The sequence below is a fragment of the Eutrigla gurnardus genome, assembly GCF_963514095.1.
Source record: "Eutrigla gurnardus genome assembly, chromosome: 23".
Lineage (NCBI taxonomy): Eukaryota > Metazoa > Chordata > Actinopteri > Perciformes > Triglidae > Eutrigla > Eutrigla gurnardus.
In genome coordinates, this window is record NC_139934.1 from 3,691,498 (window position 1) to 3,758,578 (window position 67,081).

At 40.4% G+C, this 67,081-nt stretch overlaps 3 protein-coding genes and 1 long non-coding RNA gene across 7 annotated transcripts in view; 1 reads left to right on the top strand and 3 right to left on the bottom strand.

The window, feature by feature from the left end:
* arhgap36 (Rho GTPase activating protein 36) overlaps positions 1 to 2,138 on the top strand; it is a 34,940-nt gene extending 32,802 nt beyond the window's left edge. For 2 of the 3 annotated variants that reach the window (XM_084002489.1, XM_084002491.1), the window contains exon 12: positions 253 to 2,137. In XM_084002489.1, the coding sequence (XP_083858615.1) occupies positions 253 to 563 (311 nt within the window). In that variant the 3' untranslated portion in view covers positions 564 to 2,137. Of the gene's footprint in view, positions 1 to 252 lie in introns of all 3 variants that reach the window. The other variant, XM_084002490.1, reaches the window with a different exon arrangement.
* Positions 2,139 to 31,718: 29,580 nt separating this feature from the next.
* otud4 (OTU deubiquitinase 4) lies at positions 31,719 to 41,806 on the bottom strand. The gene is made up of 21 exons (XM_084003245.1): positions 41,329 to 41,806; positions 40,906 to 40,989; positions 40,682 to 40,732; positions 40,548 to 40,594; positions 39,839 to 39,911; positions 39,523 to 39,604; positions 39,278 to 39,443; positions 38,760 to 38,805; positions 38,549 to 38,651; positions 38,036 to 38,100; positions 37,853 to 37,956; positions 37,669 to 37,763; positions 37,036 to 37,201; positions 36,835 to 36,958; positions 36,687 to 36,761; positions 35,920 to 36,514; positions 34,989 to 35,756; positions 34,800 to 34,840; positions 33,841 to 34,495; positions 33,584 to 33,663; positions 31,719 to 32,909 (listed from the first exon to the last, which is right to left on the bottom strand). The coding sequence occupies exons 1-21, from the start codon at positions 41,467 to 41,469 to the stop codon at positions 32,430 to 32,432; spliced, it is 4,041 nt and encodes a 1,346-aa protein (XP_083859371.1). The 5' UTR covers positions 41,470 to 41,806; the 3' UTR covers positions 31,719 to 32,429.
* Positions 41,807 to 47,214: 5,408 nt separating this feature from the next.
* On the bottom strand, positions 47,215 to 55,566 carry LOC311009014 (uncharacterized protein). 2 transcript variants are annotated; one of them, XM_084002992.1, is made up of 9 exons: positions 55,271 to 55,566; positions 53,401 to 53,657; positions 52,276 to 52,500; positions 51,376 to 52,173; positions 51,103 to 51,163; positions 50,952 to 51,022; positions 49,218 to 49,272; positions 48,806 to 49,000; positions 47,215 to 48,122 (listed from the first exon to the last, which is right to left on the bottom strand). In XM_084002992.1, the coding sequence occupies exons 2-9, from the start codon at positions 53,648 to 53,650 to the stop codon at positions 47,480 to 47,482; spliced, it is 2,298 nt and encodes a 765-aa protein (XP_083859118.1). In that variant the 5' UTR covers positions 53,651 to 53,657; positions 55,271 to 55,566; the 3' UTR covers positions 47,215 to 47,479. The 2 variants fall into 2 exon arrangements, with proteins under 2 accessions (XP_083859118.1, XP_083859117.1); XM_084002991.1 differs by having other exon boundaries at positions 53,401 to 53,909.
* Positions 55,567 to 58,068: 2,502 nt separating this feature from the next.
* LOC311008685 lies at positions 58,069 to 60,331 on the bottom strand. The gene is made up of 3 exons (XR_014596548.1): positions 60,198 to 60,331; positions 59,473 to 59,610; positions 58,069 to 58,199 (listed from the first exon to the last, which is right to left on the bottom strand). It is a non-coding gene; the product is annotated as an uncharacterized lncRNA (long non-coding RNA).
* Between the last annotated feature and the right edge of the window lie 6,750 nt (positions 60,332 to 67,081).

Here is a 67,081-nt window from a genome sequence, read left to right on the forward strand (position 1 = left end):
AACAGAGTTCTGGACGCGGAGGAAGGAGACTAATAAATAATAATAAATAAATATTTTCTCTTGCAAAATTGATCATATTTTTGTTGTTAATTAGTCTTTTTTTATATAGTTTTTTCATGCGTATTTAGAAAAGTCTTATTGTGAGAATTTGTGGAACTTTTAATCAAAAAGGTAACAATCTTCTATTGGATTTATTTTTTGCATTTAAACATTTTTCCTTTTATAAGAGTTTAATTGCACTTGTTTCCACAGGCGACGTCCCGTCAGGTAAATCCATCCGCCACATGCGTCAGTTTCACTCCCACCACAACCTGCTCAGCCTGGCCCAGCCCTCCAGACTCGGCCCGGACCAGGACTCCCAGGACCGCCGGGGCACGCTGGGCTCGGCGCTGAGCTTCACGCTGGGCGGCGTCGGCGTCGGCAGCTGCTCCAGTCTGAGCGGCTCCACGGAGAGCAGCATCTGGGTGAGGCAGACGCCGCAGGAGGACAGCAAACCGCTGCCCACCTCCAACTTCTGGGACTTTTTTACCGGGAAGGCATCGAACTCGGAGACGATGGTATAACGATATGGGGCTGGTAGGATGATGGTAGGACTATGGTATGGTGATGGTATAGCGATGGTATGACTATGGAGATGGTATGACAATGGTATGGAGATGGTATGACAATGATGGTTTGGCAATGGTATGACAACAGTATGATGATGGTATGACGATAGTTTGGCGATGGTATGAGAGGAAGGGTGGAGGAATAAAAGCAGAGGAGAGTGTTTGCTGCCAGTGGACAGAATCTTTTTTTTTTTAAGTCCCGTTAAACTTAAACAAAAGTTCAGTCGATTCCAGAGATGAGAATCGTCTGATGTCAAGGCAGCGTGTTGAGGTGTTTTTCACATGTGGGGCGGCAGGCGAGGGCGGGCATGCCGATCCCAGAATCACAGACTGGTTTCAGGGACGTGGAAGGAACCAGATCTGATGCTGGAGGTGGATCGGCACCAACTTGATGTAGTTCTGGGAGTTCTGGTTCTGGAGTTCTGGTTCTGGAACCAAACTCCTGGAGAGGAGGACCGGACCAGACCGGATTGGACTTCTCCGGCATAACCCGATTATTGGAGTTTTCCCGGCAGAAGGAGAAGGTCACCGAAAGGAGGTCTGACTGTTGTAGGTGCACCAAACAGTGGGTTGACGTACCCGGTGCCCTCAGAGTCTCTAGTGGGGACTCTATAGTCCTTCTGGGGGACTTCAACGCTCACGTAGGCTACGAAGGAGGAACCTGGAGCGGGATGGGGGGAACAACCTGAACATGAATGCTGCTTCCTTGTTGGACTTCTGCAGAAACACCCGAGGCCAAAGAAACTGCAGTAAACCAAGGAGAAGAGACTAAATATGAGATTATGACAGTGGATGCAGTAATATTTGCAATGTACATAATGTATACATGTATTCATAATTTTACACACAACCCTCGTCTTTACGACGTACTCTGCTCTACTGGTACCTTCTGGTTTTTGTTGGTTCCCATAACAGGATACAGTTGCTGTTTGTCCATAATTCAACTATTGGCTATAAAACAACAATGTAAAGCAAGATTATTGAAGAAATTTGGTAAACAAATGGTTCCTTTCTAATTTACATAAACATTATATGAAAGAATAAATACCTTTAAAACCTTTTATGATCTCTGATGTTAGAGGATCATGTTGGATTTTTCCCTTTTCACCACAGGAGGGTGACATTCACCACATAAGCTGGACCTTTAACACTCATAATGTTTCTTACAATATACAGACTTGTATAACCGACAAACGTTTAGATGAAATGTATTCGGTTTTAGGGAATAGTGCCAAACATATAGAAATTACACAGGTTTTTGTTCCTGGCATCTTTATAGTAGAAAACTGTACAGAGATGTTCCTCCATTGCTGTCAGTCCTTCACCTCGACGGGTGAACGATTTAATTTTGTCTTTTTTTTTTAATATTATGTAAAATCCATCGAGATCTGAACCAGATGATGTAATGCCGAACTGAAAATTAAATGTCACACAATTTGTCTGTTATTGCTTTTTGTTGAATATCGAAAAAAGTGTGTACTATACTATGACTTTTTTTTTTAAATAAAATTGGCATTTTATGGTTGTTTTGGACTCCCTACACTCAGACTATGCTTGATGAATGATACGAAGGATTTTTGTTACTATTTAATATTTTTTTAGAATATTTCATGAATTTTGACGGGTGCCGTTTTTTGTGAATTTTTGACATACTTCACTATGACTTCACGGTGGTGTAGTGAATTGTACTGTTGCCTCACAGCAAAAGGGTCCTGGATTTGATTCCCTGGAATGGCTTCAGGTTCTTTCTGTGTGGAGTTTGCATGTTCTCTCCGGGTTCTCTGGCTTCCTTCAAAAGTCCAAAGACATGCAGGATGGGGAAAGTTTAATTGATCGCTCCAAATTGCCCACAGGTGTGGTTGTTTATGACTTGTTTATATTTCTTTAGAATATTTTAGGAATTTTGTCCGGTGCCTTTTTTTGTGAATTTTAGACATACTATACTATTACTTTTTTTAAAAATTATTTTCCCGAAAAATTTTAAAATGTTTTGGACTCCCTACACTCTACACTATGCTTGACCCACGATACTGAGGATTTTTGTAACTTTTTAATTTTTTTTTTTAATATTTCACATTCAGACTATGCTTGACGCGATATACAAGCATATGTTATGACTTTTACACCGTTTTACAACATTTTATGAATTTTGTCGATTTTCACTTTTTTTTTTACATGAAACACGACTTTTTCGTGAATTTTCGACAAAGTATGACTTATTTTTTCCCCGAAAAATTTGACCATGGCTTATTATGCCTGTTTTGGACTCACTACACTCAGACTTGGCGCGACAAGCGATACGAGCGATTTTTATGACTGTTTAATATTTTTAAATAATTTTTCATGAATTCATTTTGACTGACTTTTTCGTGAATTTTCGACAAAGTATGACTTTTTTTTTAGAAAAAAATCACTAAGGCTTTCTTTTCAAGATTTTCTCTTGGCATAGACACCTTTTTATTTAGTAGTGGACAAAGAGGAAACATGGGAGAGAGAGGGGGATATGCCATGCAGCAAAGGACCTCCAGCCGGGATTAAAACCAGTGTCTTCTGCAAATGTGTGTACATGGGTATATGGCATGCACTCTAACCACTAGACCACCTGCAAGCCATGCCTTTTCCGACTTATTTGTATTCACTACACTCAGACTTTGGTTGACATGCGATATACAAGCATATGTTATGACTTTTACACCGTTTTTACAACATTTTATGAATTTTGTCGATTTTTCACTTTTTTTCTGACATGCTATAGTATGACTTTTTTTTTCCCCGAAAAATTTGACCATGGCTTATTATGCCTGTTTTGGACTCACTACACTCAGACTTGGCGCGACAAGACAAGCGATACGAGCAATTTTTATGACTGTTTAATATTTTTAAATAATTTTTCATGAATTCATTTTGACTGACTTTTTCGTGACTTTTCGACAAAGTATGACTTTTTTTTTAGAAAAAAATCACTAAGGCTTTCTTTTCAAGATTTTCTCTTGGCATAGACACCTTTTTATTTAATAGTGGACTAAGAGGAAACATGGGAGAGAGAGCGGGATATGCCATGCAGCAAAGAACCTCCAGCCGGGATTCAAACCAGTGTCTTCTGCATATGTGTGTACATGGGCATATGGCATGCACTATAACCACTAGACCACCTGCAAGCCATGCCTTTTCCGACTTATTTGTACTCACTACACTCAGACTTTGGTTGACACGCGATATACAAGCATATGTTATGACTTTTACACCGTTTTTACAACATTTTATGAATTTTGTCGATTTTTCACTTTTGTATGACTTTTTTTTCCCCCGAAAAATTTGACCATGGCTTATTATGCCTGTTTTGGACTCACTACACTCAGACTTGGCGCGACAAGCGATACGAGCGATTTTTATGACTGTTTAATATTTTTAAATAATTTTTCATGAATTCATTTTGACTGACTTTTTCGTGAATTTTCGACAAAGTATGACTTTTTTTTTAGAAAAAAAATCACTAAGGCTTTTTTTTAAAGATTTTCTCTTGGCATAGACACCTTTTTATTTAGTAGTGGACAAAGAGGAAACATGGGAGAGAGAGGGGGATATGCCATGGAGCAAAGGACCTCCAGCCGGGATTCAAACCAGTGTCTTCTGCATATGTGTGTACATGGGTATATGGCATGCACTCTAACCACTAGACCACCTGCAAGCCATGTCTTTTCCGACTTATTTGTATTCACTACACTCAGACTTTGGTTGACACGCGATATACAAGCATATGTTATGACTTTTACACCGTTTTTACAACATTTTATGAATTTTGTCGATTTTTTACTTTTTTTTCGACATGCTATAGTATGACTTTATTTTCCCCTGAAAAATTTGACCATGGCTTATTATGCCTGTTTTGGACTCACTACACTCAGACTTGGCGCAACAAGCGATACGAGCGATTTTTTATGACTGTTTAATATTTTTAAATAATTTTTCATGAATTCATTTTGACTGACTTTTTCGTGAATTTTCGACAAAGTATGACTTTTTTTTTAGAAAAAAAATCACTAAGGCTTTTTTTTCAAGATTTTCTCTTGGCATAGACACCTTTTATTTAATAGTGGACAAAGAGGAAACATGGGAGAGAGAGCGGGATATGCCATGCAGCAAAGGACCTCCAGCCGGGATTCAAACCAGTGTCTTCTGCATATGTGTGTACATGGGCATATGGCATGCACTATAACCACTAGACCACCTGCAAGGCATGCCTTTTCCGACTTATTTGTACTCACTACACTCAGACTTTGGTTGACACGCGATATACAAGCATATGTTATGACTTTTACACCGTTTTTACAACATTTTATGAATTTTGTCGATTTTTCACTTTTGTATGACTTTTTTTTCCCCCGAAAAATTTGACCATGGCTTATTATGCCTGTTTTGGACTCACTACACTCAGACTTGGCGCGACAAGCGATACGAGCGATTTTTATGACTGTTTAATATTTTTAAATAATTTTTCATGAATTCATTTTGACTGACTTTTTCGTGAATTTTCGACAAAGTATGACTTTTTTTTTAGGAAAAAAATCACTAAGGCTTTTTTTTCAAGATTTTCTCTTGGCATAGACACCTTTTTATTTAGTAGTGGACAAAGAGGAAACATGGGAGAGAGAGGGGGATATGCCATGCAGCAAAGGACCTCCAGCCGGGATTCAAACCAGTGTCTTCTGCATATGTGTGTACATGGGTATATGGCATGCACTCTAACCACTAGACCACCTGCAAGCCATGCCTTTTCCGACTTATTTGTATTCACTACACTAAGACTTTGGTTGACACGCGATATACAAGCATATGTTATGACTTTTACACCGTTTTTACAACATTTTATGAATTTTGTCGATTTTTCACTTTTTTTTCGACATGCTATAGTATGACTTTATTTTCCCCTGAAAAATTTGACCATGGCTTATTATGCCTGTTTTGGACTCACTACACTCAGACTTGGCGCAACAAGCGATACGAGCAATTTTTTATGACTGTTTAATATTTTTAAATAATTTTTCATGAATTCATTTTGACTGACTTTTTCGTGAATTTTCGACAAAGTATGACTTTTTTTTTAGAAAAAAAATCACTAAGGCTTTTTTTTCAAGATTTTCTCTTGGCATAGACACCTTTTTATTTAATAGTGGACAAAGAGGAAACATGGGAGAGAGAGCGGGATATGCCATGCAGCAAAGAACCTCCAGCCGGGATTCAAACCAGTGTCTTCTGCATATGTGTGTACATGGGCATATGGCATGCACTCTAACCACTAGACCACCTGCAAGCCATGCCTTTTCCAACTTATTTGTATTCACTACACTCAGACTTTGGTTGACACGCGATATACAAGCATATGTTATGACTTTTACACCGTTTTTACAACATTTTATGAATTTTGTCGATTTTTCACTTTTTTTTCGACATGCTGTAGTATGACTTTTTTTTTTCCCCGAAAAATTTGACCATGGCTTATTATGCCTGTTTTGGACTCACTACACTCAGACTTGGCGCGACAAGACAAGCGATACGAGCAATTTTTATGACTGTTTAATATTTTTAAATAATTTTTCATGAATTCATTTTGACTGACTTTTTCGTGAATTTTCGACAAAGTATGACTTTTTTTTTAGAAAAAAATCACTAAGGCTTTCTTTTCAAGATTTTCTCTTGGCATAGACACCTTTTTATTTAATAGTGGACAAAGAGGAAACATGGGAGAGAGAGCGGGATGTGCCATGCAGCAAAGAACCTCCAGCCGGGATTCAAACCAGTGTCTTCTGCATATGTGTGTACATGGGCATATGGCATGCACTCTAACCACTAGACCACCTGCAAGCCATGCCTTTTCCGACTTATTTGTACTCACTACACTCAGACTTTGGTTGACACGCGATATACAAGCATATGTTATGACTTTTACACCGTTTTTACAACATTTTATGAATTTTGTCGATTTTTCACTTTTGTATGACTTTTTTTTTCCCCGAAAAATTTGACCATGGCTTATTATGCCTGTTTTGGACTCACTACACTCAGACTTGGCGCGACAAGCGATACGACCGATTTTTATGACTGTTTAATATTTTTAAATAATTTTTCATGAATTCATTTTGACTGACTTTTTCGTGAATTTTCGACAAAGTATGACTTTTTTTTTAGAAAAAAAATCACTAAGGCTTTTTTTTTAAAGATTTTCTCTTGGCATAGACACCTTTTTATTTAGTCGTGGACAAAGAGGAAACATGGGAGAGAGAGCGGGATATGCCATGCAGGAAAGAACCTCCAGCCGGGATTCAAACCAGTGTCTTCTGCATATGTGTGTACATGGGCATATGGCATGCACTCTAACCACTAGACCACCTGCAAGCCATGCCTTTTCCGACTTATTTGTACTCACTACACTCAGACTTTGGTTGACACGCGATATACAAGCATATGTTATGACTTTTACACCGTTTTTACAACATTTTATGAATTTTGTCGATTTTTCACTTTTGTATGACTTTTTTTTTCCCCGAAAAATTTGACCATGGCTTATTATGCCTGTTTTGGACTCACTACACTCAGACTTGGCGCGACAAGCGATACGAGCGATTTTTATGACTGTTTAATATTTTTAAATAATTTTTCATGAATTCATTTTGACTGACTTTTTCGTGAATTTTCGACAAAGTATGACTTTTTTTTTAGAAAAAATATCAGTAAGGCTTTTTTTTTAAAGATTTTCTCTTGGCATAGACACCTTTTTATTTAGTAGTGGACAAAGAGGAAACATGGGAGAGAGAGGGGGATATGCCATGCAGCAAAGGACCTCCAGCCGGGATTCAAACCAGTGTCTTCTGCATATGTGTGTACATGGGTATATGGCATGCAGTCTAACCACTAGACCACCTGCAAGCCATGCCTTTTCCGACTTATTTGTATTCACTACACTAAGACTTTGGTTGACACGCGATATACAAGCATATGTTATGACTTTTACACCGTTTTTACAACATTTTATGAATTTTGTCGATTTTTCACTTTTTTTTCGACATGCTATAGTATGACTTTTTTTTCCCCCGAAAAATTTGACCATGGCTTATTATGCCTGTTTTGGACTCCCTACACTCAGACTTGGCGCGCGACAAGCGATACGAGCGATTTTTATGACTGTTCAATATTTTTAAATAATTTTTCATGAATTCATTTTGACTGATTTTTCGTGAATTTTCGACAAAGTATGACTTTTTTTTTAGAAAAAAAATCACTAAGGCTTTTTTTTAAAGATTTTCTCTTGGCATAGACACCTTTTTATTTAGTAGTGGACAAAGAGGAAACATGGGAGAGAGAGGGGGACATGCCATGCAGCAAAGGACCTCCAGCCGGGATTCAAACCAGTGTCTTCTGCATATGTGTGTACATGGGCATATGGCATGCACTATAACCACTAGACCACCTGCAAGCCATGCCTTTTCCGACTTATTTGTACTCACTACACTCAGACTTTGGTTGACACGCGATATACAAGCATATGTTATGACTTTTACACCGTTTTTACAACATTTTATGAATTTTGTCGATTTTTCACTTTTGTATGACTTTTTTTTTCCCCGAAAAATTTGACCATGGCTTATTATGCCTGTTTTGGACTCACTACACTCAGACTTGGCGCGACAAGCGATACGAGCGATTTTTATGACTGTTTAATATTTTTAAATAATTTTTCATGAATTCATTTTGACTGACTTTTTCGTGAATTTTCGACAAAGTATGACTTTTTTTTTAGAAAAAATATCAGTAAGGCTTTTTTTTTAAAGATTTTCTCTTGGCATAGACACCTTTTTATTTAGTAGTGGACAAAGAGGAAACATGGGAGAGAGAGGGGGATATGCCATGCAGCAAAGGACCTCCAGCCGGGATTCAAACCAGTGTCTTCTGCATATGTGTGTACATGGGTATATGGCATGCAGTCTAACCACTAGACCACCTGCAAGCCATGCCTTTTCCGACTTATTTGTATTCACTACACTAAGACTTTGGTTGACACGCGATATACAAGCATATGTTATGACTTTTACACCGTTTTTACAACATTTTATGAATTTTGTCGATTTTTCACTTTTTTTTCGACATGCTATAGTATGACTTTATTTTCCCCTGAAAAATTTGACCATGGCTTATTATGCCTGTTTTGGACTCACTACACTCAGACTTGGCGCAACAAGCGATACGAGCAATTTTTTATGACTGTTTAATATTTTTAAATAATTTTTCATGAATTCATTTTGACTGACTTTTTCGTGAATTTTCGACAAAGTATGACTTTTTTTTTAGAAAAAAAATCACTAAGGCTTTTTTTTCAAGATTTTCTCTTGGCATAGACACCTTTTTATTTAATAGTGGACAAAGAGGAAACATGGGAGAGAGAGCGGGATATGCCATGCAGCAAAGAACCTCCAGCCGGGATTCAAACCAGTGTCTTCTGCATATGTGTGTACATGGGCATATGGCATGCACTCTAACCACTAGACCACCTGCAAGCCATGCCTTTTCCGACTTATTTGTATTCACTACACTCAGACTTTGGTTGACACGCGATATACAAGCATATGTTATGACTTTTACACCGTTTTTACAACATTTTATGAATTTTGTCGATTTTTCACTTTTTTTTCGACATGCTGTAGTATGACTTTTTTTTTTCCCCGAAAAATTTGACCATGGCTTATTATGCCTGTTTTGGACTCACTACACTCAGACTTGGCGCGACAAGACAAGCGATACGAGCAATTTTTATGACTGTTTAATATTTTTAAATAATTTTTCATGAATTCATTTTGACTGACTTTTTTGTGAATTTTCGACAAAGTATGACTTTTTTTTTAGAAAAAAATCACTAAGGCTTTCTTTTCAAGATTTTCTCTTGGCATCGACACCTTTTTATTTAATAGTGGACAAAGAGGAAACATGGGAGAGAGAGCGGGATGTGCCATGCAGCAAAGAACCTCCAGCCGGGATTCAAACCAGTGTCTTCTGCATATGTGTGTACATGGGCATATGGCATGCACTATAACCACTAGACCACCTGCAAGCCATGCCTTTTCTGACTTATTTGTACTCACTACACTCAGACTTTGGTTGACACACGATATACAAGCATATGTTATGACTTTTACACCGTTTTTACAACATTTTATGAATTTTGTCGATTTTTCACTTTTGTATGACTTTTTTTTTCCCCGAAAAATTTGACCATGGCTTATTATGCCTGTTTTGGACTCACTACACTCAGACTTGGCGCGACAAGCGATACGACCGATTTTTATGACTGTTTAATATTTTTAAATAATTTTTCATGAATTCATTTTGACTGACTTTTTCGTGAATTTTCGACAAAGTATGACTTTTTTTTTAGAAAAAAAATCACTAAGGCTTTTTTTTTTAAAGATTTTCTCTTGGCATAGACACCTTTTTATTTAGTAGTGGACAAAGAGGAAACATGGGAGAGAGAGCGGGATATGCCATGCAGGAAAGAACCTCCAGCCGGGATTCAAACCAGTGTCTTCTGCATATGTGTGTACATGGGCATATGGCATGCACTCTAACCACTAGACCACCTGCAAGCCATGCCTTTTCCGACTTATTTGTACTCACTACACTCAGACTTTGGTTGACACGCGATATACAAGCATATGTTATGACTTTTACACCGTTTTTACAACATTTTATGAATTTTGTCGATTTTTCACTTTTGTATGACTTTTTTTTTCCCCGAAAAATTTGACCATGGCTTATTATGCCTGTTTTGGACTCACTACACTCAGACTTGGCGCGACAAGCGATACGAGCGATTTTTATGACTGTTTAATATTTTTAAATAATTTTTCATGAATTCATTTTGACTGACTTTTTCGTGAATTTTCGACAAAGTATGACTTTTTTTTTAGAAAAAATATCAGTAAGGCTTTTTTTTTAAAGATTTTCTCTTGGCATAGACACCTTTTTATTTAGTAGTGGACAAAGAGGAAACATGGGAGAGAGAGGGGGATATGCCATGCAGCAAAGGACCTCCAGCCGGGATTCAAACCAGTGTCTTCTGCATATGTGTGTACATGGGTATATGGCATGCAGTCTAACCACTAGACCACCTGCAAGCCATGCCTTTTCCGACTTATTTGTATTCACTACACTAAGACTTTGGTTGACACGCGATATACAAGCATATGTTATGACTTTTACACCGTTTTTACAACATTTTATGAATTTTGTCGATTTTTCACTTTTTTTTCGACATGCTATAGTATGACTTTTTTTTCCCCCGAAAAATTTGACCATGGCTTATTATGCCTGTTTTGGACTCCCTACACTCAGACTTGGCGCGCGACAAGCGATACGAGCGATTTTTATGACTGTTCAATATTTTTAAATAATTTTTCATGAATTCATTTTGACTGATTTTTCGTGAATTTTCGACAAAGTATGACTTTTTTTTTAGAAAAAAAATCACTAAGGCTTTTTTTTAAAGATTTTCTCTTGGCATAGACACCTTTTTATTTAGTAGTGGACAAAGAGGAAACATGGGAGAGAGAGGGGGACATGCCATGCAGCAAAGGACATCCAGCCGGGATTCAAACCAGTGTCTTCTGCATATGTGTGTACATGGGCATATGGCATGCACTATAACCACTAGACCACCTGCAAGCCATGCCTTTTCCGACTTATTTGTACTCACTACACTCAGACTTTGGTTGACACGCGATATACAAGCATATGTTATGACTTTTACACCGTTTTTACAACATTTTATGAATTTTGTCGATTTTTCACTTTTGTATGACTTTTTTTTTCCCCGAAAAATTTGACCATGGCTTATTATGCCTGTTTTGGACTCACTACACTCAGACTTGGCGCGACAAGCGATACGAGCGATTTTTATGACTGTTTAATATTTTTAAATAATTTTTCATGAATTCATTTTGACTGACTTTTTCGTGAATTTTCGACAAAGTATGACTTTTTTTTTAGAAAAAATATCAGTAAGGCTTTTTTTTTAAAGATTTTCTCTTGGCATAGACACCTTTTTATTTAGTAGTGGACAAAGAGGAAACATGGGAGAGAGAGGGGGATATGCCATGCAGCAAAGGACCTCCAGCCGGGATTCAAACCAGTGTCTTCTGCATATGTGTGTACATGGGTATATGGCATGCAGTCTAACCACTAGACCACCTGCAAGCCATGCCTTTTCCGACTTATTTGTATTCACTACACTAAGACTTTGGTTGACACGCGATATACAAGCATATGTTATGACTTTTACACCGTTTTTACAACATTTTATGAATTTTGTCGATTTTTCACTTTTTTTTCGACATGCTATAGTATGACTTTTTTTTCCCCCGAAAAATTTGACCATGGCTTATTATGCCTGTTTTGGACTCCCTACACTCAGACTTGGCGCGCGACAAGCGATACGAGCGATTTTTATGACTGTTCAATATTTTTAAATAATTTTTCATGAATTCATTTTGACTGATTTTTCGTGAATTTTCGACAAAGTATGACTTTTTTTTTAGAAAAAAAATCACTAAGGCTTTTTTTTAAAGATTTTCTCTTGGCATAGACACCTTTTTATTTAGTAGTGGACAAAGAGGAAACATGGGAGAGAGAGGGGGACATGCCATGCAGCAAAGGACATCCAGCCGGGATTCAAACCAGTGTCTTCTGCATATGTGTGTACATGGGCATATGGCATGCACTATAACCACTAGACCACCTGCAAGCCATGCCTTTTCCGACTTATTTGTACTCACTACACTCAGACTTTGGTTGACACGCGATATACAAGCATATGTTATGACTTTTACACCGTTTTTACAACATTTTATGAATTTTGTCGATTTTTCACTTTTGTATGACTTTTTTTTTCCCCGAAAAATTTGACCATGGCTTATTATGCCTGTTTTGGACTCACTACACTCAGACTTGGCGCGACAAGCGATACGAGCGATTTTTATGACTGTTTAATATTTTTAAATAATTTTTCATGAATTCATTTTGACTGACTTTTTCGTGAATTTTCGACAAAGTATGACTTTTTTTTTAGAAAAAATATCAGTAAGGCTTTTTTTTTAAAGATTTTCTCTTGGCATAGACACCTTTTTATTTAGTAGTGGACAAAGAGGAAACATGGGAGAGAGAGGGGGATATGCCATGCAGCAAAGGACCTCCAGCCGGGATTCAAACCAGTGTCTTCTGCATATGTGTGTACATGGGTATATGGCATGCAGTCTAACCACTAGACCACCTGCAAGCCATGCCTTTTCCGACTTATTTGTATTCACTACACTAAGACTTTGGTTGACACGCGATATACAAGCATATGTTATGACTTTTACACCGTTTTTACAACATTTTATGAATTTTGTCGATTTTTCACTTTTTTTTCGACATGCTATAGTATGACTTTATTTTCCCCTGAAAAATTTGACCATGGCTTATTATGCCTGTTTTGGACTCACTACACTCAGACTTGGCGCAACAAGCGATACGAGCAATTTTTTATGACTGTTTAATATTTTTAAATAATTTTTCATGAATTCATTTTGACTGACTTTTTCGTGAATTTTCGACAAAGTATGACTTTTTTTTTAGAAAAAAAATCACTAAGGCTTTTTTTTCAAGATTTTCTCTTGGCATAGACACCTTTTTATTTAATAGTGGACAAAGAGGAAACATGGGAGAGAGAGCGGGATATGCCATGCAGCAAAGAACCTCCAGCCGGGATTCAAACCAGTGTCTTCTGCATATGTGTGTACATGGGCATATGGCATGCACTCTAACCACTAGACCACCTGCAAGCCATGCCTTTTCCGACTTATTTGTATTCACTACACTCAGACTTTGGTTGACACGCGATATACAAGCATATGTTATGACTTTTACACCGTTTTTACAACATTTTATGAATTTTGTCGATTTTTCACTTTTTTTTCGACATGCTGTAGTATGACTTTTTTTTTTCCCCGAAAAATTTGACCATGGCTTATTATGCCTGTTTTGGACTCACTACACTCAGACTTGGCGCGACAAGACAAGCGATACGAGCAATTTTTATGACTGTTTAATATTTTTAAATAATTTTTCATGAATTCATTTTGACTGACTTTTTCGTGAATTTTCGACAAAGTATGACTTTTTTTTTAGAAAAAAATCACTAAGGCTTTCTTTTCAAGATTTTCTCTTGGCATCGACACCTTTTTATTTAATAGTGGACAAAGAGGAAACATGGGAGAGAGAGCGGGATGTGCCATGCAGCAAAGAACCTCCAGCCGGGATTCAAACCAGTGTCTTCTGCATATGTGTGTACATGGGCATATGGCATGCACTATAACCACTAGACCACCTGCAAGCCATGCCTTTTCTGACTTATTTGTACTCACTACACTCAGACTTTGGTTGACACACGATATACAAGCATATGTTATGACTTTTACACCGTTTTTACAACATTTTATGAATTTTGTCGATTTTTCACTTTTGTATGACTTTTTTTTTCCCCGAAAAATTTGACCATGGCTTATTATGCCTGTTTTGGACTCACTACACTCAGACTTGGCGCGACAAGCGATACGACCGATTTTTATGACTGTTTAATATTTTTAAATAATTTTTCATGAATTCATTTTGACTGACTTTTTCGTGAATTTTCGACAAAGTATGACTTTTTTTTTAGAAAAAAAATCACTAAGGCTTTTTTTTTAAAGATTTTCTCTTGGCATAGACACCTTTTTATTTAGTAGTGGACAAAGAGGAAACATGGGAGAGAGAGCGGGATATGCCATGCAGCAAAGAACCTCCAGCCGGGATTCAAACCAGTGTCTTCTGCATATGTGTGTACATGGGTATATGGCATGCAGTCTAACCACTAGACCACCTGCAAGCCATGCCTTTTCCGACTTATTTGTATTCACTACACTAAGACTTTGGTTGACACGCGATATACAAGCATATGTTATGACTTTTACACCGTTTTTACAACATTTTATGAATTTTGTCGATTTTTCACTTTTTTTTCGACATGCTATAGTATGACTTTATTTTCCCCTGAAAAATTTGACCATGGCTTATTATGCCTGTTTTGGACTCACTACACTCAGACTTGGCGCAACAAGCGATACGAGCAATTTTTTATGACTGTTTAATATTTTTAAATAATTTTTCATGAATTCATTTTGACTGACTTTTTCGTGAATTTTCGACAAAGTATGACTTTTTTTTTAGAAAAAAAATCACTAAGGCTTTTTTTTCAAGATTTTCTCTTGGCATAGACACCTTTTTATTTAATAGTGGACAAAGAGGAAACATGGGAGAGAGAGCGGGATATGCCATGCAGCAAAGAACCTCCAGCCGGGATTCAAACCAGTGTCTTCTGCATATGTGTGTACATGGGCATATGGCATGCACTCTAACCACTAGACCACCTGCAAGCCATGCCTTTTCCGACTTATTTGTATTCACTACACTCAGACTTTGGTTGACACGCGATATACAAGCATATGTTATGACTTTTACACCGTTTTTACAACATTTTATGAATTTTGTCGATTTTTCACTTTTTTTTCGACATGCTGTAGTATGACTTTTTTTTTTCCCCGAAAAATTTGACCATGGCTTATTATGCCTGTTTTGGACTCACTACACTCAGACTTGGCGCGACAAGACAAGCGATACGAGCAATTTTTATGACTGTTTAATATTTTTAAATAATTTTTCATGAATTCATTTTGACTGACTTTTTCGTGAATTTTCGACAAAGTATGACTTTTTTTTTAGAAAAAAATCACTAAGGCTTTCTTTTCAAGATTTTCTCTTGGCATCGACACCTTTTTTATTTAATAGTGGACAAAGAGGAAACATGGGAGAGAGAGCGGGATGTGCCATGCAGCAAAGAACCTCCAGCCGGGATTCAAACCAGTGTCTTCTGCATATGTGTGTACATGGGCATATGGCATGCACTATAACCACTAGACCACCTGCAAGCCATGCCTTTTCTGACTTATTTGTACTCACTACACTCAGACTTTGGTTGACACACGATATACAAGCATATGTTATGACTTTTACACCGTTTTTACAACATTTTATGAATTTTGTCGATTTTTCACTTTTGTATGACTTTTTTTTTCCCCGAAAAATTTGACCATGGCTTATTATGCCTGTTTTGGACTCACTACACTCAGACTTGGCGCGACAAGCGATACGACCGATTTTTATGACTGTTTAATATTTTTAAATAATTTTTCATGAATTCATTTTGACTGACTTTTTCGTGAATTTTCGACAAAGTATGACTTTTTTTTTAGAAAAAAAATCACTAAGGCTTTTTTTTTAAAGATTTTCTCTTGGCATAGACACCTTTTTATTTAGTAGTGGACAAAGAGGAAACATGGGAGAGAGAGCGGGATATGCCATGCAGCAAAGAACCTCCAGCCGGGATTCAAACCAGTGTCTTCTGCATATGTGTGTACATGGGCATATGGCATGCACTCTAACCACTAGACCACCTGCAAGCCATGCCTTTTCCGACTTATTTGTACTCACTACACTCAGACTTTGGTTGACACGCGATATACAAGCATATGTTATGACTTTTACACCGTTTTTACAACATTTTATGAATTTTGTCGATTTTTCACTTTTGTATGACTTTTTTTTCCCCCGAAAAATTTGACCATGGCTTATTATGCCTGTTTTGGACTCACTACACTCAGACTTGGCGCGACAAGCGATACGAGCGATTTTTATGACTGTTTAATATTTTAAAATTATTTTTCATTAATTCATTTTGACTGACTTTTTCGTGAATTTTCGACAAAGTATGACTTTTTTTTTAGAAAAAAAATCACTAAGGCTTTTTTTTCAAGATTTTCTCTTGGCATAGACACCTTTTTATTTAGTAGTGGACAAAGAGGAAACATGGGAGAGAGAGGGGGATATGCCATGCAGCAAAGGACCTCCAGCCGGGATTCAAACCAGTGTCTTCTGCATATGTGTGTACATGGGTATATGGCATGCACTCTAACCACTAGACCACCTGCAAGCCATGCCTTTTCCGACTTATTTGTATTCACTACACTCAGACTTTGGTTGACACGCGATATACAAGCATATGTTATGACTTTTACACCGTTTTTACAACATTTTATGAATTTTGTTGATTTTTCACTTTTTTTTCGACATGCTATAGTATGACTTTTTTTTTCCCTGAAAAATTTGACCATGGCTTATTATGCCTGTTTTGGACTCACTACACTCAGACTTGGCGCGACAAGCGATACGAGCGATTTTTATGACTGTTTAATATTTTTAAATTATTTTTCATTAATTCATTTTGACTGACTTTTTCGTGAATTTTCGACAAAGTATGACTTTTTTTTTAGAAAAAAAATCACTAAGGCTTTTTTTTAAAGATTTTCTCTTGGAATAGACACCTTTTTATTTAGTAGTGGACAAAGAGGAAACATGGGAGAGAGAGGGGGATATGCCATGCAGCAAAGGACCTCCAGCCGGGATTCAAACCAGTGTCTTCTGCATATGTGTGTACATGAGTATATGGCATGCACTCTAACCACTAGACCACCTAGTTAAAGCCATGCCTTTTCCGACTTATTTGTATTCACTACACTCAGACTTTGGTTGACACGCGATATACAAGCATATGTTATGACTTTTACACCGTTCTTACAACATTTTATGAATTTTGTCAATTTTTCACTTTTTTTTCGATATGCTATAGTATGACTTTTTTTTCCCCCGAAAAATTTGACCATGGCTTATTATGCCTGTTTTGGACTCCCTACACTCAGACTTGGCGCGCGACAAGCGATACGAGCGATTTTTATGACTGTTCAATATTTTTAAATAATTTTTCATGAATTCATTTTGACTGATTTTTCGTGAATTTTCGACAAAGTATGACTTTTTTTTTAGAAAAAAAATCACTAAGGCTTTTTTTTAAAGATTTTCTCTTGGCATAGACACCTTTTTATTTAGTAGTGGACAAAGAGGAAACATGGGAGAGAGAGGGGGACATGCCATGCAGCAAAGGACCTCCAGCCGGGATTCAAACCAGTGTCTTCTGCATATGTGTGTACATGGGCATATGGCATGCACTATAACCACTAGACCACCTGCAAGCCATGCCTTTTCCGACTTATTTGTACTCACTACACTCAGACTTTGGTTGACACGCGATATACAAGCATATGTTATGACTTTTACACCGTTTTTACAACATTTTATGAATTTTGTCGATTTTTCACTTTTGTATGACTTTTTTTTTCCCCGAAAAATTTGACCATGGCTTATTATACCTGTTTTGGACTCACTACACTCAGACTTGGCGCGACAAGCGATACGAGCGATTTTTATGACTGTTTAATATTTTTAAATAATTTTTCATGAATTCATTTTGACTGACTTTTTCGTGAATTTTCGACAAAGTATGACTTTTTTTTTAGAAAAAAAATCACTAAGGCTTTTTTTTAAAGATTTTCTCTTGGCATAGACACCTTTTTATTTAGTAGTGGACAAAGAGGAAACATGGGAGAGAGAGGGGGACATGCCATGCAGCAAAGGACCTCCAGCCGGGATTCAAACCAGTGTCTTCTGCATATGTGTGTACATGGGCATATGGCATGCACTATAACCACTAGACCACCTGCAAGCCATGCCTTTTCCGACTTATTTGTACTCACTACACTCAGACTTTGGTTGACACGCGATATACAAGCATATGTTATGACTTTTACACCGTTTTTACAACATTTTATGAATTTTGTCGATTTTTCACTTTTGTATGACTTTTTTTTTCCCCGAAAAATTTGACCATGGCTTATTATGCCTGTTTTGGACTCACTACACTCAGACTTGGCGCGACAAGCGATACGAGCGATTTTTATGACTGTTTAATATTTTAAAATTATTTTTCATTAATTCATTTTGACTGACTTTTTCGTGAATTTTCGACAAAGTATGACTTTTTTTTTAGAAAAAAAATCACTAAGGCTTTTTTTTCAAGATTTTCTCTTGGCATAGACACCTTTTTATTTAGTAGTGGACAAAGACGAAACATGGGAGAGAGAGGGGGATATGCCATGCAGCAAAGAACCTCCAGCCGGGATTCAAACCAGTGTCTTCTGCATATGTGTGTACATGGGCATATGGCATGCACTCTAACCACTAGACCACCTGCAAGCCATGCCTTTTCCGACTTATTTGTATTCACTACACTCAGACTTCGTTTGACATGCGATATACAAGCATATGTTATGACTTTTACACCGTTTTTACAACATTTTATGAATTTTGTCGATTTTTCACTTTTTTTTCGATATGCTATAGTATGACTTTTTTTTTCCCCGAAAAATTTGACCATGGCTTATTATGCCTGTTTTGGACTCACTACACTCAGACTTGGCGCGACAAGCGATACGAGCGATTTTTATGACTGTTTAATATTTTAAAATTATTTTTCATTAATTCATTTTGACTGACTTTTTCGTGAATTTTCGACAAAGTATGACTTTTTTTTTAGAAAAAAAATCACTAAGGCTTTTTTTTAAAGATTTTCTCTTGGCATAGACACCTTTTTATTGAGTAGTGGACAAAGACGAAACATGGGAGAGAGAGGGGGATATGCCATGCAGCAAAGGACCTCCAGCCGGGATTCAAACCAGTGTCTTCTGCATATGTGTGTACATGGGTATATGGCATGCAGTCTAACCACTAGACCACCTGCAAGCCATGCCTTTTCCGACTTATTTGTATTCACTACACTAAGACTTTGGTTGACACGCGATATACAAGCATATGTTATGACTTTTACACCGTTTTTACAACATTTTATGAATTTTGTCGATTTTTCACTTTTTTTTCGACATGCTATAGTATGACTTTATTTTCCCCTGAAAAATTTGACCATGGCTTATTATGCCTGTTTTGGACTCACTACACTCAGACTTGGCGCAACAAGCGATACGAGCAATTTTTTATGACTGTTTAATATTTTTAAATAATTTTTCATGAATTCATTTTGACTGACTTTTTCGTGAATTTTCGACAAAGTATGACTTTTTTTTTAGAAAAAAAATCACTAAGGCTTTTTTTTCAAGATTTTCTCTTGGCATAGACACCTTTTTATTTAATAGTGGACAAAGAGGAAACATGGGAGAGAGAGCGGGATATGCCATGCAGCAAAGAACCTCCAGCCGGGATTCAAACCAGTGTCTTCTGCATATGTGTGTACATGGGCATATGGCATGCACTCTAACCACTAGACCACCTGCAAGCCATGCCTTTTCCGACTTATTTGTATTCACTACACTCAGACTTTGGTTGACACGCGATATACAAGCATATGTTATGACTTTTACACCGTTTTTACAACATTTTATGAATTTTGTCGATTTTTCACTTTTTTTTCGACATGCTGTAGTATGACTTTTTTTTTTCCCCGAAAAATTTGACCATGGCTTATTATGCCTGTTTTGGACTCACTACACTCAGACTTGGCGCGACAAGACAAGCGATACGAGCAATTTTTATGACTGTTTAATATTTTTAAATAATTTTTCATGAATTCATTTTGACTGATTTTTTCGTGAATTTTCGACAAAGTATGACTTTTTTTTTAGAAAAAAATCACTAAGGCTTTCTTTTCAAGATTTTCTCTTGGCATCGACACCTTTTTATTTAATAGTGGACAAAGAGGAAACATGGGAGAGAGAGCGGGATGTGCCATGCAGCAAAGAACCTCCAGCCGGGATTCAAACCAGTGTCTTCTGCATATGTGTGTACATGGGCATATGGCATGCACTATAACCACTAGACCACCTGCAAGCCATGCCTTTTCTGACTTATTTGTACTCACTACACTCAGACTTTGGTTGACACACGATATACAAGCATATGTTATGACTTTTACACCGTTTTTACAACATTTTATGAATTTTGTCGATTTTTCACTTTTGTATGACTTTTTTTTTCCCCGAAAAATTTGACCATGGCTTATTATGCCTGTTTTGGACTCACTACACTCAGACTTGGCGCGACAAGCGATACGACCGATTTTTATGACTGTTTAATATTTTTAAATAATTTTTCATGAATTCATTTTGACTGACTTTTTCGTGAATTTTCGACAAAGTATGACTTTTTTTTTAGAAAAAAAATGACTAAGGCTTTTTTTTTAAAGATTTTCTCTTGGCATAGACACCTTTTTATTTAGTAGTGGACAAAGAGGAAACATGGGAGAGAGAGCGGGATATGCCATGCAGCAAAGAACCTCCAGCCGGGATTCAAACCAGTGTCTTCTGCATATGTGTGTACATGGGCATATGGCATGCACTCTAACCACTAGACCACCTGCAAGCCATGCCTTTTCCGACTTATTTGTACTCACTACACTCAGACTTTGGTTGACACGCGATATACAAGCATATGTTATGACTTTTACACTGTTTTTACAACATTTTATGAATTTTGTCGATTTTTCACTTTTGTATGACTTTTTTTTCCCCCGAAAAATTTGACCATGGCTTATTATGCCTGTTTTGGACTCACTACACTCAGACTTGGCGCGACAAGCGATACGAGCGATTTTTATGACTGTTTAATATTTTAAAATTATTTTTCATTAATTCATTTTGACTGACTTTTTCGTGAATTTTCGACAAAGTATGACTTTTTTTTTAGAAAAAAAATCACTAAGGCTTTTTTTTCAAGATTTTCTCTTGGCATAGACACCTTTTTATTTAGTAGTGGACAAAGAGGAAACATGGGAGAGAGAGGGGGATATGCCATGCAGCAAAGGACCTCCAGCCGGGATTCAAACCAGTGTCTTCTGCATATGTGTGTACATGGGTATATGGCATGCACTCTAACCACTAGACCACCTGCAAGCCATGCCTTTTCCGACTTATTTGTATTCACTACACTCAGACTTTGGTTGACACGCGATATACAAGCATATGTTATGACTTTTACACCGTTTTTACAACATTTTATGAATTTTGTTGATTTTTCACTTTTTTTTCGACATGCTATAGTATGACTTTTTTTTTCCCCGAAAAATTTGACCATGGCTTATTATGCCTGTTTTGGACTCACTACACTCAGACTTGGCGCGACAAGCGATACGAGCGATTTTTATGACTGTTTAATATTTTTAAATTATTTTTCATTAATTCATTTTGACTGACTTTTTCGTGAATTTTCGACAAAGTATGACTTTTTTTTTAGAAAAAAAATCACTAAGGCTTTTTTTTAAAGATTTTCTCTTGGAATAGACACCTTTTTATTTAGTAGTGGACAAAGAGGAAACATGGGAGAGAGAGGGGGATATGCCATGCAGCAAAGGACCTCCAGCCGGGATTCAAACCAGTGTCTTCTGCATATGTGTGTACATGAGTATATGGCATGCACTCTAACCACTAGACCACCTAGTTAAAGCCATGCCTTTTCCGACTTATGTGTATTCACTACACTCAGACTTTGGTTGACACGCGATATACAAGCATATTTTATGACTTTTACACCGTTCTTACAACATTTTATGAATTTTGTCAATTTTTCACTTTTTTTTCGATATGCTATAGTATGACTTTTTTTTCCCCCGAAAAATTTGACCATGGCTTATTATGCCTGTTTTGGACTCCCTACACTCAGACTTGGCGCGCGACAAGCGATACGAGCGATTTTTATGACTGTTCAATATTTTTAAATAATTTTTCATGAATTCATTTTGACTGATTTTTCGTGAATTTTCGACAAAGTATGACTTTTTTTTTAGAAAAAAAATCACTAAGGCTTTTTTTTAAAGATTTTCTCTTGGCATAGACACCTTTTTATTTAGTAGTGGACAAAGAGGGAACATGGGAGAGAGAGGGGGACATGCCATGCAGCAAAGGACCTCCAGCCGGGATTCAAACCAGTGTCTTCTGCATATGTGTGTACATGGGCATATGGCATGCACTATAACCACTAGACCACCTGCAAGCCATGCCTTTTCCGACTTATTTGTACTCACTACACTCAGACTTTGGTTGACACGCGATATACAAGCATATGTTATGACTTTTACACCGTTTTTACAACATTTTATGAATTTTGTCGATTTTTCACTTTTGTATGACTTTTTTTTTCCCCGAAAAATTTGACCATGGCTTATTATGCCTGTTTTGGACTCACTACACTCAGACTTGGCGCGACAAGCGATACGAGCGATTTTTATGACTGTTTAATATTTTTAAATAATTTTTCATGAATTCATTTTGACTGACTTTTTCGTGAATTTTCGACAAAGTATGACTTTTTTTTTAGAAAAAAAATCACTAAGGCTTTTTTTTAAAGATTTTCTCTTGGCATAGACACCTTTTTATTTAGTAGTGGACAAAGAGGAAACATGGGAGAGAGAGGGGGACATGCCATGCAGCAAAGGACCTCCAGCCGGGATTCAAACCAGTGTCTTCTGCATATGTGTGTACATGGGCATATGGCATGCACTATAACCACTAGACCACCTGCAAGCCATGCCTTTTCCGACTTATTTGTACTCACTACACTCAGACTTTGGTTGACACGCGATATACAAGCATATGTTATGACTTTTACACCGTTTTTACAACATTTTATGAATTTTGTCGATTTTTCACTTTTGTATGACTTTTTTTTTCCCCGAAAAATTTGACCATGGCTTATTATGCCTGTTTGGACTCACTACACTCAGACTTGGCGCGACAAGCGATACGAGCGATTTTTATGACTGTTTAATATTTTTAAATAATTTTTCATGAATTAATTTTGACTGACTTTTTCGTGAATTTTCGACAAAGTATGACTTTTTTTTTAGGAAAAAAATCACTAAGGCTTTTTTTTCAAGATTTTCTCTTGGCATAGACACCTTTTTATTTAGTAGAGGACAAAGAGGAAACCTTGGGAGAGAGAGGGGGATATGCCATGCAGCAAAGGACCTCCAGCCGGGATTCAAACCAGTGTCTTCTGCATATGTGTGTACATGGGTATATGGCATGCACTCTAACCACTAGACCACCTGCAAGCCATGCCTTTTCCGACTTATTTGTATTCACTACACTCAGACTTTGGTTGACACGCGATATACAAGCATATGTTATGACTTTTACACCGTTTTTACAACATTTTATGAATTTTGTTGATTTTTCACTTTTTTTTCGACATGCTATAGTATGACTTTTTTTTTCCCCGAAAAATTTGACCATGGCTTATTATGCCTGTTTTGGACTCACTACACTCAGACTTGGCGCGACAAGCGATACGAGCGATTTTTATGACTGTTTAATATTTTTAAATTATTTTTCATTAATTCATTTTGACTGACTTTTTTGTGAATTTTCGACAAAGTATGACTTTTTTTTTAGAAAAAAAATCACTAAGGCTTTTTTTTAAAGATTTTCTCTTGGAATAGACACCTTTTTATTTAGTAGTGGACAAAGAGGAAACATGGGAGAGAGAGGGGGATATGCCATGCAGCAAAGGACCTCCAGCCGGGATTCAAACCAGTGTCTTCTGCATATGTGTGTACATGAGTATATGGCATGCACTCTAACCACTAGACCACCTAGTTAAAGCCATGCCTTTTCCGACTTATTTGTATTCACTACACTCAGACTTTGGTTGACACGCGATATACAAGCATATGTTATGACTTTTACACCGTTTTTACAACATTTTATGAATTTTGTCGATTTTTCACTTTTGTATGACTTTTTTTTTCCCCGAAAAATTTGACCATGGCTTATTATGCCTGTTTGGACTCACTACACTCAGACTTGGCGCGACAAGCGATACGAGCGATTTTTATGACTGTTTAATATTTTTAAATAATTTTTCATGAATTAATTTTGACTGACTTTTTCGTGAATTTTCGACAAAGTATGACTTTTTTTTTAGGAAAAAAATCACTAAGGCTTTTTTTTCAAGATTTTCTCTTGGCATAGACACCTTTTTATTTAGTAGAGGACAAAGAGGAAACCTTGGGAGAGAGAGGGGGATATGCCATGCAGCAAAGGACCTCCAGCCGGGATTCAAACCAGTGTCTTCTGCATATGTGTGTACATGGGTATATGGCATGCACTCTAACCACTAGACCACCTGCAAGCCATGCCTTTTCCGACTTATTTGTATTCACTACACTCAGACTTTGGTTGACACGCGATATACAAGCATATGTTATGACTTTTACACCGTTTTTACAACATTTTATGAATTTTGTTGATTTTTCACTTTTTTTTCGACATGCTATAGTATGACTTTTTTTTTCCCCGAAAAATTTGACCATGGCTTATTATGCCTGTTTTGGACTCACTACACTCAGACTTGGCGCGACAAGCGATACGAGCGATTTTTATGACTGTTTAATATTTTTAAATTATTTTTCATTAATTCATTTTGACTGACTTTTTTGTGAATTTTCGACAAAGTATGACTTTTTTTTTAGAAAAAAAATCACTAAGGCTTTTTTTTAAAGATTTTCTCTTGGAATAGACACCTTTTTATTTAGTAGTGGACAAAGAGGAAACATGGGAGAGAGAGGGGGATATGCCATGCAGCAAAGGACCTCCAGCCGGGATTCAAACCAGTGTCTTCTGCATATGTGTGTACATGAGTATATGGCATGCACTCTAACCACTAGACCACCTAGTTAAAGCCATGCCTTTTCCGACTTATTTGTATTCACTACACTCAGACTTTGGTTGACACGCGATATACAAGCATATGTTATGACTTTTACACCGTTCTTACAACATTTTATGAATTTTGTCGATTTTTCACTTTTTTTTCGACATGCTATAGTATGACTTTTTTTTCCCCCGAAAAATTTGACCATGGCTTATTATGCCTGTTTTGGACTCCCTACACTCAGACTTGGCGCGCGACAAGCGATACGAGCAATTTTTATGACTGTTTAATATTTTTAAATAATTTTTCATGAATTCATTTTGACTGACTTTTTCGTGAATTTTCGACAAAGTATGACTTTTTTTTTAGAAAAAAAATCACTAAGGCTTTCTTTTCAAGATTTTCTCTTGGCATAGACACCTTTTTATTTAATAGTGGACAAAGAGGAAACATGGGAGAGAGAGCGGGATATGCCATGCAGCAAAGAACCTCCAGCCGGGATTCAAACCAGTGTCTTCTGCATATGTGTGTACATGGGCATATGGCATGCACTCTAACCACTAGACCACCTGCAAGCCATGCCTTTTCCGACTTATTTGTATTCACTACACTCAGACTTTGTTTGACATGCGATATACAAGCATATGTTATGACTTTTACACCGTTTTTACAACATTTTATGAATTTTGTCGATTTTTCACTTTTTTTTCGACATGCTATAGTATGACTTTTTTTTCCCCCGAAAAATTTGACCATGGCTTATTATGCCTGTTTTGGACTCCCTACACTCAGACTTGGCGCGCGACAAGCGATACGAGCGATTTTTATGACTGTTTAATATTTTTAAATAATTTTTCATGAATTCATTTTGACTGACTTTTTCGTGAATTTTCGACAAAGTATGACTTTTTTTTTAGAAAAAAAATCACTAAGGCTTTTTTTTAAAGATTTTCTCTTGGCATAGACACCTTTTTATTTAGTAGTGGACAAAGAGGAAACATGGGAGAGAGAGGGGGACATGCCATGCAGCAAAGGACCTCCAGCCGGGATTCAAACCAGTGTCTTCTGCATATGTGTGTACATGGGCATATGGCATGCACTATAACCACTAGACCACCTGCAAGCCATGCCTTTTCCGACTTATTTGTACTCACTACACTCAGACTTTGGTTGACACGCGATATACAAGCATATGTTATGACTTTTACACCGTTTTTACAACATTTTATGAATTTTGTCGATTTTTCACTTTTGTATGACTTTTTTTTTCCCCGAAAAATTTGACCATGGCTTATTATGCCTGTTTTGGACTCACTACACTCAGACTTGGCACGACAAGCGATACGAGCGATTTTTATGACTGTTTAATATTTTTAAATAATTTTTCATGAATTAATTTTGACTGACTTTTTCGTGAATTTTCGACAAAGTATGACTTTTTTTTTAGGAAAAAAATCACTAAGGCTTTTTTTTCAAGATTTTCTCTTGGCATAGACACCTTTTTATTTAGTAGTGGACAAAGAGGAAACATGGGAGAGAGAGGGGGATATGCCATGCAGCAAAGGACCTCCAGCCGGGATTCAAACCAGTGTCTTCTGCATATGTGTGTACATGGGTATATGGCATGCACTCTAACCACTAGACCACCTGCAAGCCATGCCTTTTCCGACTTATTTGTATTCACTACACTCAGACTTTGGTTGACACGCGATATACAAGCATATGTTATGACTTTTACACCGTTTTTACAACATTTTATGAATTTTGTTGATTTTTCACTTTTTTTTCGACATGCTATAGTATGACTTTTTTTTTCCCCGAAAAATTTGACCATGGCTTATTATGCCTGTTTTGGACTCCCTACACTCAGACTTGGCGCGCGACAAGCGATACGAGCGATTTTTATGACTGTTTAATATTTTTAAATAATTTTTCATGAATTCATTTTGACTGACTTTTTCGTGAATTTTCGACAAAGTATGACTTTTTTTTTTTGAAAAAAAATCACTAAGGCTTTTTTTTAAAGATTTTCTCTTGGCATAGACACCTTTTTATTTAGTAGTGGACAAAGAGGAAACATGGGAGAGAGAGGGGGACATGCCATGCAGCAAAGGACCTCCAGCCGGGATTCAAACCAGTGTCTTCTGCATATGTGTGTACATGGGCATATGGCATGCACTATAACCACTAGACCACCTGCAAGCCATGCCTTTTCCGACTTATTTGTACTCACTACACTCAGACTTTGGTTGACACGCGATATACAAGCATATGTTATGACTTTTACACCGTTTTTAGAACATTTTATGAATTTTGTCGATTTTTCACTTTTGTATGACTTTTTTTTTCCCCGAAAAATTTGACCATGGCTTATTATGCCTGTTTTGGACTCACTACACTCAGACTTGGCGCGACAAGCGATACGAGCGATTTTTATGACTGTTTAATATTTTTAAATAATTTTTCATGAATTAATTTTGACTGACTTTTTCGTGAATTTTCAACAAAGTATGACTTTTTTTTTAGGAAAAAAATCACTAAGGCTTTTTTTTAAAGATTTTCTCTTGGCCTAGACACCTTTTTATTTAGTAGTGGACAAAGAGGAAACATGGGAGAGAGAGGGGGATATGCCATGCAGCAAAGGACCTCCAGCCGGGATTCAAACCAGTGTCTTCTGCATATGTGTGTACATGGGTATATGGCATGCACTCTAACCACTAGACCACCTGCAAGCCATGCCTTTTCCGACTTATTTGTATTCACTACACTCAGACTTTGGTTGACACGCGATATACAAGCATATGTTATGACTTTTACACCGTTTTTACAACATTTTATGAATTTTGTTGATTTTTCACTTTTTTTTCGACATGCTATAGTATGACTTTTTTTTTCCCCGAAAAATTTGACCATGGCTTATTATGCCTGTTTTGGACTCACTACACTCAGACTTGGCGCGACAAGCGATACGAGCGATTTTTATGACTGTTTAATATTTTAAAATTATTTTTCATTAATTCATTTTGACTGACTTTTTCGTGAATTTTCGACAAAGTATGACTTTTTTTTTAGAAAAAAAATCACTAAGGCTTTTTTTTAAAGATTTTCTCTTGGCATAGACACCTTTTTATTTAGTAGTGGACAAAGAGGAAACATGGGAGAGAGAGGGGGACATGCCATGCAGCAAAGGACCTCCAGCCGGGATTCAAACCAGTGTCTTCTGCATATGTGTGTACATGGGCATATGGCATGCACTATAACCACTAGACCACCTGCAAGCCATGCCTTTTCCGACTTATTTGTACTCACTACACTCAGACTTTGGTTGACACGCGATATACAAGCATATGTTATGACTTTTACACCGTTTTTACAACATTTTATGAATTTTGTTGATTTTTCACTTTTTTTTCGACATGCTATAGTATGACTTTTTTTTCCCCGAAAAATTTGACCATGGCTTATTATGCCTGTTTTGGACTCACTACACTCAGACTTGGCGCGACAAGCGATACGAGCGATTTTTATGACTGTTTAATATTTTTAAATTATTTTTCATTAATTCATTTTGACTGACTTTTTCGTGAATTTTCGACAAAGTATGACTTTTTTTTTAGAAAAAAAATCACTAAGGCTTTTTTTTAAAGATTTCCTCTTGGCATAGACACCTTTTTATTTAGTAGTGGACAAAGAGGAAACATGGGAGAGAGAGGGGGATATGCCATGCAGCAAAGGACCTCCAGCCGGGATTCAAACCAGTGTCTTCTGCATATGTGTGTACATGAGTATATGGCATGCACTCTAACCACTAGACCACCTAGTTAAAGCCATGCCTTTTCCGACTTATTTGTATTCACTACACTCAGACTTTGGTTGACACGCGATATACAAACATATGTTATGACTTTTACACCGTTCTTACAACATTTTATGAATTTTGTCGATTTTTCACTTTTTTTTCGACATGCTATAGTATGACTTTTTTTTCCCCCGAAAAATTTGACCATGGCTTATTATGCCTGTTTTGGACTCCCTACACTCAGACTTGGCGCGCGACAAGCGATACGAGCGATTTTTATGACTGTTTAATATTTTTAAATAATTTTTCATGAATTCATTTTGACTGACTTTTTCGTGAATTTTCGACAAAGTATGACTTTTTTTTTAGAAAAAAAATCACTAAGGCTTTTTTTTAAAGATTTTCTCTTGGCATAGACACCTTTTTATTTAGTAGTGGACAAAGAGGAAACATGGGAGAGAGAGGGGGACATGCCATGCAGCAAAGGACCTCCAGCCGGGATTCAAACCAGTGTCTTCTGCATATGTGTGTACATGGGCATATGGCATGCACTATAACCACTAGACCACCTGCAAGCCATGCCTTTTCCGACTTATTTGTACTCACTACACTCAGACTTTGGTTGACACGCGATATACAAGCATATGTTATGACTTTTACACCGTTTTTACAACATTTTATGAATTTTGTTGATTTTTCACTTTTTTTTCGACATGCTATAGTATGACTTTTTTTTCCCCGAAAAATTTGACCATGGCTTATTATGCCTGTTTTGGACTCCCTACACTCAGACTTGGCGCGCGACAAGCGATACGAGCGATTTTTATGACTGTTTAATATTTTTAAATTATTTTTCATTAATTCATTTTGACTGACTTTTTCGTGAATTTTCGACAAAGTATGACTTTTTTTTTAGAAAAAAAATCACTAAGGCTTTTTTTTTAAGATTTTCTCTTGGCATAGACACCTTTTTATTTAGTAGTGGACAAAGAGGAAACATGGGAGAGAGAGGGGGACATGCCATGCAGCAAAGGACCTCCAGCCGGGATTCAAACCAGTGTCTTCTGCATATGTGTGTACATGGGCATATGGCATGCACTATAACCACTAGACCACCTGCAAGCCATGCCTTTTCCGACTTATTTGTACTCACTACACTCAGACTTTGGTTGACACGCGATATACAAGCATATGTTATGACTTTTACACCGTTTTTACAACATTTTATGAATTTTGTCGATTTTTCACTTTTGTATGACTTTTTTTTTCCCCGAAAAATTTGACCATGGCTTATTATGCCTGTTTTGGACTCACTACACTCAGACTTGGCGCGACAAGCGATACGAGCGATTTTTATGACTGTTTAATATTTTTAAATAATTTTTCATGAATTCATTTTGACTGACTTTTTCGTGAATTTTCGACAAAGTATGACTTTTTTTTTAGGAAAAAAATCACTAAGGCTTTTTTTTCAAGATTTTCTCTTGGCATAGACACCTTTTTATTTAGTAGTGGACAAAGAGGAAACATGGGAGAGAGAGGGGGATATGCCATGCAGCAAAGGACCTCCAGCCGGGATTCAAACCAGTGTCTTCTGCATATGTGTGTACATGGGTATATGGCATGCACTCTAACCACTAGACCACCTGCAAGCCATGCCTTTTCCGACTTATTTGTATTCACTACACTCAGACTTTGGTTGACACGCGATATACAAGCATATGTTATGACTTTTACACCGTTTTTACAACATTTTATGAATTTTGTCGATTTTTCACTTTTTTTTCGACATGCTATAGTATGACTTTTTTTTCCCCCGAAAAATTTGACCATGGCTTATTATGCCTGTTTTGGACTCACTACACTCAGACTTGGCGCGACAAGCGATACAAGCGATTTTTATGACTTTAATATTTTTAAATAATTTTTCATGAATTTATTTTGACTGACTTTTTCGTGAATTTTCAGCAAAGCATGACTTTTTTTTTTAGAAAAAATCACTAAGGCTTTTTTTTTTAAAGATTTTCTCTTGGCATAGACACCTTTTTATTTAGTAGTGGACAGAGAGGAAACATGGGAGAGAGAGGGGGATATTCAGACAAAATATTCAGAAAATTCAGACTTGGCGCGACAAGTGATACGAGCGATTTTTATGACTTTTTAATATTTTTTTAGAATATTTCATACATTTTGACAGGTGCTGTTTCTTGTGAATATTCGACATATATACTATGACTTTTCTCCCCGAAAAATTTAAATTTGGCATTTTATGTTGGTTTTGGACTCCCTACACTCAGGCTATGCTTGACCCATGATAGGAAGGATTTTTGTGACTGATATTTTTTAACAATATTTTATCAATTTTGTCGGCTGCCTTTTCTGTGAATTTTCGACATACTATACTATAACTTTTTTCTCGACAAACTATACTATGACTTTTTTTTCATTTTTTTGACAAACTACCAACAAACTATACTATTAAAATAGTCGGTGCAGTATTTTGAAGAGTCAGAAGAGCACGAGGAACGCTGATGAAGACGAGGGGTACCAAAACAGGATCAAAGATTCATATTCAAACTTGAAAGATCATCTGAACCAAAGTTTTATTTATTCAATCGCATAGAAAAATCCAACACAGACAAGAACAGCCTTCAGTTCTGTACAGCAGTGTTTCTTAAACTCTGAAGGAAAAGAAATAAGACGTTGCAAACATAAGGCACTCGAGAGATTTTTTGAGTTGTTTGTGGTGAAGAAAAAAAAACCCGGTGAAGAAAAAAACAAGACAAATACACAAAAACAGCAGCAACAAGACACTAATAAAACTAAAACTGCGTCCTGAAGTCATCACTGTAGTGTTAAAGCAGCAACAGAACCTCTCAACCATATTCAAAATTTGATTTTATGATCATTAATTTAATTTCTGTTCCTTTAAATCATCTTTGCGTTTAGCTCACAGTGCCAACAAGAAAAAATGTCTAAAGCTTCATCGACATGCGAAGCATCATTGTGCTGCGTTCAAGGGATGCTAGAGAGTCCGAACATTGAGTTCTTATTTAAGAAAAAAAAAAAAATTGCGAAATATTGTTAGATGAGAATATGGATTCCATTTTTGTTCGGTGAGTGTGAAGCTATAGCCAGATAACTTTTAACGCCATTTTCTAAAGCTAAGCTAAGCTAAATGGCTGCTAGCCGTAGCTAAATGGCTGCTAGCCGTAGCGTCATATTTAGCATCCAGACATATTAGTGATGTCATAAATCCAACGCTCAGCAGGGGAGAAAAAAAACAACAAATAAAATCACATGTATCCTCTCTCCCGGCCCCTCCCCCTGTGGGAGGAGCTAAACTGGACATAGTTTAACTCCCCCGGCTCTCCTCCGTGTCTCCTCCTGTGGGCCCCCCTCCCCGTATCATGTCCTCCCCTTCCCCTCCCTCCTCTGGGGTTCCTCCTCGGCCCTCTGTGGTTCATGGTCGCTGGTTTGAATCCCGCCGCCTCCTCCCAGTCGTCCTCCGTGCTGCAGCCCACGGACAGGGCCTCGCCCATGGCGCCGGTGGGCAGGAAGCCCATGTGGCCAGGCTCCGCCCCCCCCAGCGGGACGTACGTGTTGGCGGGGTGAATCGGCTTCCGGTTACCGCGGTAACCGCGGGAGGATTTGTTGTCGGCCAGGACGGTCGTCTTGGAGATGATGTCGTACGGCAATGGAGAGCCAGGGGAGCTGCGGGGATTCATGGTTGCCATGGAGACGTCTTTGATGTCGGGGTTTGGAACCAGCGTGATCTGAGAGGAGGCAGAAAAACTTCATGTAGTACTATATATTACTGCATGTACTTTTGTTATACTACTACTACAAAGGTTACTGCATGTACTTTTATTATACTACTACTACAACGGCTACTATTCCTACTACTACAAAGGTTACTGCATGTACTTTTATTATAATACTACTACTACTACAACGGTTACTATTCCTACTACTACAAAGGTTACTGCATGTACTTTTATTATACTAATACTTCTACAAAGGTAACTTCCTACTACAAATGTTACTGCATGTACTTTTATAATACTACTACAAAGGGTACTATTACAAATGTGACATGTACATGCAAGGTCACATTACAACAACAAATGTTACTACAGATACTTATACTACTACTCCAACTATATGTTTTACTACTACTACTCCAACTATATGTTTTACTAAGTGCAACGGCTATTACAAAGATTACTATTACTTCAGGTAATTTTATACTACTACTACAAATCTTACTACTACTTTTAAGTGCTACTTCTACAAAAAAGGTTATTACAACAAATGCTACTGCATGTACTTTTATAATACTTATATGTAGTAGCACTTCTAGTAGTAGTAACACTATGTTATATAAATGTTACTCCAGGTTCTTTGACACTACTGCTGTTGCCATGGCGATGAGTAGAGTGGTACATACTATGGGTCTGTTGTTGAGGGGCGGGTCCACCAGCAGGACGGCTCGGGTCAGACCGTCTCCCGGATCCTTCTTCAGGGCTGCTGGGAAAGAAAAACCTCATTAAACAGCTGTGCTGGAATACTGTGCTTCAGCTCCCCCTGCTGGCCACAAACACTCATTACCATCAACTCATGATTTCCAACAAACATGGAAAGATTTTTTGTGTTTTTATGTCACAACTTTATTTTTGATTCGTATGATAAAAACTGCTGACGTACCAAAACCAGGAACCACCACGGTCCTGTTGTTGTTAGCATTAGCCACGTTAGCGGAGGCGGGACTCTCCAGAAGAGCGGGGAGGCGGCTGGGCCCCTGGCAAGGCATGGAGTCCCCGTTGGCGGGCTGATGCTGCTCCATCAGGCCATGACTCACCTGGAGGTCGTCGGGGGGGGCGGATGAAGACTGGTATCCCATTGAGGAGGGGGGGTACTGAGAGTACAGCAGTTGACCCGGGCCTTGACCCGGGTGGAAGCCCTGAGACAAGGGAGGGGTAGCTCGATACGATGGACTCTGGTTGGGATACCCAACCGCGTAGCTGGGGTTTCTGGGAGCGGGCATCTGGTGGTGTTGCCAGGGCAACGAGGGGCAGGGCATCCTGTGCGGTTGAGGCTGGGGGGGCGGGTACTCGGCCTGGTTGAAGGTGGGCTCGCTGGGATGGGGGGGCTCGGCGGGGGGAGCTTGGTGGTCGTACTGAGGCGGCATGGGCGCCGAGGCGGGAGGGTACTGGGGATGTGGGTAAGCCTCCTGGTGCCTGGAGGGGGGGTAGTGGGGGGTCGGGGAGGGGGAGCGGGAGGGGAGCTTGGGGTGCATGGTGTGGGCCTGCTGGAGGGGGTAGAGGTAAATGTAGGGGGGGAACATGGGCATGGAGTAGGCCTGGAGAGACGAGAGCAGGCGTGAATGGAAAGAAACACTCCGATTTAGTGAAAAGACAAAGTTAGGGGACTGGTTGCTAGGCAACCAGCGAAGTGAGGAAGCTACTGATCCCCAGCCAAGATCACGCCATGATTATTCTGGACGAAATACTTGCAATTTATGATATTATCCCGATAATCAGAGGCAGGAATATAAACCATGATTAATGGAGTTCATGAGTTCTGATCTTGTGAATTTATTAACTGTAAAATGTCGTGTATTTATTTACAGGATCGTCATGGAGAAAAACCTGGACGTGTCTTACCTTGACGCCCAAGTTGAAGAAAAACCTCAACATGTTGAGATCTGCAGGAGGAAGGCAGATCAAAGTTGCCGTAAATAAGCAAAGACAGCATGAATGATCTTTAAATAGCAGACACATAATGAATTCATTCAGATCCAGATCCTGATCCTTCACAGATTTAGAAATAACTACTGATCGAGTCCAGCTCACCTGGCGGCAGGTCGTCCCCCGATTTGCTGGAGGAGTAGGGAGGAATGGGAGCCGGGTCACCCGTCTCCCCCTGGGGGAACCCGGGGTACAGGGGGTCCAGGTAGAGCTGGGACAGCTGCTGCAGAGGCTGGATGGACTGGTGGTGAGGGGGAGGGGCAGACTGTAGTTGGGGGTGATGAGAGGGGTGAGGAGACGGGTGAGGAGGGTGAGACGGCTGGGGGGGAGCGTGAACCGGAGACTCGGGGTAAGGCTGAGGGAGCAGGCCCTGGGATAGACTCTGGGTGTTGGAGGTCTGGGAGGCGGAGAGGGCGAGGGAGGGATGGGGGACTTGGGAGGGGTGAGGAGGGTGAGGAGGGTGGGCTGGCTGGACGTGAAGGTGAGGATGGGGGGCGGACGGCTGGGGGTGCACAGAGGCCAGACCTGAAGCCTGGGGAGGGTGGTAGTACGCTCCAGGAGCTGGGTGAGAGGGCGGGACCACCTCAGACTGGGACCGGGAGAGGTACTGGGTCTGAGGGAGGGGGGGCTGGATCCTGGACTGGGGCAGAGAGGCCGCCTCAGTGTGGGACTGAGGTTGGGGAAGGAAGGGCTGGGCTTCAGTGTGAACGTGGGGCATCGGGACCTGGGGGGTCTGGGTTTGGTTCTCACCGTGCGTTAAGGAGACCTGGGTTTGGGTCTGGGGCACTGAGATCTGGCTCTGGATTTGGGGCTGAGGGGGGGTCTGGTACAGGGGGGCCTGGATGGTCTGAGTGCCTCCGAGATTTGAAGAACCTGAAGAGAGACGACAGGAAACACCTTAACTTTTCTAATCACACTTAAGGCTTAATGGTATCCTTAACTGAGGGACTTTAATAGTTTCTATGACGACGACTAACGGTTGCTTGATAGACCATATATTTATTGTTGGAGAAATAAATGAAATACGTTTTCTTACTTTGTGCCGAAAGCGGTGGAGCCTCGTGGACGAGAGGGGAGGAGGAGGGGAAGGAGGGCGGACTGGGGGAGTGTGGGAGGGAGGAGGGAGGCGGGGAGCAACGGGGGAGGGAGGAGGGAGGGAGGAAGCCCTGTGCAGCGGTGGGAGAGGGAGCGATGGGAGCGATGAACGTGGGAGGAGGGAGCGACGAAGAAGGAGGAGGGGAGGCGGATGATTTAGTGGGCAGAGAGGAAGAGGAGGATGGGGGAGTAGCGGGGAGAGCGGGGGTGAGGAAGAGAGTGGCGGAGGGAGGAGGAGCGGCGGCAGCACCGCCTGTTGCGGGAGGTCTGGCGGGAGGAGCGGAAGCAGGAGGAGAAGGAGGTGGAGCGGCTGTTTTTGTTTTAGCGGGATCGCTTGAGAAAGAGTTGGCAGACGGAGCAGCAGGAAGGGAGGCGTTGGTGGGGTTAGGGGTCGCAGCAGGAGCAAGGGGAGGAGCAGCCGCAGGGGGAGCAGCAGCAGGAGCAGCAGGAGCAGCGGATGCCAGTGGCGGGGTGGAGGATTTGGGTCTTTCTCCACCAGAGGGAGACGGTGCTCCGACATCTTCAACTGGACTCTTCTGTAAAAACAGGGATCAAATGGCTGAGGTCGGAGGTCAAATAAACCCCCAAAACACAAAGAAGCACCCAGAGAAAATAATCAATAATGGAAAAACATTGAATGTAAAATACTATTTTTTACAACGGGAGGTATTTCTCAAGAGGTTTCTAATGGATGAAGGACAAACTCACCGTCTTGTTTCTCTGGGATCTCCTCTTGTCTCCTCCCTTCTTCCTCCCTCCGTCACTCGTCATCCCGGCCTGAGCCTGAGGAGAAAATATAGGTATTTATAAGAAGGCCACAGCGGTCGTTTAGACCCGGTATGAATGTGTCACTGACCCCGAGGGCGGGGAAGCTGTGCTCGTCTCTGAGCTGGATCTCCACCAGCGCCACGTTCATCTCCTCCACCTTCTTGGCCGAGCGCTGCGTGTCCGTCAGGCCGATGTCGGCCAAGCAGGACTTCCTGGAGAGGGACGAGACATTTAGTCGTCTTCCGTGGAGAAGAGGAGGGATGTCACCATCCGATACCACCACACTGACCTGCTGGCCTTCGCCCCGCCCGGCTCCTCTACGGGGGAAGACTGGGGCCACGAGTGCTGCTTCTGCACACGCCCGCTGAAGGCCGGGCCTGTTGCCAGGGCAACGGAGGGCGAGGATGCTGGGGCGGGTTTCCCCCGGCCTCGGCCTTTAGTCCTCTCCTCCCACTCTGAGAGGGGAAGGATTGTTAGTTTGACTGGAGGCTTGTGAATGTGTGTTCAGGTGACTTATAGATAAAACATATCGTAGCAGTCTGAGGGTCCCCCTAGAGGTCTACGATAGACCCTCATATTAGTCCAGACCAGACCAGACTATGTGGAGGAACCAGAGACTGTCTGCGGTCCAAACAACAAGGTCTCTGCTGTATTTATGTCTAGATGACCTTATTTGGAGTGTTGATGGAGCAGCTACAATGTTAGCGTAGCCTAGCACCATCAACCAGACTCCATTCAGAAAACCAGCGTTTTAACAGGTATTAGCTTGTCGTCTTGCAGACAGACCTAACAAAGCAGGACTTCTGACTTTTTACAAATTGTCATCGCTATGGAGTTATTTCTGCATCCTTTTAAGTGTGTGTGTGTGTGCGTGTGTGTGTGTGTGTGTGTGTGTGTGTGTGTGTGTGTGTGTGCGTGTCACCTCCATGCCCGTTGCTCAGCCTCTTGTCTCTGACCACGGTACTCCAGCTCTTCTCGTCACTCGTCGGAGGACGGAGACTCCACAGAGGGACCTGTCTGCACACACAGGGCAGTACATTTACACCAAGTCCTCCGCTGAGATATTTGTACTACGGTATGGAATACTACACTATGTGCCGGCTTACTTCCTGGTTCCCGTTTCTTCTAAATAAACGGTCACTGGGCCGTTGTTGGCGGAGAGCTCTCGGATGGTCGCGTTGTAGCTTCTTCCACTTCCCTCGACGCGAACCTGCCGGTGACGTGAAATATTAATATTTATTGTTATGTGTAATACATAACGTTAACCGAACAGTGAACTCATCACAGACCTGGCAGCGGTCTCCGACGGCGTACTGCATCCCGGCAGCGATGCAATAATCCATCTTCTGTTGTGCTGAGAGTAAAAAATATGTATATTTTACACTCTTCATCCTCTACACCCAATTATTCATTTATACACATTGTTATATACTGTATTTATGATACTATATAATATATGTGATATTACTTTATTTGACCGTATATTGTACTTTACATCCCATGTAGTATTATACTACATTATGCTCATATTATTATGGGATACGTTAATACAAACAAACACACATTTATATAATAGATGCTAGTAATAATAGTACATTTATATCAAATGAAATACATATAAACATTTATATAATTATTGCATAACGTAACGTATATATATTACACTACATTTCCGATACTATATTTGAATATTATGTGATATTAAATGACTGTATTTCACCATATATAGTACTTCATATCCCTCATTATGAAATACTAAATGATGTAATATAAATGATGTAACAGGCGGTTTGCTGCGTCACCTCTCTTGCTCTTGTGCCAGACGTCGAACTCGATGTTTCTGAACAGAGTCGGGTTCAGTGAACGTCTCACCCTCTCAGGCAGGTGTCGGCCTCGCCCGCGACCCTGAGACAGACAGACAGGCAGGCGGTCAGACAGACAGGTACTCCCCTAAACCTTCTCCAACAACAGAAGGCAGGTGAACATGAGTGTGGAGGAGTACTGATGCGTTACCCTGCCGCCCTGGTTGTTGGGTCTCGCCGTCGTTCCGTTTTCCACCCTGCAGCATAAAAACACACGTTTCATAGTTTCTAACGTACAAGTACTAAAAATACTCCCCCGACAAAGTAAAAGTCCTGCATTCAAAGTACTCATGAGGCGGTAAAAGGTTGATGTTTCTGGATTCATATGACTGCTGTATAAATGTGTACGTATACTAGTTTAACATGCAGATGCATGAGTAGTTTTACAAGTACAAGTACACGAGTATCGGAGCGGATATCGGATGTTGCATGGAAGTAACGGATATTAAAAATCGGTTAAAGCTATTGTCTAAAAAAATCCATCAGTCTATCAGCTGTAGGCCTGCATAGAAATTAACCAATGGGAGCCGTCGTACCCTCCATCCAATGCCCTCGTCCAATCGTGGAACACTGAGGGGAGGGCTTTGGTTGCCTTTTTTCAAATCCGTCTCAGAGGCTCGACTGATGTTCAGAACGTAGAAAAAGCTTTAAAGGGATGCGTTTTCCTACCAGAGCGCCTCGTCCGGCTCGCCGGCGTCGTCGTCGTCGCTGCTGACGCAGGCGTTCATGCTGTCGTCGCTCAGGAGGTCAGAAGGTCGGCCGGCGCGCTGGCACAGAGTCAGAGCGCTGCGGTCCTCCTTGAACACGCCGTCGTACAGCAGCTCGTACAGGATGGCTGGCAGCACAATCAGCGTTAGATTAAATATCAGACACGGATTCAGCAACGACGGCAACGTCTGATGTCAGACACTCACACTGGCAGAGGGCGGCGCCTTTAATGCGGCTGATGGGATAAACGCTGTCGTAGTGGTTCCCGTTCAGGAAACACAACTGCACCTGGGAGGGGAAATAACTCGCTTTGTTTGGCTGTTTGAATTATTATTATTCTCATTTACTACATTTTTAGAAATTTTCTCCAAAACTCAGCCTGACATTTTTAGAATCGCCTCTTTAAAATGTTGGCAGGAAATATTAAATAAAGAAAATTAAAATGCAGCTGAAGTAATTAACTAACTTGTGGTGGGAATGAAGAGAAAATAAAAGAATAAAAAGGTTACAGTCGGGTCTCACCTTGTCCTTGAAGTTGTTGTCTGTGATGTTGACGGCTGGTTTGCCGGGTTCCTGGAAGATCAGAAAATCTCTCCTAAAAAAAGAAAAGACACAAATACTTTGTTGAAAACATGAAGGAATAAAGACACAGATTCTTCACCCAACTTTTACTTTTAGTAAGTAGATGAATATCACAAATACGCCTCTCATGTTTTTAATATCTGCTCTTTTTATATTATTCCCTCATGTCTATAAATAGGGAGAAGAAATAAAAATCATAAAAAATGCTGCTAAACTGCATACATTTTGTTCTTTTTTTACATATTTTTTATAAGTTTATACCTTTGAGTTTTTAGTATAAATGTTCGTTGTTTTCCGTCGTATTTTCTATTTTAAGGTCACCGTCTAAAGGGAAACGTCAGTTTCTCCTGTGTGACGATAAAGATCTTGAAAAGTATCATCCAGCGTAATAAAACTTAATCAAGTTATCAGCCGGTATACATAAGCTGCACCCGATCAAAGACCTTTACAACACAGAAATATTAAAGCACCATGAGTCATCAGAGAGGTCGACTCATCCTGCTTCATTTGTTCTAAAAAAACCACTCATTATTTCCAAGAATGTGGCCGAGCTTCATAGCGAGGCTCCGGATTCATGTGGAAACCTGTCAAACGGCAGAAGGAAGTCACCGGATATTTTTAGGCGTGACGCCGCTGAGACGTCTCTTACTTGTACATGACAGCCAGCGCGTTGATCTCCACCTCTCCCACCCATTGCTGAAACGACAAGAGAGCCACAATGACGTCCCGTACTCGGCCGCCGGCAAACAAATGGGGAGCAGGAAATCACTTATGCGGCGTTACCTGCGGATCCTGAAGCTTGAACAGGTAATCCTCAAAGTCACCTTCAATAAACTGCAACACAGAACACACTTTTCATTTAAATTCAATATACTTCATAAAAATTAATAATACATAAATAAATGAATGTATAAATCTACTTTATTGACAGCAGGGGAGGTTTGAGGATTATTATTATTATTTATCAATCATCCTGATTATCTGATGTCAGTCAGCAGTGTACATACCGCTTCATAGCTCTCTCTGTTCTCCTTCAGGAACTCCACACACTTGGCCCGAACTTTAGTATGAAGGCTTTGGCAATGCAGCACCTAGATGGGGTCAAAGGTCAACAGTAATATACGTATATATATATATTTTCCACTTTAACGAGTTTTTACAACTTTACCGGCAACGCACGCAGAACTCAATTCAGAAAATATACAATTTCACGTATACTTAAGTGTAAAGTGTATAAATGTTAATTGTTTGCTTTTGAACCTCGACGACATCCTTGATAAGGATGTTACCTTTAATTCGGCTAACGTTGCCGCGGACTTGCTAGCATGCGTTAGCAAAACAAACGCGACCGAGCCCAGCTCTTTCACCTGCGGCGGCTCAGTGAAAGCTAACGTCAGTTGTCAACTAAAGCTACGTTGCGTCACTTTTACCTGCTCGGCGACAGCCCGGAACAAGCACGAGCCGTCTTTGGCGATCTTCTTCCGATGCAGACCGATGGCTCTGAGGTAGTCATCCATTAATTTCTCCGCGCCCCTCTCCTCGTTACTTTGCATGCTACCGCTGCCGTCCATGCTAGTAGCGGGGGGCGCTAGCCGACACAGCTAGCTGGGGCGAAATAACGCGTACCTGCGTGTTTGATTTGTTAGCGGCTAAATCTGTAGACGCCACCGGGGCAACAAGTTATCAACAACGGCGCCGAAGAGTGTTAAAAAGCTACATCCACGACCCGAGCAGTGTCGAGGACGGAACCGGGCAGCGTCTTGTTTCGTTTCCCAGGAAGCCCTGCTCATTCCGGAGAGGGTACTCCCCGCTGCCACAAAGTGAAACTACACTCAACTTTAGCTCACAGTTAGCAGGCAGGCTAACGACTAGCAACACGCCCCCTTCTTCTTCTACGGCGTCAAGGTAGACGGAGCGCGTCGAAGCGTTTCCTGTTGTTCCACAAAATAAGAGTCTAAACCAGTAGGTGGAAGAGGTATTTGGATATTTCACTAAAATAAATGTAACGATATGACTGTGTAATACAATTATACAGGCAAAAGTAATGTACTCAAAATCCTAAGTATGAGTAGATGTAATTAATTTCGACGTTCCACAAGATAATCCCATTGAAGAATACAAAGATATGAGCATTAAAAATACTTAAGGTTTCAAAAGACACACACACACAGCTGTATGAATAAATAAACGAACATATATCTACCTCAATATTGTGCTTGAGTATATTGTCTAAATGTAATTAGTTATATTCCACCACTGTGTATAACAGATTTATTTTGTCCATTTTTGTAAATCAATACCAGCATAAAATACAACTATGGTAGACTTTCAATATAGACTAGGCTTGATTATATATATGATTTTGTTGAATAGTTTTTTGAGTTTTTCAAAATAAAACACTCGGTATTTGCTATGCAACACTTTATTGGGGAACACCAGAACAAAGAATGTACTTTAAGAGCAACTTATATTGAATCAAACTAAAACTTTTTTTTCTTTTTTTACAGCGTGTTTGACATGTGACGTCATCACATGCGGAGAAAATCCCGCGAAATCCTGAGCTCCACGTGGTGGATCAGAGGGGGGAGAAAACACCGGGGAAAACGGCGCAGGACTCCGCCCACTGTGTGCTGCATCAAGCTGCACGACGTTACAGGGCGACCGGAAGTGGTCACGTCATGGGGGAAAAAACGAAAAAACAACTGAATTAAAAAAAAATATATATATATATATATATATAGAGAGAGAGAGAGAGAGAGAGAGAGAGAGATGTTTATGATTCAGCACATTGAGAACATGTTCACTGTATTTTGTCCAAATAAAAAAATAAGAGATATTTAAATGTTCCTGCTCCACCCCTTGATCCTGTCTAACCTCCCCCCCCCCCCCCCCCCCTCCCCCCCCTTTTCCTGTCTCACAGCACTTATTGATTTCCCGTCCCGCAGAGAGAGATCCGGTGTTGGCCAACACTAATGTTCTTCCTCTGTTCTTCACGTCGTGGTCCTCTGCTGCTCCTCCATTTCTTCATTTAATAAGAATTAGCATCCCGAAAATCGCAAAGGGTTATATAGGTCAACGTGCTAAATCTCCACCAGCGGGGGGCGCCAGATCTCCGGCTGTTTCATCTCTGTGTGGGATCAGACATTCATGTTCCCCAGAGGATGAGCCCTAATGACATTAGTGACCCTCTGACGTCGCATTTGTGCGCCACCATGAGGTCAACATCTACATGCTGGATCCTTCAGATATTCATGTTCCCCAGAGGATGGATCCTACCCTTTGACGTTTTCTCCACCACCATCATGAGGTTAATTTTTATGGTTTTGAGTGAAAAACAACGGGACTGATTCACATGAAATGCGTCTCAGACATTCATGTTCCCCAGAGGATGGACCGTAACATCTTAACAAGCCCAATAATTTGGTGTGTGACTGAATTCCTGCAAAAACTAAGAACACTCCCATCAGCCCGTAAACATATTGAACGCTCCACATTGCCATGGCAACCGGCAACCTGTCCCTTTCCGAGTGAAGAGCCCATCTCATCGCTCTTTTGTCCTTCGGGCCTTGACCTTTGACCTTTTCGACAAGCGAATAGAGAAAGTCATCATCATCTCCTCCTCCTCCCGTCTGTTTTTCCTTTTTAATCCTTTTGACCTCCTCTTCATCCTTCCCCTCACTTCCTCCTCTCGGCTTCTTTCTCCCTCTACCCCCCCCCCCCCCTCCCCCCCTCCCCCCTCCCCCTCCACCATTCACCCAAATCTAATAATGACCTTAATTGTGTGTGCATGTTTTTTTTTTCTTTCACGCTGACGAATCCTCCCCAGCTCGCCGCCGAAGGGAGACCTACAACATGCTCGGTAACCGTGGCAACCACGGAGGAGGGGACGGGACTCATGGCGGTTGACACTCATCCTCCCACTCGTTTGTCGAGTGTGGCGAGCGCGTGACCTTCATCCTTGAATTCTCCCTTAAAAAACGCCGCCTTGAACTCTCGGTTTCTGATGCTTTCATAGCGAATATACAACGTGATAGTATTAAATAGTAGTACCAGTGAGCAGCAGGATTACTCACTGCACCAGTAAGTGTAACATGATCTTCCCACACACTCCAGTACACGACGACAGCGACGGAGTCAGATGAAGTCAAACTTTATTGATCATTGCAGCAGCGAACAGTAACAGGATACATTCAAGGTGGGAGGATTTTTTATTTTTTAATGTTTTGTTATTATTTCATGCTACTTTGTGTTGAAATAAAACCTTCAAAACAAATATGGAGCAGAAATCAGCTCTGAGCACCGTGGATCGGAAAAAACCTTTCACAATAAAAGATGAGTCTTTATTTTTTAGTACTGCTGCTCTGAGGTTTAGGTTTGAAAGGCGTTGAAGTCACTTCCTGTCATTTTTATCATCAATAATTATATATTTTTAAACGAGTAAGATCATGGATCTCACAATAAGGAAAAAAACAGTGAAAAGATGTGATTTTATTAAACTTTTTATTTGTTATAATGTGCAAATTGGTTTTACAAAGCTGTTTGAATTATTCACCCTCTTAGCGTGACTTCAGTGAGCCAGCAAGGAAGCTGGATACTAACAATACAGTATATATATATATATATATATATATATATATATATATATATATATATATATATATAGTACTTGCAGTGTATCCATGTGTGTGTTGACTCACGGCTCTGATGTTGCCTTCACATTCAATGCGAAAGATGAGCTTCAGTTTTAAAGAAAACCAAAAAAACAACCATGTATGGAGTCAAGGAGAAAATAATCAACAAATTAATGTGCACAATTTACTAATTTCACACCGTCTTGGTGACCTTTTGGACCGTACCAATATGTTGAAACACTTTTAGATGTTGTTTTTTAAAAGATAAAAAGGAAATCAGGCACCTTTTTTATTTCATTATTGGTGAAATTGTTTAAACCGCTTTAATAAAGATTTAGTTGTGAATATATTAAGACTAGAATGGATAATAAAATGTATTTTCTCATAATTTCCCGTCACGAATGTGTATTTTTATATTACTGTTATTTTAATTTCATTTCTTTATTATGGAGCCATGCTCACATTCCTTTTTATACTGTGTTGAGTATGTCATATCTGTATTTGTGTGCTGTTTCTAAATAAAGATCTGAGAAATAATAATAATAATAATAATCCGGGACCTTCACGTACCGGGAAAAAAAAAACGGTAGAATATTAAGATCCTGAACTCAGCTCACTGCACCGTTATTGTTAATTATTTCATTCATTTAAACATGTCGATGATATAAATCTGTTTTAATATAGTGATTGTTGATAATATGTGGTGTGTATTTAAGTTTCATGCTATTAAAGAATTATACTTTTACTGCTTTTTCCACAAACTTTCTTTTTTTTACCAGAATGCAAACTGATGAAACATTAATAATTAATAATTAAATCAGTGAGTTAAAGGGATTTTATGTGATAATTGACGGATTTAATATCAATATTAAATCCAGAGTGTGAATTACTAAATTGAATGCACAAATGATTTATTTTTCTCCGTAATATCCTAGAATATACTAATATAATATGTATTTTAGACATTCGGGTTAACAGTGATCATGTGGTGGTGTTTGATGAAATAACGGTGAACTTTCTGCTTTAAAAAAAAACAACAACAAAAAAAAAACAGGTTAAATATTCTAGAATGACTTTTTTTTCCATCTCAGTAAAACTACATATAGTGCAACTTTAAATTAAGACATATTTAGACTCTTGGGAGCCCCATGTTGTTATGTGTAAACACAAATACATTATCAATATACAACACAAATATTAGAAATATCATCACCGTCCTCCAGAAACCCGAAGTTCAGAAATCCTCAAATGGATGGAATTCAAATAAAAAACAATTCAAATTATTATCAACAATTATTATCGATATGTCGGGAGGCAGACAATTAAACCGATCTTTTTTCTTTTTTTTTTAAGCAAAAAATCTGTTTTATATGATGTTAAATTGAATATTTTGGGGATTTTGATTGCTGGTGTAAAAAAAAACAATTAAAAAAAATAATCCATTTTATATTTTTCTAATAATGGAAATACTTCTTTAGTTCTGATTTCAAATAATTTTACTCAGATGAGAACTAAACCTCATGAAGCTGGATGGAGCTCAGACTACATTTATAAAAGGAATACTTTTGGCACAGATTTTGAGGAAAATTCTAATTTAAAATAAAGTATTTTCAAGAAAACAATTTCCAAGATGAAGTCGATAAAATATTCCAAGGGAAAAAGTTGTAATATTTTGAGGAAAAAGTCAAAATATTTTCAGAGAAAAAGTCGGAATATTTTGAGGAAAAAGTCGGAAAAAAAGACAAAAGAAAAATAACTTGTGAACAAAATTATAATATTTTAAGGACAAAATCAAAACGTCCGGAGAATAAAGTCACAGTGTTCCAACTAAATATTCACTCTACATAAATATTACAACTTTGTCTTAAAACTTGCAGTATTTCACTCCTTTAATTCAGCTTTTTAAGAATCACAGCTCGTCAAATATATTTATGATTCAGTGAAAAACAAATGAGTGAAAGGATATGATTATCATCTATATTTTGTAAATCATCAGTTTTAACGAGCTGAAAGCTTCGTGGACGGAAACGTCGCTCCTCAACTACGATCGACATTAACTGTACGGATGCTCATGCTCCCCAGAGGATGAACCCTCTGACTTTGTCATTCAGAGACATTTGGAGGATTTGTGAGGATTTCAGGGTTTCTGAGGGACGAGAGAGACAGGCAATAAATATGTCACACGGTTAAATAGCTCAAGAGTTCGTGATTATATGACGGGCTAAAAGCAGGCAGGAAGGCGGCAGAAATCACGAGCATGAATAATAATAATAATAATAATAATAAATTCAAAAACTTTCCTTATCGGTGTTTTCAGTGCATTTAGCATAAAACGAGCTGATCGACATTCTCATAGTAAGTGTGTTGAGTGGCAGCACCTCGGATACATTACAGAGCTTTACATCCATCACTTTAAAAGTCCAGAGGATGGAGGAGGAGGAGGAGGAGCAGGGGGAGGAGGGGGAGAGGAGGAAACGAGGAGAAGAAATGGGCTGAGAGAGGAAACATGGAAAACAGGAGGAGGAGGTCAGGGGAGGATGAGAGAAGAGGAGACAAGAAGAGGGGTTGGTTGGAGAAGAAGAAGAAGAAGAGGAGGAAAGAGAGGAGAGGGTTAAAAGGAGAGGAGTAGAAGCAAGGAAAAGAAGGAGAAAAGAGAGGAGAGAAGGGGAGGAGGAGAAAGGAAGGAAGGAAGAGATAATAGGAGTAATGAGGAAAGGAGAAGATAAGAGAAGAAGAAGAGGATAGGAGACAAGGAGAAGACAGGGGGAGGAGGAGAAACAAAGAGAGGAAAGAACAGGAGGGAAGAACAAAGGAGGCAAGGAGAGGAGAAGAAGGGGAGGAGGAGAAAAGAAAAAAGATAGGAAGGTAGGAGACAAGGAGGGGAGTAGGAGAGGAGGAGAAGAGGAGGAGAGGAGGGAAGATGAAAGAGGAGAAAAAAGAACAAAAGCATTTACAAAGAAGTCGTGAGGCCGAGGTAGCCGAGGAAGGAGTGTTTGGTGGAGGAAGACGAGCAGGAGGAGGAGGAGGAGGAGGAGGAGGAGGATGAAGGAGGGCGTGGCTTCAGAGAGATGAGCGTTGTGATGGGGAGGAGAGGAGACAGGTCCCTCCATCCCGCCCGGTCGGAGAGCGAGGGATGAAGAGGAGGAAGGGAGGAGGAGGAGGAGGGTGCAGCAGTGTGTGTGTTGGGCGGCGTGTGCAGCCGCTGCACGTGTTTGTTTGAGCGCTGATTGTCTCCGTGCACGTACGAGCGGTGAGTGTGCACGTCGCCGGGGTGCTTGACCTTGCAGTGGAGGCGCAGACTGTCTCGCCGCTTGGCGCTGTAGGGGCAAAGGTCGCAGGTGAAGGGGCGCTCCCCCGTGTGCACGCGCACGTGCTCCACCAGCTTGTTGGCTGTCCGCGTCAGGTGGCCACACCGGTCGCACCGGTACTGGTTGCCTTGGCGATGACCCTGGAAATGAACCAGCAGCTCCTGTTGCCCGGGAAACGACCTCTGGCAGATGCGGCAGCGATGCTCGGAGGTGCTATTCTCCGGCTGGGTTGCCATGGCAACTGAGGGAGCGCTGCCGGAGGCGGCGGGAGAGGTGACGGGGCATCTGGGAGTCAGGAGGCGAGAGAGGGGGGTTAATGATGCACACACACACACACACACACACACACACACACACACACACACACACACACCTGCAGACTTCACTCACACCAACACTTAATGTTTTCTGAAACCAGGAATCTGCCGATAACGATATTAACCAAAATATTGAAGGATTGAGGATAAAGTCAAATATTCACTTGAAAAACTGTAATATTTTCAGAAAAAAGTCGCAATATTTTTTTTAGAACAAATCATAATATTTTCAGAAAAAAGTTGTAATATTTCAGATTTTTTTTATATTTTCAGAAGAAATTTGTAATATTTTCAGAATAAAATTGTAATATTTTCAGAATAAAATTGTAATATTTTCAGAATAAAGTTGTAATTTTTTCAAAAGAAAGTCATAATATTTTCAGAAAAATATCGCAATATTTCAGAAAAAAGTCGTAATATTTTCAGAAAAAGTAATATTTTGGGGATAAAGTCAAATATTGGACAAAGGAGTAATATTTCAAGGATGGATGATAGTTTCAGTTTTTTAAGAATCAAACTGTAGAGCTCCTCGTCAAAAATGTATTTTTAAGTAAAGAACAAATACCATCAAATTTATCGTTAATTTTAAATTAAAACATTTTATTGGAAGAAAAACTGTCGCACACACAGAAACATTTAACGTGAGCCCACCTCATCTCGCCATTGGCTCCCACGCTGCCCCGTAGGTGCGTGTTGGCGTGAGCCCTCATCTCTGCCTCCTGATTGGTCGAGTGGTCGCAGGCGCAGCAGTGCAGCGAGAAGGAGCCGTGCTCCCAGCGGCGGTGGTCCGTCATGTGACCCTGGAAGAGGACGCGCCCGTCCGTCTCGAAGCCGCACACGTGACACCTGGAGGGCGGGGGCGAGGATGCCGGTTACCATGACAACACCCAATTTAAAATGTAGCAGCTTTAAGTAAATTACCTGCCGAAAAATGTTTTATGCTTTTTAATTACATTTACATAAAGACCTTAAAACCTTAAACAGGGTTCAGGTCCGGGCTCAGAGTCCAGAATATCAACGAGGGTCCTCACAAGTACAGTAAGCACAGTGTGTGTTTGGTTACCTGTAGAAGTAAGAGCAACCTGTGGTTTGATCTCTGCTGAGGCTGGTTTTGGTTTCTGAGAGAACAAAACAACAAAACAACAGTATTTATTAATATTCATGAGGCGTTTTTTTTTTTTAATCTACTAAAGGTGAGTCTCTCTGCTAGGTATTCTGGGTAAACTCCACCGTGACCGTTATCGGTTAATTTCATCTTTATTATGAACTCAAAGGAGCAATCAGGCGAATCCATAACATTCATAAAAGAACATTAACAAGTCGTCATAATAACAATAATAATAATAATAAGGCTGCGGTGTTTGTTCCTCCGAGGGAGATTAAAGAGGATGAAACCGTCTGTAGGAAACTTCTCCACAGCAGCAGCCGGCCAATCAGAAGCAAGCAGGAAGCAACGTGACGTTTCTACGGTTTAACTCGTCAAAGATCATTTAAAACGGAATAGTTATAAATAAACAACCTGTAAAGATCTAAGTACCAGCACCAAAGTAGAAATACTCTGTTGCAAGTACAAGTACCAGCACCAAAGTAGAAATACTCTGTTACAAGTACAAGTACCAGCACCAAAGTAGAAATACTCTGTTACAAGTACAAGTACCAGCACCAAAGTAGAAATACTCTGTTACAAGTACAAGTACCAGCACCAAAGTAAAAATACTCTGTTACAAGTACAAGTACCAGCACCAATGTAGAAATACTCTGTTACAAGTACCAGCACCAAAGTAGAAATACTCTGTTACAAGTACAAGTACCAGCACCAAAGTAGAAATACTCTGTTACAAGTACAAGTACCAGCACCAAAGTAGAAATACTCTGTTACAAGTAAAAGTAACAGTACCAAAGTAGGATTATTCTGTTACAAGTAAAAGTACCAGTACCAAAGTAGGATTATTCTGTTACAAGTAAAAGTACCAGTACCAAAGTAGGATTACTCTGTTACAAGTAAAAGTACCAGAACCAAAGTAGAAATACTCTGTTACAAGTAAAAGTACCAGTACCAAAGTAGAAATACTCTGTTATAAGTAAAAGTACCAGAAACAAAGTAGAAATACTCTGTTATAAGTTAAAAGTACCAGTACCAAAGTAGAAATACTCTGTTATAAGTAAAAGTACCAGAAACAAAGTAGAAATACTCTGTTATAAGTTAAAAGTACCGGAACCAAAGTAGAAATACTCCATTAAAATGATGAATACCACACAGTAAAAGGTACTCTGTTACAAGGAAAGGTTCTAATACCACACTGTATAAATACTATGTTATAGAAATAGTACTAATACGACACAGTAATAATAATTTGTTACAGTAAAAGTACTAATACCACACAGTAAAATACTTACTGTCATAGTAAATGTACTAATACCACGTTGTATAAAAACTTTGTTACAGTAAAATACTACTCCCTCACTGTACCTATACTACTACCACAGTAAAAGTACTACTACCTCACTGTAAATATGCTACTACCACAGTAAAAGTACTACTACCTCACTGTAAATATACTACTACCACAGTAAATGTACTACTACCACAGTAGAAGTACTACTACCACAGTAGAAGTACTCCCTCCTCTCTGACCGATGACATCATTTCTCGCCGCTATCGCTTTCTGAGATAACGACAGAAAACCTGACAACCGTGAACGCTGACTGAACATCGTTCCCTCGGGGGATCAGCAGTCATACATCTACAGGAGCAGCTGTGTGTTGTACAAGTACAACATCTACTGTGTAGTATTACCATGTGGAGGTTCCTGGGAGCTGGGGAGAGGAGAGGAGCGGAGAGGTTCAGCGTTCGCCTTCAAGACGGGACTGTGGAAACACATGTATCCAGTCACAACAAAGCAGGTCAGAGGTCATCATGACATCACTGAGTGATGACAGGAAGTTACCTGCTCCTGGGGGGCGGAGTCGACCTCTCCACCAGCCGACTGCTGGATTTACTGACTCTCTCTGCGGGAGGACAGATGAGCGCTCATCAACGGATTCACCAGCAAACGTTTTATTCATCGCAAATAAAATGTTGATAATAACTAACGAATCATGAAATATTAAGTAAAATTGTCTTTATTTTCACGGCAATAAACGTATAAATCATCACCTATATCACATGACCTGTGTCAAACGACCTGAGTCACATGACCTGTGTATTTGTGTATTTGTACCTGACAGCTGGTGCAGCAGCGTGGACGCCAGGTTCACCGACATGTCCTGCCACAGCACGGCTCGGAGGCACTGGTCGGCCATCTTGGCTCCGGGGCTGAACTGGTCTTCCATCTTGGCTCCGAAGAAGAGCTGCTCCTCTGCCTTCGCTCCGGCGAAAACCTGGTCCACCATCTTGGCTCCGGGGAGGAGCCGGTTCTCCATTTTGGTTCCAAAGAGAAGCTGGTTCTCCGTCTTGGCTCCCGAAGGCAACTCGTCCTCCATCTTGGCTCCAGAGAGGAACTTGTTGCTCATCTTGGCGGCGGAGAAAGGCCGCTCTGCAATTTTAGCTTTAAAGAGAAGCTGGTCCTCCATCTTTACTCCGGAGAGAAGCTGGTCCGCCATCTTGGCTCCGGAGAGAAGCTGGTCCGCCATCTTGGCTCCTGAGAGAAGCTGGTTAGCCATCTTGGCTCCAGAGACGCCGTGATCCTCCATCTTCACTCTGAACTGTAACGCGTTGGCGACGCCGCCATCTGCCGTCTTCGAGCCGGGCTGGCAGCCTCCCGTGTACGACGTGTCTCCGTGGAGACGCTGGTCCGCCATCTTGGCTCCGGGGCGCGGCTGCTCTGCCACCGCGTTGCTGCCAAGGCCCTGGTCTTCTGTTTTAACGGCGAAGAGGCGGCAGCTTGCCGTCGTCTGGGAAGGCATCTCCTTTGGGATTGGTCGATCGCGGACGAGGTCGGAGGCGACCAGCGTGTCGACTTCCATCGGCTCTTCTTCTTCTTTGATCCTCACTGCATGGCCGCTCACTTCCTGCCGCTCTGTGATTGGTGGGAAACCCGTCAGTGTGTTTACTCAGCCTGTCCTACATGTACTGTGATATAATGTGTGTATATGTATATTTTCCGTGTTCCTGGCTGTACCTGCCAGTTTCCTCAGCAGGTCCGACGCCAGTGTGTCCGTGGCGGCGTTGCCGTCGGGCGTGTGAGAGAGTGGCGGCGGCTCGGGACTCGCCCCGGGGCCGTCCGGCGAGAGAGCGAGGCCAGGCTCGTCCTGCTGCCCGCCGCGCGCCTCCGGCAGGGCCTCACGCCTCTGAGGCTCCGCCTCCGCCAGCCTCCCAGGATGCACCTGGGCCTTCTGGGTCGCCTCTAAAGAGAGAGAGAAGAAGAAGGGAGTTCGCTGTAAATAGATTACAGATTTCAGGTTTCAGCCTGATGAGTGTTCAACCCACCCGGTTTATATGGACACCTCCACAGTGTACAAGTACTACTACCACATAGTACAAGTACTACTACCACACTGTACAAGTACTACTACCACACTGTACAAGAACCACACTACTACCACACTGTACTAGTACTACTACCACACTGTATAAGTACTAATACCACACTGTAAAGTACTACTACCACAGTGTACAAGTACTACTACCACAGTGTACAAGTACTACTACCACACTGTACAAGTACCACACTACTACCACAGTGTACAAGTACTACTACCACACTGTAAAGTACTACTACCACAGTGTACAAGTACTACTACCACACTATACAAGTACTACTACCACACTGTAAAAGAATTACTACCACAGTTTACAAGTACTACTACCACACTGTCAAAAGACTGTTTCAATTACAACTACACTGTCAATGTACAAGTACTACCAAACGGTCAAAATACTCTTTCAAGTACAAGTACTACTACCACACCCTCAAAATACTGATAACTGAAATAAAAATATTCTTTGTAATAGTAAAATGAATAATGCCACACAGTAAAATTACTGTCACAGTATACGTACTACTAAAATACGCATCTTTTATCTATTTATTGCAATTGAATGGCAACAAAACAGTTTATTTTGGGTTGATATGACTTTAGTAAACCAGCCGATGTGTCTCACAGTGAATACAGCTTCGATGACGCTGCTTGATCAATTATCTTAATTATTAATCAATAATAAAACATGTTGTCAACTTACTGATTGATGTATGGACTACAGTGCTCTGTGTGTGTGTGTGTGTGTGTGTGTGTGTGTGTGTTACCTGACAGCCGGATGAGGAGGTCGGACGCCATCTTGGTGCTGACATCTGGGCTGAAGAGAGAGGTGGCTGCTGGGAAGGGACTCGAACCCGCGGCGTGCGCGTCCGCTGTGTGTTGGGCGCGGGTGTCGGGTGCACCCAGCGAGCCAGCATCACCGCCGGTTGTGTGTGTGTGTGCGTGTGCAGGGTGTGTGTGTGTGTGTGGTTTGGCTGCATCGGAGGGAGGCTGCAACACACTCGACCCACGCTTCATTTTCTGCCTGGTGTGTGTGTGCGTGTGTGTGTGTTTGTGTGTGTGTTTGTAAAAAAAAGAGAGGGAGTCAAAACTCAGAAGAGAGGAGGGCAAGAGAGGAGGAAGAGGAGGAGGAGGAGGAAGGCAGCGTTGCTAAAATAAGACGGTGTTTTTGAACGTATGGAAGTGGAGAGAGCATGATAGAGAGAATAAGGGGAGATCGAGGAAGAGGAGGGGAGAGAAAACGAGGGAGGATTTACTGTTGCTGGCTCTCATTGACCTGAAAGAGAGAGAGAAAGAGATGGATGGAGGGAAAGGAGGTGAAAGAGGGGAGGAAAGATGGATTGAGAGGAGGAGGAGGAGGAGGAGGAGGAGGAGGAGGAGGAGGAGGAACGGACAGCGAGGATGAAGGGCAAGAAGAGGGCAGAGAGGACGGAGAAAAGGGAGATAAAGGGAGGAGAAGAAAAGGAATATGAACAAAGTGAATCTGTGAATGAATGGGATAAATCATTTCCCGTTATCACCATGGTAACGGACCCCGCTGTGTCGTCTCCTGCCCTGACCTTCCCGCCAACAAACAATCATCAGTTATGGTCAATAATCATCAATAAGCACGATCACCTGCTGCCAAGGGGTTGCATTCCTGATCACTCGCCTGTCCTTGAAGCGAAATAAAATATAATATTCATCCGAATGTATAGAATTTAACCGTAATGTTTTTGTTTAATCCAAATAATCCAAACAAACATACATTAAACATAAAAAATGTGTTTAAATGTAAAATAAAGATGTATTTATTTGATGTTATAGAATTTACTGAATCCCATCAACAAATTATATTTTTAAGTCACATATTGTCAGATTAGAACAATAAAATATATTAAAAAAATAAATTAAAAATATATTTAAAATTTAAATAAAGTGGGGAAAATAAAATATGTTTAAAGTAAATGAAATTTAAATAAATAAATAAATAAATTCTGCTTCACAAAAAAAAAAATGATAAAAAGAGATTTCAAAAGGCCTCATCTAAATATTTAAAAACTCAATAAAATAAAATAAAAACTACAAATGAAAGGATTCAAAGTGTTTAATGTAACCGACGTCGGTCCGGTTCGGTTCACCGACAGTTACCCTCGTCGACCCCGTTTCTCTGCCGCCTGCTGCCTCCTGTCTCTAGGCGACACGGGCTGCTGCCGCCACCGCATCCGCATCCAGGGGAGCGAAAATGACCGGGCACCAGTTTTCTCTCTACACCCCCCTCTCTTCTCCCCCCCCCCCCCCCCCCCCCCCCCCGCTGCAACATGGCTGAACGGCACTCACTCCCGCCGACACGCCGAGTCAGAAAGTCATTTCCCGGTGCGGGATGGCTACTCCGAACCGCCAGTTCAAGACATTTTAAAACACAAATGATTTCTAGTTAACCGGGAACGGGGGCAGGTGTCAAGAGCCCAGCCGTTACCCCCACCTCCCCCCCCCCCCCCCCTCCTGCAACATGGCTGAACGGTAACCCGACCTCACAAGACCTCAAAAGTCATATTCACGGGTCAGCTAGCATCGACAACCGGCCACTGCTAGCACTCACACCCGGCCCCGGGACTGACAATCCTCCCCCAGCGCATCTTTCCCTCCGTGACTTACCGGTACCGGGAGGGCAGGTGTCGGCGGCGGCGGCGGCGGAGGTGGCGGTGGTGCAGTCCGGGGCATAGCCTACATATATAGACTATAGATTCCGTCCATGTTCGATTCCCCTCCTTTTATTCTTCTTTTTTGTCACATGATCCACTCGGTTTCTTCGCGGGTTTTGAACGGAAACCGGAGAGAGGAGCCGTTTCTTTCCCCGAGCCCGAGGATGACGGGTCGGTCACCGAGCAGGGCAGATGGAGGTTTCCGCCTCCTCCCCCCCTCCCTCTCTCTCTCTCCCTCCGTGTGTGTGAGAGAGAGATGCAGTGCGTGTCTGTGTCCACGCGCCGGATCACAGCACAAGGGCAGAACACGCATGAACCCGTGCGCACGCGCTCACGCTCGCGCCCATACCCGCGCGCACAGACGTTACTTGTGAAAAGAGATACACAAGTACGTTTTAAGACTCGTGTACTTCAAGACGCCCAATAGAAACGAGTAGAGTCGGTCAAACAGGCAGACAGACAGGTACATACATCAGACAGACAGTAGAGTACAGTAGAGACAGGCAGACAGACAGGTACATACATCAGACAGACAGTAGAGTACAGTAGAGGGACAGTAGAGACAGGCAGACAGACAGGTACATACATCAGACAGACAGTAGAGTACAGTAGATGGACAGTAGAGGCAGGCAGACAGACAGTAGAGTACAGTAGACAGACAGTAGAGTACAGTAGAGACAGGTACATACATCAGACAGACAGTAGAGTACAGTAGAGGGACAGTAGAGACAAGCAGACAGACAGTTAAATACATCAGACAGACAGTAGAGTACAGTAGAGGGACAGTAGAGACAGGCAGACAGACAGGTACATACATCAGACAGACAGTAGAGTACAGTAGAGACAGGCAGACAGACAGGTACATACATCAGACAGACAGTAGAGTACAGTAGAGGAACAGTAGAGACAAGCAGACAGACAGTTAAATACATCAGACAGACAGTAGAGTACAGTAGAGGGACAGTAGAGACAGGCAGACAGACAGTTAAATACATCAGACAGACAGTAGAGTACAGTAGAGACAGGCAGACAGACAGGTAAATACATCTGACAGACAGTAGAGTACAGTAGAGGGACAGTAGAGACAAGCAGACAGACAGTTAAATACATCAGACAGACAGTAGAGTACAGTAGATGGACAGTAGAGACAGGCAGACAGACAGTAGAGTACAGTTGAGGGACAGTAGAGACAAGCAGACATACAGTTAAATACATCAGACAGATAGTAGAGTACAGTAGAGACAGGCAGACAGACAGGTAAATACATCAAACATACAGTAGAGTACAGTAGAGACAGGCAGACAGACAGGTAAATACATCAGCCAGACAGTAGAGTACAGTAGAGACAGGCAGACAGACAGGTAAATACATCTGACAGACAGTAGAGTACAGTAGAGACAGGCAGACAGACAGTTAAATACATCAGACAGACAGTAGAGTACAGTAGAGACAGGCAGACAGACAGTTAAATACATCAGACAGACAATAGAGTACAGTAGATGGACAGTAGAGACAGGCAGACAGACAGTAGACACAGGCAGACAGACAGTAGAAGCATGCAGACAGACAGTTTAATACTTAAGACAGACAGCAGAAACAAGCAGACAGACAGTAGAAACAAGCACAGAGACAGTTGACAGACAGTAGAAACAAGCAGACAGACAGTATACACAGGCAGACAGACAGTATAAACAGGCAGACAGACAATTAAATGAGCAGACAGACAGTAGAAACAGGCAGATAGACAGTAGAAACATGCAGACAGACAGTAGAAACATGCAGACAGACCATAACATGAGTAGAGAGACAGTAGAATCAAGCAGACAGACAGTACAGACCAGTAGACAGACAGTAGAAACAAGCAGACAGACAGTAGAAACAAGTAGACAGACAGTAGAAACAAGCAGACAGACAGTAGAATCAAGCAGACAGACAGTACAGACCAGTAGACAGACAGTAGAATCAAGCAGACAGACAGTACAGACCAGTAGACAGACAGTAGAATCAAGCAGACAGACAGTACAGACCAGTAGACAGACAGTAGAAACAAGCAGACAGACAGTACAGACCAGTAGACAGACAGTAGAATCAAGCAGACAGACAGTACAGACCAGTAGACAGATAGTAGAAACAAGCAGACAGACAGTACAGACCAGTAGACAGACAGTAGAAACAAGTAGACAGACAGTAGAAACAAGCAGACAGACAGTAGAAACCAGTAGACAGACAGTAGAAACAAGCAGACAGGCAGTAGAAACCAGTAGACAGCTCATAGAAACCAGTAGATTAGGAGAAGAGAAGTACTGATAGTTCAAATATAGTAGTACAGGTACTGGTGGTAGTAGTAGCATTTATAGTAGAGTACTGTACTATTATTATAGTATTATCAGAATTATATTTTTTCTTGTAGTATATTATTAGTAGGCATGTTTGTACAAATAGTAATAGTATTTCTCGAAGTAGTAGTAGCAGAAGTACATGTATGAGTAGCTGAAAAACAAGTACTGATTGCTCTAATAGAGGGAGTAGTATATTGTTAAGTAGTGGTAGTAAAAGTAAGAGTCTGATACTAGTTAGTATCAGTAGTCCTGTACTACAAATATTATTTGACAGAGTGCAGTGTCCGGTGTCGGCCTGCAGGGGGAGACAAAGACTGCTGTCTCATCAAATGCAGGAGAAACGAACTAACACGATATGATTAACTGAATAGGACGTTTAAAAAAAAAAAAAAACTTTATTTAAACAGTTTCACAGAATATCATGGTGGACAATAAAAGAAGGTGCTGAAGAGGAGATTTGAATTTACAGATTTCTTTTGCCATTTCAGGTTTTGAAATTACAGACTTGCAGCAGACCCTGTTGATCCTGGCTGGAAGTTTTGTCTGGAAAACACAGACAAAAGAGAAGATAAATGACTTGTTGTCTGTTAATTCATGTATTACTCCTAGTAATTATATATTAGAAGTAATAACAATAACAATCACAATACTGTAATACTATAACGGCACTACTAATATTCTTCTACTACCGGTACTTAAGCAGTGTTTCCCCTACCATTGTACAGGCCAAAAAAAAAAAATCAATATACCAAAAATAAGCCACCTATCAATTCAAGCAAGACGCGCGGCCGCAACAATCCACGCCGCGCGCTCCCGCTACGTTCTTCTTCGTGTACTTTACGCGCTTGATGTTGTTCTGATGCCGCTCTGCCTCGTCAAACCACCACGATGTCGCTTTCTACTTTGAAAACACGGAAAGTTTACATTGTATTTTGATAAGCTGTTGCACTCTTCAGACTCGTGGTGTGAGCGGACCAGCACCGGTACCGGACCCGGAACCGGACCGGTACCGGACCCGGACCGGTACCGGACCCGGAACCGGACCGCACAGATCCGCTCGCACAGATCCGCTCGTGCGCACATTCGCTGATGCAGGTCGAGTGTTTAATAGAAATATATGCAGAGACGGCGCTCGTTCAAAACAACATCAAGCCTTGCGTGTGTAGTATTAGGAAGTGATGACGTATGTACAACCGCCTAACGGGCCAAAGCCCGTTTGGGCTGGAGCCGAGGCACGCTACTGATCGCGCCCTCAGGCAGCCTATGTTAATAAAATAAGGATTGTTTTTGATAAGCTGTGGAACTCTGAGTTAACCTATTTCTACCTGAATTTCTATGAACTATTAGGCTGTTGAGTAAACCTATAACTTATATAATATTTTACTTGATAAAATAAGACAATATATGCACTCATATGTCGTTGTAGTGTTTTACAGTATCTGTAGCTTTTAATGTTATGCTCCTCATTTTCCAGACATATTTTTCTGGACCCTGATCATTTCCATCAACCGGCACCTTAATAAGTCACTCTCCCCTTGAATCCTTGAAAACCTTGAACACTCTGGTTGAACAAAAATGTTGAATGTAAATATAATAATTGCAGAATTGCAGACTGCTTGCTGTGCCACCTGACTTAATCCAACTGCACCAATACACCATCCCACGCTGTATAGGGTTTTTTCGGTGGGTACCACCGGGCCTGAAAACAATTCTAGGGGAAACACTGTTAAGTATCTAATAGTATCAACATATATGTATTTATATGTGTGTATTTGTGTGTTTTTAAATAAACATTCATACATAAATATATACATACTTAAGCATCTAATAGTATAGCTGGCTGCTCTCCATGGCCTTGTAAAAGCTCTTCTGGTTGATCATGTGCTCCCTGAAGATGTTGATGGCTTGAAACACGTCCATGTGCTGCTGCCGCTGGTCCAACACCTTCCTGTACCTGTCACACAGTCACCATTCATCAAAATACTACTCCAAAAGTACTGAGTACTGCCAGAAAAAGTAAAATTATATTTCTATGCTGGTTATTTCTATGATGGATATTTCTATGATGGATATTTCTATGCTGGATATTTCTATGCTGGATATTTCTATGATGGATATTTCTATGCTGGATATTTCTATGCTGGATATTTCTATGCTGGATATTTCTATGATGGATATTTCTATGATGGATATTTCTACGCTGGTTATTTCTATGCTGGTTATTTCATCTATGCTGGATATTTCTATGCTGGATATTTCTATGCTTGTTTACTGTATTTATAAGCTGGTTATTTCTTCTATGCTGGATATTTCTATGCTGGATATTTCTATGCTTGTTTACTGTATTTATATGCTGGTCATTTCTTCTATGCTGGATATTTCTATGCTTGTTTACTGTATTTATATGCTGGTCATTTCTTCTATGCTGGATATTTCTATGCTGGATATTTCTACGCTGGTTATTTCTATGCTGGTTATTTCTTCTATGCTGGATTCTTCTATGCTGGATATTTATATGCTGGTTATTTCTATGCTGGTTACCTGCGTGTCCAGGTGACCTCCTTCTGGGTGTCCTGGTTCCACTCCTGGTAGCGGCTGCAGGCCTCGACCTCGGATCCAGAGCCCAGCTGGGTACAAGGCCCGGTCCCGGAGGAAGACAGCTCCCTGGCCAGGAAGTGGCGGAGACAGGCCCGGGCCGACAGAGCCACCAGCCAGTAGACCGGATCCTCCAGGACCACGGAGTGGAAGGACTGAAGGGAGGAGCGGAGCCACTGTGGGGGAGGTGAAGTGAGGAGGCTCTGGAGGAGGAACATATGTAGAATTCAAATCCTTGGATGGACCTGAACCCATCATAAAAGGGTTGAGGGTTTAGTTACTCTTTAACATCCTCACGTGAGGAGTCTGTAATGGACTGTAAACACAGTCTCACCTGGTTTCTGCTGCTGTAGTGTTTCAGCGTGAACACCAGCAGGGATCGGACGTCGTCTGCGCCGGCGCCGGCTTCCTGTAGACCACCGATCAGGACCTGCAGGGAGAAAGACCCCCATCACCGTCCCAGTCACACCAGTTCATCTCAGCAAAACAACCAGCTGCTCAAAGCAGGAAAGAGGATCATGAGATGTATACGATAAACAGTCAGAGAAAAGATTAAACCACAGAGGTCAAGGGTCAGAAATAGAAAAGAGAAGAAAAAAAATCACTTAAAACATGTGAAATGTTTTTTAAAGTGTGTTTTCTTACTGAAAGAATATAATTCATTTGAATAATTTTTTCATATAATGACATGGCAATATAAACGCATAAAAACAGAAAAAGAAACAATTGGACAAAAAGAAAAAAATTAATGAATCACAATTAATAGAATATTAAGAATTAAAAGGTTAATCAGTACCAAAACATACCATAAACTACAGAGTTGGGTTCAGGCAACAAAACTACTTAACATGATGAAACATTACACAAAGCAACAAAAGTACTTTTGATATATATACTTTGATTTGGGTAAAGTTTTGTACTTTTACACTGTGGTATTGTTACTTTTAAGTACTTCTTACACCAACATACAAGGGCCACTTTGCAGTGAGTGAGTGGTTTTGATACTTTGTGTATTTTTGTGGGAAATGTCGTTTTCTTGTATTTTTATAGTGGTACTCGAGTGAAAAACCTAAAAAAAAACCACAACTTGCATACTTCATAATGCAGCTTCTTTGTGTGCGTCACTTTTAGGAGAGCAGGCTGTAGAAAAGACCAAAGAAAGGGAAAGGACAACCACAACAGCGTTGACCTCTGACCTCCAGCGTGCTGCTGACTCTGTGCAGGTAGAGCGCCTCCTGCTGGAGGAAGTCGGCGTAGCGGCGCTGCGTGAGCCCGCCGGTCTGGAGGTCCCTGAGGAAGGAGGAGGAGTGGAGGATCTCCTCGGCCAGCGCGTCGCTGTAACCCCACACCACGTCGAACAGACTCTCAGTGGGGACGATGCCTGGAGAAGTACTCATTCAGATCCTGTACTGCAGTACAAGTACTAACACACACTGTGAAAACACTCCTACTTTACTTTAGTACAAGTATATAAATGTAGTTAAAGTGTTACTCAAGTGAGTGTCATGAGTTGGTACATGTGGAAACTTAAAGCTCTGCAACAACACAGTTATATAAGTTGGGATTGTCTCTTAAACTCGTTCTCCCTTCGTGTTGCCACGGCAACAACCACTTCACTCTCACCTGGCCCGACTGGTTTGCTGTGGTTTCGGGGCACAGTTGCACTGGAGATGAAAAAGAAAGAAAAGGAGCAAACTCAAGGTGACATTTAGTTTAACACAGAGGCTTGTATCAGAGTGAATGAAAATCAGACACATGTGTTTTATCATCACCACTTTGCATGTTCGCTTCTTTGCCTACATTTGGATTTGTAAAATAAATCATAATTAGGATTACTGCAGAGAAAAGACCAGACAATTTGATTTTCTGGTAAATTTGTGAGTCTTTTCTCGTAGATTTACTGCTTTAATGTTAATGTTTACCAGAGGTTGTAACTTTGTGGGCATTTTTATCATAAATTCACAACTTTCATCTCAGAGCATATCCATTGTTTTCTAATAGATTTGTGACTTTAAAAAAAAAAAAATTTACTTATTTAATCAACCCTTTTCTTGTCAATTTGTGAGTTTTTATATATATATATATTTAGAAATGTACTACTTTAATCTCAGACAATATCATACCCTACTACACTGTCATAATCAATAGATATGATTACGTTAAATGTGTAGCTTACCTGGCTCTGGTGGAGCAGATGTAGAACCTGAGCTCTCCACAGGGGGCGCTGTGCAGCTCTCCACCTGTACACAACCCACACACCGATGTTTGTTTTCATATTGCTGTGTTATTTTTCCAATTTCAGCCAAATATTACGCTGATATTTGCTCGTATAATCCATCTATTAGCTTCGATAATCCATTAATCCATGTGGCCTTACTTTTTGGCGTGATTGCCATGCAAGCCCCGCCCTCTGTGGCCTTTCCCTGCCTCTGATTGGTCCAGTCACCGATCTTGAAGGGGGAGTCATCGCTCCAGAACCAAGTGCCGTTCTTCACAGAGAAAAACAGATTTTATTACTTCTACTGCATCTACGAGGGAAATATTGTACTTTTTATTTCCCTACATACATTTATAGTAGTAATAGTAGTAGTAGTCACTTCGCTGATTAAGGTTTTTGCACACGGCACATACACAAAGCTTTAAAAAATATATGTTTAAACCAGTGCAGCCGGTACGTCAAATGGATTATCATGTAAAAACACCTCCTGCTTCTCCTTGTTCTGCTTTTCTGACTTTGCATCAGTGTTCAGCGAAAGTGAACCTGCTGAAAGGGTTTTGGTGTGGTTCTTCAATATCTATTTACCCAGTGAACAACCTGTTTACATGTGTGTATTCTATGATGATAATCATGCACTCTTCTTTTGTTTTGTTTAGATCGCTCACACGGAAATCTCACAAAAGGGTTTTTCCCCCAGGGAACTTTTGGAGCGATTGTAATGGACGGCTTCCAGGCGTTGAATGTGTGTTATCAGTGCGTGATCCGATCAATAAACCTGTGTAATATTACAAATTACTGCAGAATGAATCCGCTAGCCTTAAATGTTAAATACTTCTTCTGTGTTCTCAAATACCCCTTCTTTGTATTTAAACACCTTGCGGTTGCTTGTCGCACAGCCTTGGTGTTTGCTTTTAAGGTAGTGACATCATTACATAATTAGTAAGAGCTCTTAACAGGATGTGGTGATTTATTGCTTTCATAAAACCGCCATTAAGCATGGCAATATGAAAGCTATAGACGCTTCAATTGATAAATATATATTTGTAATATAAATTATGACTAATGATAATTGATTATGTATTTAATGATATTTTTGTAACTCTACCTGCTGTGCCTGGTGTCCACCCAGCCACACAGGAGTGTGTGTGTTTGCTATCTGACGGACAAACTGCCTCTCTTCAGGTGTGTGAAGCGATGCCAGGTTCCCACCTGTTTGAGAGCAAATAGTCTAACACACACACACACAGACACGCGTTAAAACACAATGAAGCCATGAGTAATGTTTATCTTCATGCAGTAAAATGAGCTGTATTGTGTTTACATGCGCTGCGGTCCAGGAGCTCCACACGGGGTAGAACGTGAAACATCTCTGCCCAAAGAGGATCCACCGAGACGTGCATGGAGAGGCCTGCCCCTCCCTCCCTACCGACACATCGACCATTATTATTATTATTATTATTATTATTATTATTATTATTATTATATTAGGTCTTCAATGTTGCATGTTTTTTTTTTTTGTATTTACCCGAAGGTGCCAGCGAGGCAGAGGTTTCAGTCAGGACGACGGCCAATAGGAGATGAGCCAATGCACACGCCATCATCCACCTGTTAACGCACACAAACGCATAGACATACATGCATAAGGTCGTCCAAAGCTCACACAAACAAGCTATCACACAACTCACGCAGCTTTGTGCTAGCGACGAAGGCAAATGAGCTGTACGAAATTTTAGGTGTCCAGAGTTTGACTGAAAACAATGTATGTGGCAGATAAAACTAACTAATTAACTTTGATTAGCTGTCAACAAAAGTAGCTAAAACGGCAACATTTTTGTAGCTAGTTAGCTGTAGCAACTGTTCGTAATCAGTGTCGAAGAAGAACACATGACTGTAAACGTAAATAAAAAATAGAAAATACATTTTTTTTGTCCATATTTGACCGTATCACCAAACAGTGACAATTATTTTTTAAATCCTATGTCAAACTGAAATTCTGTAGCTCTTTAAGTAAGCTAGTTAGCTAGCTAACATGGCTCTACGAGTAAACAAATACATCTTGGGACACATTTACTTGTACATGACTGTACGAGTAAATAAATAAACGTATGTCAGAAAAGAAATAGCTCTTTAATTAAGCTAGTTAGCTAGCTAGCTAACTTTCCGACATGAAACTACGAGTAAACAAATACATCTTGGGACACGTATGTCAGAAAAGAAAGAGCTCTTTAAGTAAGCTAGTTAGCTAGCTAGCTAACATGGCTCTACAAGTAAACAAATACATCTTGGGACACATTTACTTGTACATGACTGCTGCTTACTACCAGTAAATAAATAAATGTATGTCAGAAAAGAAATAGCTCTTTAAGTAAGCAAGTAAGCGAGCTAGGGTTACGGGTTAGGGTAGGTTAGGGTAACAACGTGCCGAAGTTGACTCAACAAACAAATACACACATTAAATTTTTTTTTATAAAACACATCGACTTGATCTCAACTACGCACACGTCAGTGTCTAGCTTCTTAGAAGACGTAATAAATGTGCTTAAAGACACAGAGTACAATGGTGGGTACTCAACAGCACCTCATGATGACTCATGAGGGATTTCATTTAAGTCAGTTAGCACACCCTCATACCACAGGAACACAATTTAACCTTTTACGCAACACATATTTAGCACCAAAGGGTTCATACTGGCAGTGATGGGAATTTGTGAATGTTAGCGGCACTTATTTCATAGAAAGGTTTGAATAGCAGGTTCTGGCAGAGTGAGGTACATTGTAGTATACTACATTAAGCTACTGTAAGCTAGTTTATCGTGTTTCCTTTTTGATAAATGGGTGAATTTGAGTTCTCACAGTGAAATGCATTATTGTATCCGGGTAAGATTTAGGTGAGCAACCCTACATTCTCATTCCCAATGACACATTGATGGACTATATCGTATCAGCGTGTTTTTTTAACATGCATTTTTTTTCCAACTTCCAAATCTGAACTAAAAGATTCATTTAAAAGGCAAAAACCTACCTGCTTTCTCTGTTGGAACCTTGCACCTAAGAAGTATCCACAACTGTAAAAGAAAAACTTGCAGACGGGAGTACAAGCCCGTTAAACTGGTTCCCACATACATCTCATGCAAGTAAGTTGTATTGACAGACAGTTCTTATGTGGAATTCATGGTATAGTTTAAAAAGGGAGGTTCAGGGCTGCCTGGAAGGGGAAGAAGCTCCAATAACAACACACACAGAGGGAATGTCTCTTCATTCTCCAATATATCAACTATATTTGCTTATAGGTGAATGAATGCTTTGAATAGCAAATAAAACCATTCAATAGATATTCTTTTGTGTGGTGAGGCAGCGTCTTAAGGGGGTGGAGCTAACTGAGACTGGAGGTTGGGTATTTTTAGTCACAATCGTGAAAAAAGCAGTCACAACACATTCCAAGTGTGCACATGGTATCAAAGCAAGGGGGTTAGGGATTGAGAGTGCTGCCGGAATGAGTCCTTAAAGCCTGAAATTAGCCTTTTGGTGTTTTTTGGTTAGGTTTGGTTTGACCCAAATATGTTTTTGTGCCATTAAGGATCATTTGTTTATTCGCAAAGGTAATTTTGACTAATTAGATAGCTAACAAATTAGCGTCCTTAAAGAGGTACAGAATTTCGATTTGGCATCAGATAAAAAAAAAAAAAAAGTGATTATAATTGAAGGGTATTATTTATTTATTTATCTAATCATGTTACAAATGTTTGACAGAAACGGTCTAACAGGAAGGAGGAGCTGCTGGACCTGTGGAAGAGAAGAGAAGTGGACGACGTCCTTTTTGTAGTCCATTATTGTATTATGGACTACAAAATTGTGACGTAGCTTAGTGAAAGTCCGGTCGGATTCTCTGAGCACCGCGGTGGACTTTTCCTAAATCCTTTTGAGTTCTCCTATCGCCTTTCCTTAACCCCGTGACCTTTTTCCCCAGAGGTCAAGGAATAGGAGTTAGGACCTTATTTTTTGACTATTCAACTGCAACCTAGTACTCTTAAGAGACCCGATCCACGATCCACCGAGCTATTTTTTTTTATCCGCGCACCAAGAGAGCTGATTGGTCAGTAGGTTCTCTTATCAGGAACATAACCTGCTCCGGAGAAGGTAAGCTCTCAGCTAAGTTACCATGGCGATCTACCCTGATAAGAAGTGAACCAGCGTTGTCGGATGGAAAAAACCCAGAGTTAACCCTGAAGTTACCTGCTTCGTAGTACAGGTTTTTGATGTTTAAATTCGTTAACACTTACAAAAACTACATCGTGTCAAAAGATGATGCTTAGTTTTTATACTTATCAGGTCCCAAGAAGCCCAAATAGCAAAGAGAAATAAAAAGAAAAGCATACCAAAAAAAGAGCTCAGGTCTGAGGAGGTTACAATTAAGAGTAGAAACGTTTGTGCATCAAGTTTTTAAAATGTTTTTATCTGTCTTTACGTTTAAATTTGACACATGAGAAATGCATGAAAGGCGCAGCTATTAAACCAGAAAAACTGTCACTTGCATCCGGATGAATAAAAGTCATCCAAAAAAACCTGTGTAATATCTTCTCACAAACTAGCCTTCTTTTCTTGTTTTAATTGA

Coding starts and splice junctions, on each gene's coding strand:
- LOC311009014 (XM_084002992.1), bottom strand. CDS start 53,650: ATGAAGCGTGGGTCGAGTGTGTTGCAGCCTCCCTCCGATGCAGCCAAA. Junction 49,273..50,951: donor CTCCCAGGAACCTCCACATG/GTAATACTACAC, acceptor TTGTTCTCTCAG/AAACCAAAACCAGCCTCAGC. Junction 48,123..48,805: donor GGAGCCAATGGCGAGATGAG/GTGGGCTCACGT, acceptor CCTGACTCCCAG/ATGCCCCGTCACCTCTCCCG.
- otud4 (XM_084003245.1), bottom strand. CDS start 41,469: ATGGACGGCAGCGGTAGCATGCAAAGTAACGAGGAGAGGGGCGCGGAG. Junction 40,733..40,905: donor ACAGAGAGAGCTATGAAGCG/GTATGTACACTG, acceptor TCTGTGTTGCAG/TTTATTGAAGGTGACTTTGA. Junction 34,496..34,799: donor TCTTCAACTTGGGCGTCAAG/GTAAGACACGTC, acceptor TCGTCTCTCCAG/GCCTACTCCATGCCCATGTT.